We start from the raw sequence: 72,089 nt of genomic DNA on the forward strand, positions 1-72,089 counted from the left end.
CCATACCCAATATCACACCAAAATCTAGCATACTAAGCAACAAGGATCCACTCGGGTCTCTAAACCTCCAATAGTTACCACACAAGACCGATATACACGGTCCACAACCATGACCTAACCTGTTTATGAGAACTACCAATCTCCAACTCCATGCATCATGCGAATCACCATATCCGATCCCAACTCCACCTTCCGAATATACGATACACCTCTAATACCCAAGCATCCCACGAGAGGTACTCCTAAAATTCTTTTGTGCCACCAAGCAAACTCAAAAATCAACAGTCGATCCAATAAGAGAGTGCCGCAATACTACTGAAGTATCGTCAACTCACTCACATTGCCCCCTTTCTGAAACGTATACCCTCATCAAGCTACCCCACTTAGTAATATCATTTCCCAATTCATCTGAATCTGTCTATGCTGCTTAAGAATTTGTGACCTTCCTTTCAAAACTGAACCGTGACCTTACACATGCAAATCTCAATCCCTCACAACATGCCGCATACACCATACCATCCTAGGATAATCATGACAACTTCATATTCCTTCTGAACCACAAGCAGCTACGTACTTAACTAGCCAAGAACTTTCCATTAATCCTATCTAGAAGAAAATCACTACACGTCCCATGCTCCTTACGCTCGTGGCAAATATATATCTCTAACTATGGTAGAGCCATCAAGAACTCTCCGAATTCCATTTGCATAAAAACTAAACTGTCAGGACTGAATCTTTCTAACTTAACCAAACTACAGCATGCCACTAAAACCCAAGAACATTGCCGCGAAACACCTGCAGAAACTCATTACCTCATAAGCACCCAAAGAACTAATCATATCCTTACCATGCCGACCCGGCCTACTACCAAGCTATCCCCTCTACCCGAGTTCCTTCTGATTTACCTTCAACTTGATACTTCTTCTTGTTGTAACACCACAATTCCTCAACCCAGACTCACCACATGAGACCCAAGCATAAAGCCACACTGTCCTACGATTCATAGACCGTTGAGTACTCTCTCAAATATCCCCAAAAGCACCACATTCGAAATACTTTCCCTGAAGAGACTTCCTGTGAATCTAAAGTCATTACCTTAACCATCCTGATACTGATGTGTAGAATCCATAATGATATAGAAATACCACGAATCTTGACACCCTCCAATGCAAACCTCAGTTTCTAGCCAAATATACAACCTGAAAATCTCCAGTTATTAAATGTAAAATCTTGAACCCATTAGAACCATTCTCGAGAGTCATCCACTCTACTCAAACCGCAATTAGACCGATCAAAAGGACCGGACGACCCGTGCTCCATTAGCACTCCGACACCGTAGCGTGTAACCTCACCTTAATACAACCAAGCAACTTCCTACTCTATGCACCATACATCCTTTACCAATAACAACTCAAGTCATTCCATGATTCTCATACACCCATAAAGCATAACATAACATTTATTGAAATTTCTTTTACTCAAGCCATCTTCGGTCTTAACCTCCGTAAGTCATAACTGACCTACCCATACGTCTCAGACTGGGAATAACATAGCACATAACCGTGCAATCAACTATTCAATAGCATACTCCCCCACTTGGCTCAAAGCCATAGATCAAAACATACAATAACTCATAACGCGTATACTCTATTACTGCCATAACACCATAATAAGACTAAACTCAATCCTTCATGAGCTCGTGAAACACAGACCATCTAGTACTTTAAATCTTCTGCAAATCTCACATTCACCCTCAGAGCAGTCAAGCCCACTCTTTTAGGCGACCCAAATTCAAATTGCAAAACATATATTTCCTTGGTAACAGAGATCTTCCAATAAATGACATAAAGGATCGCTCAAACTTCAAAATAATCTGTAGGAGACATCCCACCTGCCTCGCTTCAAACTAACATCTCTTTACACCCTTCCACCGTCATAAACATTTTGCAGTCGTTTTATCTTCATGAGTCTGAACTCATATTGCAACATAAAATTTACTTCGCTACCCAACTAGAAAACATGAAAAGATTCTTCACACTCCCATAACTCGGCGCTATACATCAAATCAAGATGGAAATCAAGCACCAAATAGTTCTTTCTATCCTCAGGCAGACCCTTCTCGTCTCATTCAATTCATATGAACACATATCGCAGTCACATCATACTCATCACGTAGCTATCCAGTCATCACTCCCACTAATAGGGGCACTATCGGACATACGAATCCAAAAGCACGTGTTCACACAATCAACGCCTCAATGCTCAAGTTGTAGGCAAAACTCAACCTCAAGTCCTCCAGACTGGCCCAACATCATCACACAGAGATCATATCTCGCACCTCGATCAGGGAACCACAAGCCGCCAATTCATAGCTGATACCGAGCGCTCATGCACGCATACAAATGCATGGAAGGAATTCAAAGAGTTACACTTCAATCTGAATCAAGGACGCACAATAAGAATTCAAGAATATGAAGTTTTTCCTAAAGGTTCTGCATCCTCCCGAGGATAAGTATAGACGTCTCCGTACCGATCCGCAAGACTCTACTAAACCTGCTCAGTGAGATCTATGTAACCTAGGCTCTGATACCAACTTGTTACGACCCTAAAACCGACACGGTCGTGATGGCGCATATCGTGAAACTAGGACAGCAGACACAACTCTCAAGTTAACCATTTAATCAATAATAATCCGTTTTTAAGCTATTAATTAATCAATATCTCAAAATGTAAGTCTAAGTGAACAGTGCGGAAATAATATACAAGCCCGACATCGGGGTGTCATAAGTCACGAACATCTACTAAGGTCTTAATACAACAAGAGTTTAAGAATGTACTAAATATAGTCTAAGGAAGACAAGAGGGAGAAAAGCAGTGCTGCAAACGTCGGGCAGCTACCTTGCTAACTCCAATGACTCTGCCACTGAGCAATCAATACCCGCTACCGGGTTCAGAAATACCTGAATCTGCACACAAGGTGCAGGAAGTAATGTGAGTATGCCAACTCAGTAAGTGATAAAAGTAAATAAAAGTTAAGCAGTAAGAAAACACATAAACCACGTCAAAATGCTACACAAGTGCAGGATATTTCCAACACAGTACATAAATCATTTACTTCGTAAATCATGCTCAATTTCGGTAAAACCTTTTAAAAACAATTTTCAATAGTTTCAAACGAGTGATAAAACAGTGAGTAAACATGATAGAAACGTAAACATCCCCTCGGGCAAAAACATGTACCATAAACCACCCCTCGGGCATAATATCAACAGAACCAGCCCCTTGGTCTACCTCACAATCACTCGTAATCAGCCCTTCGGGCATAACATGAATCAATAACCGCCCCTTAGGCAATAACATGGAACAATATCAACCCCTCGGGTTATATCACATCTCACACTGGGTACCCGCGCTCACTAGAGGTGTATAGACTCCAGGAGGGGCCCCTTACGGCACAAGCGCAATAACAAGCCATCTCGTGGCATAATCAAACAGGCTATCGGCCTTATATCAAGACACCTTGTGGCGTAACAAATCAGGCCCTCGGCCTCAAAATCATAAATCAGTACCACACTGCTACAGCGCGCAGCCCGATCCTATAATAACCTCACAACACAGGCCCTCGACCCTACTCATTTAGGAATCTCTAAGAAGCCACTCGGGCACAATAAAATAGGATGCTCAGCTCAAAATATCATTTAAGATGTCAAAATAGTATAAACATGGTTGAGTTATAAAAACATTGGAATATAGCATGACTGAGTAAGAGTATAAAGTCAAAATAGTGAGGAATAGTAGTAAAAATCCCCTCAGGATCCAAAACAGTTGGCACGAGGCCCAAATATGGCATTCAGCCCAAAACATGATGATAGCAAACAGTTTTAAACCAAATACACAATAAAACAATCATTCGAGATGGACTAAGTCACAATCCCCAATGGTGCACAGCCCCACGCTCGTCATCTAGCGTATGCGTCACCTCAATATAGCACGCCGATGTAAAATCCGGGGTTGCATACCCTCAGGACAAACATTTACATTTATTACTTACCTCAATCCGATCCAAACTCTAGCCCGCGATGCCTTTGCCTCTCGATTCGGCCTCCGAATGCTCCAAATCTTGCCAAAAGCAGATTCATACCATCAAAATATGCTAAAGGAACAAAACCCACTCAAAAATATCCAATTTACATAAAAAATTCTGAAATTTTTCAAACCCGGCCCCTGGGCCCACGTCTCGGAATCCAATAAAAATTACATTAGTAGAATTTTCATCCTCTCACGAGTCTACCCATATCAAATTCCTTAAAATCTGACCTCAATTGCCCATTCAAATCCCCAAAAAGAATTCTCAAACTTTTCTTCCATTATTTCCCAATTCCCACTCTAATTTCTCAAATTAAATGATGAAATTCAAGAATAAATCATGGAATTAAACCAAATATGAGTGAAGAATACTTACCCCAATTGCTCCACTAAAAATCTCCTCAAATTTCACCTTCTCCCGAGCTCTCCAATGGTTATTGTGATATTGGACTTAAACCCTCGATTTTGAACTTAAACATTCTGCCCAGATATTTTCTTCATCACGAATGCGGCAGCACCCTGCGTTCGCGAAGCACAAATAATTCCTAGCTCAATTTTCTCTTACGCGAACGCGAACACACCCTCGCGAACGCGATGCCTTACTCAGTTCAGACTACACGAACGCGTTCCTTCAATCGCGAACGTGATGCTTTAGGGCCTAGTGCCCAAGTCTGCTTCACCCTTCTACGCGAACGCGAACCATGCACGCGTTCGCGATGCACAATAAGACTCAAACTTCGTGAATGCGGGACCAAAATCGTGAATGTGAAGGGTAACTGGCCTGCCTCACTCAACATCTCTTTGCGAACGCGTGGGCCCTCTAGCGAACGAGAAGAGCAAAACTCGGCAGCACTGATCTAAAGAAATATGCAACTTTCAAAACAAGAATTTGATCCGTTAAACCACAAGAAATTCACCCGAGGCCCTCGGGACCTTAACCAAACATGCCAATATATCCCATGACATCATTCAAACTTGTTCTGAACGTTGGAATGCTCAAAACAACATTAAAACACTAAATTTGTATCGGATTCAAGCCTAAGATTTGCAAAAATTGCCAAATTCCGCTTTTGAAGTCTAAAAAACCTCGTCCGAATGACCTAAAATTTTTCACACACGTCACAAATGACACAACGGACCTACTCCAACTTTCGGAGTTCCATTACGACCCCTATATCAAAATCTCACTTATCAATCGGAAAATGCCAAAATTCCAATTTTGCCAATTCAAGTCTAAACCGTCCACGGACCTCCACAATACATTCCGATCACGCTCCTAAGTCTAAAATCACCCAACGGAGCTAACCAAATAATAAAAATTTCAATCCGAGATCATATACTAACAAGTCAAAACTTGGTCAAACCTTTCAAATTTTAAGCTTTAAACTGAGAACTGTACTTCCAAATTCATTCTGATTACCTTGAAAATCAAAACCAACGATTTACATAAGTCTTAATATATCACACGGGGATAGCCATTCCCGAGAGCTGGCGAGCGAAGTGCCAAAGCTCAAAACGACCGGTCGGGTCGTTACAAATTGTATCACGTGTTTATACTTGTTTATTTCATATACTTTCTCTGTTTCATGTTTATTCACCCCTTTACTTTACCCAATATTATTGAACCACTAGTAAGTATCAGAATCGACCCTTCGCTACTACTTCTTCGAGGTTAGACATGATACTTACTGGGTACGCGTTATTTTCGTACTCATACTACACTTGTTGTGCATTTTTGTTGCACAGGCACATGTATCCCTAGTGGCCTAGTGGGCAGCATGGTTGATACAGAGACTTAGGTGAGCTGCATCTCTTGAGATGACCCGCAACTAGCAGAGTCTCTTTCAGAGTACTGCATTTACTTTCTGTCCAAATTTGTATTCCGGACAGTTATAATATTTCATTTGATTCTCCTAGTGGTTGCTCATGCACTTGTGATACCGAGTTCTGGGGTGATTATAGGATATTTAGTATTAAAAGTTGTAAACACTTTTATTTATTCAGTAATGATTACTTTTTACTAATTAAATTAAAGGAAATTTATGGTTTCTAAAATATTAAAATGAGAGTTTATTTAATTATTTAATATTGGCTTGCCTGACCGAGGTGTCCGGCGCTATCACGACCTTTCATGAATTTTGGGTCGTGACAACATGGTCTCAGAGCACTAGGTTCTCGTAGGTCTCACGAGTCATGAGAAGGTCTAGAAGAGTCTTGTGGATCGGTACGGAGACGTATGTACTTATCTTCGAGAGGATACAAGGCTATTAGGAGCACTTCCCTTCTTGATATCCTCATCGTGCGATTTAATCTCTTTGATGCTTAGAATTTACGTTACTATGTAATGGAAAAGTTTTTCAAACCTCATATTGCAACTTCTTGTGCGAACACACGAGGCAGAGAAATGCAATCTCAAGTTAAAGCTCAATTTCTGAAGAGGAGAGCACATAAGGAATCCACTGGATGTTATTAACTTGTACTAACAGAAGCACTTTCTGTTGCACCACATTGGTGTGGTAAGGGAAATAGGACGAAGAAGCTACTTTTCCCTCCAAATAATCTTTGTTCGCCTTATATTATTAAATTATAAATATTATCTTTAATATTTGGGTAGGCCCCATATTTCAATCCTGGTGTCACTTGACTTTCTCAAAGTGTGACACATTTTCCCCTTATTTAATAGTCATTAGATAGTTAAGAAAAGCTTGCCACGTGAGATTATTTAATCTTATCCAAAGATTTTTAATTAATCTCCCGCCAAAATTCATTAATTGTCCAATTATCTACATAATTAAGAATTATCTCAAATTACTTAAAATACTACTCACTTTTAACATACTTTATACATTTTACTATCATGGTCATGCAGTACCATATAAAATTTATATATACACTATTATTTCATTAAAACATCCATATAAAAATACATATATTTTCTCAACTAATAATTTTCCTAATCTCATATAAAAAGTACAAATTTATGTACGCTTAATTCTTAAAATGGTAAAAAAAAGATAACCTTCTTTTCCTAAAAAAATAATTCATATCTTTACAATAAAGAAAATCTCATAAACTTTCTTATATTATGTGTATAATCTTAAACATATATGAAAGTAGTAAGATTAATAACTATATAAAATCATATTTTTCAAAAAAAATTCTACAATAAATGTCTCACTCAAATAAATACTATAACAAAATGTATCTAACGGTATCAATATTGTTAAACTTACAGGATCTTATAATATAATAATGTCTTAAACCTTCTATAACCTCCTAATAGACATAATCCCTTCGAACTCGTGTGAATTTACTACGGCACATCCTAATGCTAAGGCACGAGATGTAATAGGGGACATGAAATAATCAAAGGTAGGTTCTTATCAACAAGAAGTGGACTCTCAAGCAGAGGTGGTAGAGTAAATGGAAGAGGCAAATGTATTCCTGCTGTAAAATTTTCACAGGACAAAGATGATCAATCCACATCCTTTTAGTGATTAAGTCTCTTATGTGGAATATTAGAGGCATCACTTCTCAAGGTACCTTTGACAGACTTAAGAAACTTAAAAGAGCTCACAACCTCGTATCCATAGCTATTATGGAACCTTTTAGTGGAAGAACTAAATTGGAGAAGTTCAAGAGAAAACTTGGGTTTAATTTTGCATATGCAAATTGCAGTAGCAAGATCTGATTTTTTGGCGATAACTCTATTAATTGTACTGTGATTGAAGATTTCCTTCAACTTATCAATTGTTCAATTGATAACAATTGGGAAACTCTATTTATAACTTGGGTGTATGCTAACTGCAAATCTCATCTCAATGAGACATTGTGGGATAGTATCAAAATATTTTCCGAGGGAATTAGCTCTCTACGGATGATAGCCGGGTATTTTAACTCTATCACTGATTCCTAGGAAAAAAGGGAGGAAATGATGACAGTATGTCCAAAAGCTTACCCTTCATCAATTGTATTATTGGTAGTGAGTTAACGGATATCGGCTACTCTGCCAATCCCTATACTTGGTGTAAAGGATGGGCTGCTTAGGAGGATATGGGCAAGATTAGATAGGGTACTTGTTAATTCCGAATGGTTGCAGAGATTTGTAGACACTTCTGTCACTCATTTGGTTAGAACTGGTTCTGAACATGCTCCCCTTCTAGAATCCACGTTAATCCTCACTGGGAACCTAAGAAGTATTTTAGATTTCTAGACTTCTGGACTGAACAAGAGGGCTCCATGCAAGTCGTGAAACAAGCATGACAATTGCAGGTACATGGTGGTCGTATGTGGAGATTTTACCTAAAACATAAAATTGTTTGTAAAAGTCTTTCCCTCTGGTCTAAAAACTCTATTGGCAATATCTTTGATAAGACTAAATAATTGAAGAATATGCTTGATACTCTAGAGGACAGATGCTTGAATGACAACTCAGAAAGTAATAGAATGGAGTACAACAGTGTGAATGCTCAATTGATTAGGCATATTAAAAATGAAGAATCTTTCTGGAGACAAAAAGCTGGGTTGAAGTGGTTTATTGATGGAGATAATAACACAAGGTTCTTTCACTCTATAATCAATTCTAAGAGGAAAAAATTGCAACTGACAAAAGTTAAAAAGCAGGATGGCACATGGCTTAAGAACAGGGATGATATTGCTGCTGAAGCTGTCACCTTTTTGAGTAACAGTTCACACAAGAAATTACTTGTAGAGATTTTTTAATCCTAAGGGGGCTTCCAACATCATTAAACTAAGAAGATAACTTGTTGTTAGAAGCCCTCCCCTCCATGGAAGAGCTGAAACAAGTGGTATTCTCTATGAGCAATAGTAGCTCACCTAGTCCTGATGATATTTCTGGGAATTCTTTCAACACTGTTGGGATTTAATTGCTAATGATCTCTATGATGTGGTTTTGGACTTCTTTTCTGGAACTAAACTTCCTAGGTCTTTCACTCATACATGACTTGTCCTTATTCCTAAAATTGATAATCCTCAGCAATTCACTAATTGTAGGCCTATTTGTCTAAGAAACTTTACTTCCAAAATTATCTCAAAGTTGCTTAACAATAGGTAAGCCCCTCTTATGAATAGGATTATTTCTCCTAATCAAACTGGATTCCTTAAGGGAAGAGTTATTTCTAATAATGTCATGCTCACTCAAGAACTTGTCTATAACTTGAATAGGTCCAATATAAACGCTAATATTGTATTCAAACTGGATATGGCAAAGGCCTTTGACAGAGTTGCCTGGGATTATCTCTGTCGGGTAATAAGGCAATTAAGATTTTCTAAATTTTGGATTGATATGGTGGCTATATTGATTTCCAACAATTCGTATTTCATTAATATCAATGGAGTGAGACATGGATTTTTTAAATCATCTAGAGGTTTGAAGCAAGGAGATCCACTATCTCCCTCTTTTTATCATTGGTACTGAATTGCTATCCTACATGATGGATCAATTAATACATGATAATTTTATCTTTTTTTCTGTGGATAATGGAAGACCCTTAGTTACTCATCTCACATATGCTGATGGCCTCATCCTCTTCTCCTCTGGCGACTTGATTTCCATTGCCATGATGATGAACAAGTTGGAAAAATATGAACAAATCTCAGCCCAAATGGTGAATAAAAGGAAGTCTGCTTTTATGGTATCTTCTAATACTCCACACTTTGTAATTGAGGACATCAAATCTCTCACTAGTTTTTCCCATTCCCATTTCCTTTTTACTTATTTGGGGTGTCTTTTTGCTGAGAGAAAGAAAATATGCTATTTGGGAATATGGTGGCCAAAATAGCAAACAGAACTCACGGATGGAAAGGGAAGATTCTTTCCTTTAGGGGTAGAGTAGTCCTTATTAGGTATGTATTAAATTCTCTCTCTTTACATATCATATCTATTGTGCATCCATCAAAATCTACCCTTGATCAGATTAAAAAATCTCTTGCTAGGTTTTTTTTGGGCACATCAGAGAGCAAGAGGATCTATCATTGGTTTTACTGGAAAAATTTATGTTATCCTAAGGTGGAGGGAGGGGTAGGTTTTAGGTCATTGCATGACATCTGCATTTCTTTTGTTGCTAAAGCATGCTGGAACTATAGGATTCAAAAATCTCTTCTCACCCTCTTCTTGGAAGCTAAATATTGCAAAAGATATCACCACTTGTTAGAAAAAAAGCTAGTCTCTGCCACATTTGGAGAAGGATAATGGACATCAAGAAGGATTGTGAACATCATATTTTATGGAAAGTAGGGAAAGGTAACCTCTCATTTTGGTGGGATAACTGGACTAACAAAGGTACTCTTGCTAAGCTAGTCCAACATGAAAAAAAGTCCAAAAAGACAAAAGTGGCTGATTTTATCTCTCACAATCAATGGATGCTAGATAAACTTCATTATACCCTCCGATCTCATTTGGTATCTCATATTCAGTCCATAAAGATTTCACCAGAAGAGAATGATCCGCCTATCTAGCTTGCTAATCCTTCTAGATCTTTCACTAGTAAATCAGCTTGGAAAATATTTAGAAAATCAAGAGGTTCTTCCCTTACTCTTTCTAAGATCTGGCATTGTAAATTACCATTGAAAGTCTCCTTCCATGTACTGAGATTTCTTAATAGTGAACTTGCTACTGATGATTCTTTGACCAGATTTAATGTACATAGGACATCAAGATGTTACTGTTGCACCATTTGCAATATTGAAACTACTAATCATTTATTCTGTGAGGGGAATGTTGCTATCAAAGTCTAAAAATACTTCGAAGATGCGTGTGGTTTGTCTTCTTGTTCTACTCGAGGCATCATGTCACGACCCAAGTTCGCCCTCTGTAAACTGTCGTGATAGCACCTAGTCTCTACGACTAGAAAAGCCTAACGATTCGTAGAAAAAGAAACGAAAGATAAAAAAACTAGCCAAAAATTACGGAATAACATAATAAAACGTTTAAGATGTCGCTCGGCATATAAAATACAAACTCTCAAACTAAAACAGCTCCCAAAAACCGGAATCTCATGAAATCACAAGCTGTTGAATAACTACAAGTGTTCTAATCTCCAGAATGTCTAAACAAAAGTAAATACAAGGGAGCTAAAGCTAGAGGGGAGAATAGAGAGGGACTCCTCGGTCTACGGACGCGGCAGATATACCTCGAAGTCTCTAAAGATCGCCTCGCCTCACTAATGGTATGGTTGAGCCGAAGAACCGGGATATGCACACGAAAAACATGCGTAGGAAGGGCATGAGTACACCACAACGGTACTCAGTAAGTGCCAAGCCTAACCTCGGACAGGTAGTGATGAGGAAGGTCAGGGCCCTACTACTTATAGATGAAAAGCAAGGTAAAACAGTATAGAATTAGACAATATAATTAAAGTGCTAACAGTCTATAATGAATAATGACACAAAAAGAATCTAACTCAGTACACAGAAATAGCAATAAAGGATCTCCCAGGATACCGTCCCGTAGTCCCAAACGTAAATGTCCAGAGAATCTTCCCGGATATCGTCCCGTAGTCCAAATTATAAATATGCAAGGGAAACTCCCGGAATACAAAATCCGTAGTCCCAAAGTAAATATCCAATACGGGAAATCTACCGGGTGTTGTCCGTAATCCTAATCATAAATGTGCAGGAGAATCTATCGGAATACTGATCTGTAGTCCCAATGTAAATAAGCAGGGGGGTCTCCCGGGATATCGTCCCATAGTCCCAAAGTAAATACACAACCATCTCAGAAAAATATACAGTTCTATTCAAGAATTAGACAAGAATTTCAACTCTAACATGCTGCACAGAGTACAAGTAGGCAATTAAAGCAGGAAAGGCAATTAAGTCACGTAGGCATGCTTTTCCGAATTTAAACAAGAGGCTTCAAGTATAAGTATTTGCTAAACTACAAGAAAACACAGGTATTAGCTTAATGAAAACAGGATTTTGCAACAATTAGCACGTGTACGCACTCGTCACCTCACGTACACGACACTCATATAACAAAAATACCAAATCCTAAGGGAGTTCCCCCACACAAGGTTAGGCAAGCCACTTACCTCGAACCAACTCAATCAACTCGAAATCACGTTCTTGCCACGAGTACCCGACTCCAAATGGCCCAAATCTATTCAAATCAATTGCATAATGTAAATATAATTTCAAGTAACTAAATTCACTAACTAATTCAAAGCTAACACGTGAAATTAAGAAAATTGCCCAAAAAGTCCCCCGGACCCACACCTCGGAATCGGATAAAATTTGCAAAACTAGGATGCTCACACTCTCACGAGTTCATGCATATCAAATACATGAAAATCGGACTACAAACGACCCTCAAATCCCCAAATCCAAGTCTCCAATTTCAACTTAAACCCCCAATTCTAACCCTTATTTTCCATAAATTTCTTGCCCAATCAGTAGAATAATACCATATAAACAAGTTTGGGTTCTAAAAAATCTTACCTCCTTGAATCCTCTCTCAAAAACCTCCCAAAAAGCTAAATTCACGGATAAAAATGGTGAAAAATAGGCTAAAATCGCGACAGAAACCTTATATAGGTTCTGGCCTAGGGTTTCCGCGCCTGCGGCCATTTCCTCGCACATACGGACCCGCACCTGCGATCCCAGATGCGCATCTACGAAAATTCACTTAAATGCACTGGCCGCATCTGCAGTATCGTAGGTGCGATAAATTACCCGCACCTGCGACTCCTGATTTCCCTTCCTCTGGCCGCATCTGCGACTGACCACTCGCTTCTGCAGCTCCGCACTTGCTGTCCCCAATTCGCAGGTGCGGTTATGACAGTAGTTCAGTAGCTGAAGCTACTCCAAACAAACTCCCAATTTCTTCCGTCAACCCTCCGAAATCATCCCAAGGCCCCCGGGACCTCAACCAAAAGTACGAACAAGTCATATACCACTATTCAAACTTGTATCAACCTTCGGAACACTCAAAACAATATCGAATCATCACAACACCCTAAGATTCAAGCCTAAGGATTCCAAAACTTTCAATTTCCGCTTTCGATCAAAAAGTCTACCAAACCTCGTCCGAATGACCTGAAATTTTGCACACACGTCCCAAATTATACAACAGACCTACTCCAACTTCCGAAATTCCATTCCGACCCCGATATCAAAATCTCACTATCGAACCGGAAACTTCAAAAATTCAACTTTTGGCATTTCAAGCCTAATTAAGCTACAAACCTACAAAACATAATCCGAACACGCCCATAAGCCCGAAATCACCCAACGAAGCTAACAAAACCGACCGAACTTTATTTCGAGGTTGTTTTCACACTGTTCCGACTACAGTCCAAATTCTAAAGCTTAAGTTCTCATTTAGGGACTAAGGGTCCCAAAATACTCCGAAATTCAAAACGAACCCTCCCGACAACTTACAATAGCAGAAACAAACACGGGGAATGCAGTTAATAGGGGATCTGGGCGTTAAATTCTTAAAATGACCGGTCGGGTCGTTACATCCTCCCCCTCTTAAAAAATTTGTTCGTCCTCGAACGAGCATAGAGATATACCTGAAGTAGTGAAAAGATGAGGGTAACGGCTGTGCATATCCTACTCGGTCTCCTAAGTCGCCTCATTGACTGGCTAACCCTATTATATAACCTTCACTGATGCAATGTTGTTTGACCTCAGCTTCCGAACCTGCCTGTCCAATATCGCCACTGGCTCCTCAACATAAGATAGATCCTTGTCCAACTGGACTGAACTGAAATCCGACACATGCGACGGATCGCCGTGATAATCTCAGAGCATCGAAAGATGAAATACCAGATGAACTCCTGCCAAGCTGGGAGGTAAGGTAAGCTCATAAGCAACCTCCCCAACACGTCTCAATATCTCAAAAGGAACAATAAACCTCGGACTCAACTTCCCTTTATTCCCAAATCTCATAACTCCCTTCATAGGCAAAACCCGAAGCAAGACCAGCTCTCCAACCATATAGGAAACATCACGAACCTTCCGGTCTGCGTAACTCTTCTATCTGGACTGGGTTGGGCGAAGTCTCTCCTTAATCACCTTAACCTTCTCCAAGGCATCCTGAACCAAGTCTGTGCCCAATAACCTAGCCTCGCCCGGCTCGAACCAACCCACCGGGGATCTATACCGCCTATGATACAAGGCCTCATATGGTGCCATCTGAATGCTAGACTGATTACTGTTGTTGTAGGCAAACTCCGCCAGTGGCAAGAACTCATCCCAAGAACCTCTAAACTCCATCACACACGCACAGAGCATATCCTCAAGAATCTGAATAGTGTGCTCGGACTGTCCATTCGTCTGGGGGTGGAATGTTGTGCTCAACTCCACCCGAGTACCTAACTCATGTTGTACGGCCCTCCAGAACCGAGATGTAAATTGAGTACCTCTGTCTGAAATGATGGAAACTGGAATACCATGCAGATGAACAATCTCTCGGATATAAATCTCTGCCAACCACTCCGAAGAATAGGTGGTACACACAGGAATGAAATGCGTGGACTTGGTCAGCCGATCCACAATCACCCAAATGGCATCGAACTTCCTCAAAGTCCGTGGGAGTCCAACTACGAAGTCCATGGTGATCCGCTCCCACTTCCACTCCAGAATCTCTATCTAGTGAAGTAATCCACCCAGCCCCTGGTGCTCATACTTTACTTGCTGACAATTGAGGCACCGAGCTACAAACTCAACTATATCTTTCTTCATCCGCCTCCACCAATAGTGTTGCCTCAAATCCTGGTACATCTTCGCGGCACCCAGATGAATGGAATACTGCAAACTATGGGCCTCCTCTAGAATCAACTCCCGAAGCCCATCAATATTAGGTAGACATACCCGACCCTGCATCAGCAATACCCCGTCATCACTAATAGTCATATCTCTGGCATCACCGTGCAGAACCTTGTCCTTGAGGACGAACAAATGAGGGTCATTATACTGACGCTCTCTGATACGGTGAAATAAGGAAGACCGAGAGACCACGCAAGATAGAACCCGACTGGGCTCCGAAAGATCCAATCTCACAAACTGGCTGGCTAAGGCCTGAACATCCATTGCCATGGGCCTCTCCGCTGCTGGTAAATAAGCCAAACTCCCCAAACTCTCTGCCCGGCGACTCAAAGCATTGGCCACCACATTGGCCTTGCCTAGGTGATACAAGATAGTGATATCATAGTCTTTTAGCAGCTCTAACCACCTCCTCTGGCGCAAGTTAAGGTCCTTCTGCTTGAACAGATGCTGCAAACTCTGGTGATCAGTATAAATCTCACAAAGCACATCGTATAAATAATGATGCCAGATCTTCAAGGGGTGAACAATAGCAGCTAACTTGAGATTATGGATAGGAAAATTCTTCTCATGTACCTTCAACTATCTGAACGTGTAGGCAATCACCCTACTGGCATGCATCAATACCGCTCCAAAGCCAATCCTCGAGGCATCACAATAGACAGTATAAGACCCCGAACCTGTAGGCAACATCAATACTAGGGTTGTAGTCAAAGCTATCTTGAGCTTCTGGAAGCTCGCCTCACACTCTTCCGTCCACTGGAATGGAGCACCCTTCTGGGTCAGCCTGGTCAAAGGTGCTGCAATCGATGAAAAACCCTCAATAAATCGACGGTAATAACCCACCAAGCCAAGAAAACTACGGATCTCTGTAGCTGAGGATGGTCTGGGCCAACTCTGCACTGCTTTCACTTTCTTCCGATCCACCTATATGCCCTCACTCGATACCATGTGGCCTAAGAATGCCACGGAATCCAACCAAAACTCACATTTCGATAACTTTGCATATAACTTCTTTTCCCTCAAAGTCTGAAGCATTGTCCTCGGGTGCTGCTCATGATCCTTTCGACTCCTGGAGTATACCAGAATATCATCAATAAAGACAATGATGAACGAGTCAAGATATGGCTGGAACACACTATGCATCAACTGCATGAAGGCTGTTGGGGCATTGGTCAGCCCAAACGGCATAACAAGGAACTCCTAATAACTATACCGAGCCCTGAAAGCAATCTTCGGGATATCTGGCTCCCGAATCTTCAACTAATGGTAACCTGAACGCAAGTCAATCTTAGAAAACACTCATGCACCCTGTAACTAGTCAAACATATCATCCATACGAGGCAAAGGATACTGATTCTTCACTGTAACTTTTTTCAACTGGAGATAATCAATGCACATATGCATAGAACCATCCTTTTTCTTCACAAACAAGCCAGAGCTGTCACACCTCCTTTTTCCGCCCCCGCGAGGGGTGAAGGAGTTTTTCCAATTAAAGGACAATCGAAACGGGATTTGTTTATTTATTTCAGAGTCGCCACTTGGGAGATTTAGGGTGTCCCAAGTCACCAATTTTAATCCCGAATCGAGGAAAAGAATGACTCCATATTACAGTCTGCGTACCAGAAATCCGGATAAGGAATTCTGTTAACCCGGGAGAAGGTGTTAGGCATTCCCGAGTTCCGTGGTTCTAGCACGGTCGCTCAACTGTTATATTCGGCTTGATTATCTGATTTTATACAAGTGTGAACTTATGTGCAAAATTTAACTTTTAACCGCTTTTATCATTTACTGTTTTTATCAAGAATTGCAACGTTGTGAAAATGTATCTCGAACCGCGTTACAATCAATGTACCCGTGGTCGTCGACACACTTTGACTCCGTTGAGATTTGGATTTGGGTCACATCAATGTGCACCCGAGTTTAAGGAAATTAAATTATTAAAGGCGCGCCTAAAGCGACTAGCGTATTTATTTTGGGTAGGACCGTGGAATTTTACTAAACGGTCCATCCCGAAGCCTAAACAATTTTTAAAGCAATATTTATTGAGGGCCCCGCAATTTGTATTTTTATTTGGCGAGGCTCACCTCGTTCTTTATTTCTAATGAATTTGCAACGTCATGGACATGCATCTCGAACCACGTCACAGTCAATGTACCCGTGATTAGAGAGGCATTTCGAATCCGTCGAGATTTGGATTTGGGTCACATAAATGTGCACCCGAGTTTAAGAAGGTAAAGTTTATTAAAGCGTATCCTAAAGAGACTAACGTGTTGTCATTTTAGGAAGGTTGTGAGATTTGCTAAACAACCCGTCCGGGAAACTAAATGCTTCAATGATTTACATTTAACAAGGGCCCCGCATCTGCGTGTTTTGTTTATTTTCATCGAGGCTCATCTCGTTCTTATTTTAAAAGGATATCCTATAGCAACTACGTTTCTTGTCGTGTTCGTCTCTATCAATTGAAAACGGTAGACAGTCCTAATTAATTACATGATTGCGAGTTTACTTATAACAGGATTTAAAATGCTTTTACAGAATAATAAAATGTGACTGCGATTATGGATAACTAGCCGAAAATTATGGGCCCAAACCTAGCTCATGCGAGATGGCCAGACTTAGGCCCCCTTTTTCGATATGGGCCTAACTGATTTGTTTCGATTTGGGCTCGGCCTTCATGAGATTGAGGCCTAGGACTGATTCTTTGTTCTGTGAAATGAGTTTATCAATTTATATGGGACAATCTGGCAAAAGGAGAAAGAATTTTAACTAAAGTGGATAGTTTTCCTATTTGGCTTACATTAGAGAATATATTACACCCTCAGACTAAGTCTAAAGGTACAACTTATTACACTGGGAATGTTTTTTCACCTAACAGCACACATACATGACTAGCATGCATTAACCTGCATTGATACACTAAGCATGTAGGCTACTTCTATTATCCAAACAAAAATGTAACTACTATATACTACATGACATTTAACACAACAGTCCACGTGTATATAAACAATCTGCAGGTCCTCTCTTTTGCATTTATGTTCAAACTCTCAGTTACATTAGTGGTATCGATTGTGTACCTGGTAAGGAGGACAAAGAAGAAAGGAATGATCAGCTAAGCAATATGCAGTGAATACAGCAACAGCAGATAACACCAACAACACAGCAACAACAACCAGCCACAATGATGAAGCTCACAAGTGGTCGAGCAACAAACAAGCAGTCCCAGAAACAGAATGATGAACCAACAGAAAACCAGAGTATTCAATATAACAGAAAAAGAGTAATGAAACACCAGAAGTAAAAGAGTGTTCAATGCAGCAACACCAGCAGTTCAACAATCACAAGCAACTCAGTCAGTGCAAACAACAGAACTTGGCCAAGACAGCTTTCCAATATGGATTCTTATATAGCTTTCAGACAGTGTGTGGTTGCAATGTTTACTGGAAACTACCTTATGTTTTTTCAGTTTTCTTTTAAACTCACTAGACCTTTCTCAAGATTAAAAATTCCAGCCTCAAGACTAAAAATTCCCCCCTCCTTATGTTCTAAAACAGCTTATTTATAAGCCAAATGACCCAGTGCAGTTAAGCTGCCTTCATGCTGCAACTTGCAGTCTGCCCATACTCTTTTAAGCCCATGCCTAAGCATCTTTTGGTGCCAGCCCCCTGTTCCCCACGCCTGGTTTTTGTTTAATCAAGAGTTATGGGCTCATTTTATTTATTCATTTTAAACCCCATACCCTTGTATCTTGTTCCCAATTGAGCATTAGTTTAATCCTAAATTAGTACCCTACTTGTCAGCTCATTAAAAATAATTTTTCTGTTCTTCTCAAGCCCCAAACTACCCCTGTTTAACCTTGATTATTACTGCCCTGCCTATTGCAGCATCAGGGCACTTTGGGCTTTGATCATTCGATTTCAGAACTGCCCCAGCCTGGTTCTTTTAATTGTTTACAATGTAGTTACAAACTAACATTCATAGGTAATGCCCAAAATTCAAATCATAATACAGGTCCATTCAGAATATTTGAACATTCAGTCGTAGGAAATTAATCGACGACATTTATCAGGTCGACTATACTAATTATAACAGGTAATAATCAGTCGCTCATATAAACAATACGTTCAGGGACCTAAAGGGCATCAGACAACTTTTGTTCAATTACTGGGGTCTATATGAATTAACTAATTTGACGACTAATCTAATTGACGATCACGTTTATCATGGGGTACATTCAGAACACAAACAGAAAACAATTGACCAAACAAGAGGCCTTTGACAGAGATGGAAGAAATCCGAATGAAAAATAACAAAATAACAAACAAGCACAACGAAGCATGCTGACAACTTAATTAGAACTAAACAAAGAGAAAAGAAAACTTACCGAAAAAAGTTTGAAATCAAAACGACCCAAATCTGACTCAACTTCGAACTCTTGAGGCCGAACAAACTTTAATCAGGGTGTTCTCACATGAGAACACCTTGACTAAGGTCTATTAGACCTCAAACCCCTGTTAAGACTGGCCGGATTCCCCAGGTGCATGTGTTCTAAGGTCCGAATTTTTAGATCTGGTTTTTCAGGAGTCGTGGGTAGATTCGGACCAAACCAAGCTTGGTTTGGTCACGAGGAGGGTCAGAGGAGTGTCTGGTATGAAGATGGGGTAATTTGGCATAGGTCCGGGTTCGACTCAAATCTTCAAATGAAGATTCGAGACGAAAGAAAGTGATTCGAGGCAAATGGATAGCAGATCCATGTTCAGGAGAGTGAGGGGGACTTAGGGTGTTCAGGAGGTGGTCACCGGCGTTCGTGCCGCCGGGTTCTGGTGAAAGGGAAGCTAGGGCGGCTTGCTAGGGTTTGGGGTTTCAGTGTTTGAGCTTGGGGAAGATGAAGGGGGGTTCGGATAGGGGGCGTGGGGAGTGATAGAGGGTTTATATACGGAGTAGGGGATTGTATCTGAGCCGTTAGATCAGATGATCTCAACGGCTTGGATCTGATGGTGAGAAATGAGACGGGGTCGTTTGGTAGTTAAACGGGGTCGTTTGGTTTAAGTGAGGGGTTGGTGCCGGGTATGGCTGGATCGGGTCAAAACTGGACGGGTTTAGGGGGAAAACCTGGGTCCGTTGGATCAAGGGGTTGAACGGCTCAGATCAAATGCCTAAGACGACGTCGTTTGGGGTTAAATGAGTGGCTTGATCAGGACCGTTTGTTTGAGTCAGATCAACGGCTCTAATAAGGACGCTGATACGGCGTCGTTTGAACCAACGTTTGGGCAGGCCGGATTTGGACTGGGTTTGAGTGCCGGTTTTGGGCCTTTTTTGTTTCACTTTCTGGGCCCAAATCAATTTTAATCCCTCTTTTCTTTGTTTTCTAAATACAACTAAAACAAAATAAATAATAAAACAAATGAAATTAAAACAAACAACAATGTAACACCTCAACACAATTATCATACCAAATTAAAATGTTTAAGTAAGTTAAATCACAACCTAGAACGAACGATGCACATATATATATTTTGAATTTTCTTTTAATGACACACATATTTTTGTATTTTGTTTGATAATGATTAAATGCAAAATGGACAGACCCACAAATGACTAGCAATACATGTCATGAAAAACTTGTACCGCGGGGTCATTTGTCACTATTTTTATTATTTTTTTTGTTTTCCTTTTGGAGTGATTGCTCGTGAAGCAAAAATCACGTGCTTACAGCTGCCCCTCTTTGCCCGAAGACACGAAGGGTTTTCGCGCAAAGATAAAGCGGGTGATTTTTGCTCATCTGAGTACTCCGTGTGAAGCTTTTTTTAGAAAAAGATTTGACCGAACCTTTGCTTCAGAGGTTTCCTACATATCCTGGGCTGAACAAGAATCAGGTCAATGTAGTTCGGGAAATTTTGGTAGCTGGGACTACTGTGTGACTGTAGTGCTTGCTGCTGTTGTGCGCTGTTGCATGCTGCTGTAGGATGCTACTGCTCACTGATCTCCTTGTTACATTGTTCTTGAAAGGAAAAACAAGAAGTTAAGCTAGAGTGTGAGATCTCTTCTATCTTCAACTTGTTCTTGTTGCCTTGCTTTCTTGTCGGCTAATGCTTTCCTCTGATGCCTTTATTTTGTGAACTTTGGAGATGATGCTGGTCCTTCGCCTTTTCTGAATGCCAGTTTTCATCACTTCGCTTGACTCGTTGGGAACATACCCTCTTCTTCAAGCCTTTCAATTGTTTCTTCGGCGGTATGGCTTTTCATCAAAATTGTTACGTTGAGCATGCTATAATGTTTCCGAACTGCTTCTTCTGAGACGCGTTCCTTCTTTCTTTTGAATGTGTGCTTGCTTTGGCAGCCTTCTGCCTCTTGGCGCTGGGGATTTTATTGTTTCCTTCTTGGGGATCTCTGTTGTAACCTTCCGTCTTCAGGCGGGGCCACTGATTCCAAAATCTAGAGCTAAATGTATTCCCGCATTATACTGGTGGGCGACCTAGAACTTAAATGTATTCCCGCATTATACTGGTGGGCGACCTAGAACTTAAATGTATTCCCGCATTATACTGGTGGGCGACCTAGAACTTAAATGTATTCCCGCATTATACTGGTGGGCGACCTAGAACTTAAATGTATTCCCGCATTATACTGGTGGGCGACCTAGAACTTAAATGTATTCCCGCATTATACTGGTGGGCGACCTAGAACTTAAATGTATTCCCGCATTATACTGGTGGGCGACCTAGAACTTAAATGTATTCCCGCATTATACTGGTGGGCGACCTAGAACTTAAATGTATTCCCGCATTATACTGGTGGGCGACCTAGAACTTAAATGTATTCCCGCATTATACTGGTGGGCGACCTAGAACTTAAATATATTTGAACTTAAGTGTATTATCCTCGGCCATATTTGCCTGACTCGACATCTCCTGAACATTGATCGGGAGGTCTTTTGGACGTTGATGTTGGCACTGGTATGGGGTTAAAGAAAGGCTATAAAAATGAAAATAATTTGATGGGTGATGTGCTACAACTTTTGGAATCAAACCTTTGTTGGAACTTAAAACATAACCTCTGCCCCAGTTTTCTTGCTTGGGGAATTTATTTTTTACACTTATGTTGCGCTATGTGCGTTACGCACACTGTGCCTATTATGCACACTATGTACACTATGCATCCTATATTCGCTATGATGCATACTATGACCGAGCCGTGAGGCGCCTACGTATCCTTTTTGAGGAATCAGGTCAAACGTAGTTCCCACGGTTTTGTATTTTCTTATGATTTTATCTTCTTCTTTTTTTTCTTTCCTTTTTTTTTTCCTTTTTTTCTTTCTTTTCATTTTTCTCTTTTCTTCTTCTCTTTTTTTCATGTCTTTTCCATTACTGATTCCAAAAGATGGGTATAAAAGAATTACTTAAGGCTCAAAGGGGGAAGCAAGGGTTAAAAGTGTTTGGATAGAAGAAAGAATTGTCTCCGTCATCTCATTATCCAATAAATGCCAAATACAAACAAATAAACTAAAAATTGTCATAATCAAAGAAATTACGCGTAATATCTCTTGACTGCATCAGAATTGATAGCCATGTCGACACATCTACCTTCGACATCTGTCAAACACAAAGCACCGTTGGATAATACTCTGGTCACGATATAAGGCCCTTGCCAATTTGGGGCGAATTTGCCTTTTGCCTCGACCTGATGTGGGAGGATCTTCTTCAATACCTGCTGCCCTACTTCAAACTTCCTGGGGCGCACCTTCTTATTATATGTTCTTGCCATTCTCTTCTGGTACAGCTGACCATGACACACTGCTGCCAATCTTTTCTCATCTATCAGGCTCAACTGTTCCAATCGAGCTTTGACCCATTCATCATCATTAATCCCGGCTTCAGCGACAATTCGGAGGGACGGAATTTCGACCTCCGCTGGTATTACGGCCTCAGTTCCATACACCAACAAATAAGGAGTTGTGCCTATGGAGGTTCGGACGGTAGTGCGGTAACCCAACAAAGCAAAGGGTAATCTCTCGTGCCATTGTCTGGACCCTTCCACCATTTTTCGCAGTATCCTCTTGATATTCTTATTGGCTGCTTCGACTGCTCCATTCGCCTTGGGGCGATATGGGGTGGAATTGCGGTGTGTAATCTTGAATTGTTGGCATACCTCTCTCATCAAGCTGCTATTAAGATTCGCATCGTTATCCGTGATGATCACTTTTGGGATCCCAAATCTGCAGATGATATGGGAGTGAACAAAGTCCACCACTGCCTTCTTGGTTACTGATTTGAAGGTTTTAGCCTCAACCCATTTGGTAAAGTAATCAATGGTCACTAGAATGAACCTATGACCGTTGGATGCTGCCGGCTCGATGGGCCCAATGACATCCATGCCCCATGCCACAAACGGACAGGGTGCTGACATCGTATGTAACTCTGTTGGCGAAGAATGAATCAAATCTCCATGTATCTGGCACTGATGGCATTTCCTCACAAAAGTGATGCAGTCGGGTTCCATGGAGAGCCAATAACACCCAGTTCGAAGGATCTTTCTTGCCAATACATATCCGCTCATGTGTGGCCCGCAAACTCCAGCATGTACCTCTGCCATAACCGTCGTTGCTTGACGGGCATCTATACATCTCAACAATCCCAAATCCAGGGTTCTTTTGTACAATACTCCTCCACTGAGGAAGAAACCATTCGACAAACGCCGAAGGGCTCTTTTTTGGTCTCTAGAGGCATGTTCTGGATATATCCCCATTCTGAGGTATTCCTTGATATCATGAAACCAGGGTTCGCCATCTGCTTCTTCTTCTATGGCATTGCAGTAGGCGTGCTGATCACGGACCTGGATGTGTAGAGGATCAACATACATTTTGTCAGGGTGGTGCAGCATTGATGCTAAGGTGGCCAAGGCATCCGCAACCTCATTGTGAACTCTCGGGATGTGTTTGAACTTCACCGATCGAAATTGCTTGCTCAGATCATGCAAGCATTGTCGGTATGGTATGAGTTTTAGATCTCGTGTTTCCCATTCACCCTGAATTTGATGTACCAAGAGGTCCGAGTCTCCCAAGACCAAGACGTCTTGGACATCCATGTCAGCAGCCAAGCGCAGACCCAGAATGCAAGCCTCATACTCGGCCATATTGTTGGTGCAATAGAAGCGTAGTTGAGCCGTAACAGGATAATGCCGTCCTGTTTCAGAAATGAGTACTGCTCCTATTCCAACCCCTTTCGCGTTTGCAGCTCCATCGAAGAAAAGCTTCCAACCCGGTTCCTCAGGCAATTCCAACTCATTTGTATGCATTACCTCTTCGTCAGGAAAATACGTTCTTAAGGGCTCGTATTTTTCATCAACGGGATTCTCTGCCAAATGGTCTGCCAGCGCCTGGGCTTTCATGGCCGTCCTCGTTACATAGACGATATCAAACTCTGTGAGCAGAATTTGCCATTTTGCCAACCTTCCCGTGGGCATAGGTTTCTGAAAGATATACTTCAATGGGTCCAAACGGGATATGAGATAAGTAGTATACGAAGACAGGTAGTGTTTCAACTTCTGAGCTACCCAAGTTAGGGCGCAACATGTTTTCTCGAGTTGAGTGTACTTGACCTCATGTACTGTGAATTTCTTGCTAAGATAGTAGATGGCTTGCTCCTTCCTTCCTGTGTCATCATGCTGCCCCAACACACAACCAAATGAATTTTCCAAGACCGTCAGGTAAAGAATTAGGGGCTTCCCGGGCTTAGGCGGGACCAATACGGGTGGATTAGACAGATACCCTTTGATTTGGTCGAAAGCCTCCTGACACTCTGCCGTCCAACCTACCGCAGCATCCTTTCTCAGCAGCCGAAATATGGGCTCACAAGTCGCTGTGAGTTGAGCGATGAACCTGCTGATGTAATTGAGTCTACCCAGCAAACTCATTACCTCTGTTTTGTTCCTTGGCGGTGGCAAATCTCGGATGGATTCAATTTTGGATGGGTCTAACTCAATCCCCCGTCGACTGACGATGAATCCTAGCAACTTTCCTGATGGAACCCCGAATGCGCATTTGGCCGGGTTAAGCTTGATATCATACCTCCGGAGTCTTTGGAAAAATCTCCTTAGGTCTGCTACATGGTCCTCCTGACGCCAAGATTTGATGATCACATCATCGACGTACACCTCGATTTCCTTGTGTATCATGTCATGAAACACAGCAGTCATTGCTCGCATGTACGTTGCCCCAGCGTTCTTTAACCCGAATGGCATTACCCGATAGCAGTAGGTTCCCCATGGCGTAATAAACGCTGTTTTCTCCGCATCTTCCTCGTCCATTAGGATCTGATGATAACCCGCATAGCAATCTACAAAGGATCCGATCTCGCGCCCGCGCAATTATCGATCAAGATATGGATGTTGGGTAACGGAAAATTGTCCTTGGGACTTGCTTTGTTGAGGTTGCGGTAGTCGACGCACACCCTGATTTTTCCATCCTTCTTTGGGACTGGTACCACATTGGCCAACCACTCGGGATATCGAGTGACCCGAATGACCTTTGCCTGCAACTGCTTAATCACCTCTTCTTTGATTTTTACACTCATTTCTGTTTTAAATTTCCTTAGTTTTTGCTTGACCGGAGGGTATGCCGGGTCAGTGGGCAATTTGTGAACCACTAAATTTGTGCTTAATCCAGGCATATCGTCATAGGACCATGCAAAAACATCTTTGAATTCCATGAGGGTTCTGATCAATTCTTCCCTGACATTCGGCTCAATGTGGATGCTGATTTTGGTTTCTTGGACGTTATCAGCGTCTCCTAGGTTTACAGCCTCAGTGTCATTTAGGTTAGGCTTGGGTTTTTCTTCAAATTGGCATAATTCTCGGTTTATCTCTTCGAAGGCTTCACCTTCATCACATTCAGATTCATCATCACAAACGACCTCTTGCATCATTGAGTCAGATTCAGATTGATTTATTAGACTAGGTCGAAGATCCGCTGTGCATGCCATGTCATTAGAACCAGTAAAAAGAGAACTGTTCAGAAAGAAAAAGAACAAAACAAAATTAAAATGGGACAAAAGAAAAGAACTTTATTAAACTTGCGGGATAAAAGGGTTCACACTTTTACAAAAACGAAAGTAAAATTTGGATTACACCCTTGAATAATCCAGACAAAACAAAACACACAAAACATAAATCAAAGCCTACTACCAAGACTCCCCTCGGACAGGAAGAAGAGTAACCGTCCAATTGTTGGTCTTGGCCTCAGGCCCCACAAACTGTATTTCTGCTCTGCTAGAACTTTCTCCAGCTTCCACCATACTGACATCCGCGAATAGCCTCTCAAAACTCTGATTTAGGTCTTCATTTATACCGATCAAAGGTCCTAGAATCTTTGGGACTGGTGACCCCTTGGCACTTGTTTTGACAAAAGACCTCGAGAGACGTGGCACCGGCTTAGGCAGAAACCAAACCCTCTTCTTCATTTTTCGCGCTTGCTTCCTATCTGCTGCGGTTGGTTTGAAACCCAATCCGAAAGTTTCCAGATTTTTAGGAAGGGATACAGGTTGGACAATCCCTTGAAGCTCGACTCCCAGGCCTTTTCCTGGCACAAATCCATTACCCAGCATTTCCGAAACCATCATGGCTGTCGCGGCAGCTATCCTAGGGTGCGGGATGATTTCTCCTTCAGAAATTTTGTTGGCTGACCCTGTATCGAAAATCTGGTAGACCCAAGGACCTTTGTCATCAGTAGTCTCTATGAAAGGTACAATTGCTCCACCCGTGGTGCACGTTGTGTCCTCGCGTGTAACACGACCTCTTGTCTTTCCCACTCGAACTTCACCATCTGATGTAGGGTGGAAGGCACCGCTTTGGCTGCATGAATCCATGGTCGTCCTAACAGCAGGTTATAAGAAACTGTGGCATCTAACACCTGGAATTCCATGGTAAACAGGACTGGACCGATGGTCAGTTCAAGTACAACATCCCCTACAGTGGCTGTTCCGTTTCCGTCAAACCCTCGGACACAGATACTGTTCTTGTGGATCCTTCCGTGGTCGATCTTTAACTGGTTCAAAGTTGGTAGTGGGCAAATATTGGCGCTTGAGCCATTATCCACCAATACTCGAGTTACCACCGAGTCTTCACATTTGACAGCTAAGTATAGAGCCTTATTATGCTCCGTACCCTCCACTGGCAGGTCATCATCTGAGAATGTTACCCTGTTCACCTCGAAAATCTTGCTGGCAATGGTTTCCAGGTGGTTTACAGAAATCTCACTGGGTACATGAGCTTCGTTCAATATCTTTATCAGGGTCCGACGATGCTCCTCAGAATGGATCAGTAATGACAACAGTGAGATCTGGGCCGGTGTTTTTCTCAGCTGTTCGACCACAGAATAGTCCTGTACTTTCATCTTCCTCAGGAACTCTTCAGCCTCTTCTTCGGACACAGGTTTCTTGGTTGCAACTGGGTTGGTTCTTCTTAGCTCCACCGGAGCAAAACATCGACCTGATCGAGTCAGCCCTTGCGCTTCACAACTGACTTCTTCCACCTGTTTTCCTTTGTACATCACCACCGCCTTTTCATATTTCCAAGGCACAGCCCTGCTGTCAATCATCGGCAGCTGGACCACAGGCTTTATGGTCACCCGTTCTCTACATACCCCTTTCAACACGACCGCCGGTGTGGGCGGGATCCCTGGTATTACCAACTTGCTTGGCTCGGGTTTGCTTGTTATGGCGGACGGGCTCTTTCCCAATATCACTACCGGCTTGACGCCTTCTCCCTGCGACTGTACACTCGTTCCTCCACTGGTTGAGACTTCCTTTCGGGGCGGCTTGGATCATCATCACTGTTTGTGAGGGTTTTCTCAATTCTCCTCCCTCACACACCAACTCAATCATGTGAGTTTCGTGGTGCGCTGGCAGTGGGTTTTGGTTGATGTTAGGAGCTTCTGGTGTCTGGACCTCGATCTTATTGGTGTCGATAAGATCCTGTATGGCATGCCTTAATTTCCAGCACTTCTCGGTATCATGCCCGAGCATCCCTGAGCAGTATTCACAACTGATTGATCGATCCAAATTCTGAGGTGGTGGATTTGGTTCTCGAGTCTGGACAAGACTAACCAAACCCAATTGCCTCAGTTTGTGGAACAAAGTGGTGTAGGTTTCTCCCAGCTCCGTGAAAGTTCTCTGCTTCCGCAACCTGTCATTCCTAGCATCTGGATTTCCCCAAAAGCCTGCCCCTGAAGGGTTTCTATACGCCCTTGGTGGAGGGTAGGTGTTTTGTGGTGGTGCATATATGTTCTGGGGAGCCGGTGCGCGCCATTGTGGGCGAACCGGAGGCTGAGTGTATGCTTGGGCTTGGTGTACGGAACAATGTGGTTCTCGAGGCGGATAGAAATTTTGTGGTGGGTTGTAGGGGTAGTTTGACCTGTGAGGTCTGTGTTGGTTGTAGTGCGGCCTGCCAGCCCTGGACCAACTGCCTGCCTCGATCGTGGAAACCTCCTCTTTCTTTCTTCTCAGCGCACCTCCCGTGCCGCTTTGAATAGCCTGTGTTGTCGCCTTGAGTGCCGAATAGTTCAAAATCTTGTCAGACCTCAAACCCTCTTCTATCATGACCCCTATCTTGACCACCTCGTTGAAAGATTTTCCAACTGTTGTCACCAAGTGACCAAAGTAGGTTGGATCCAATGTCTGCAAGAAATAGTCCACCATCTCTCCCTCTCTCATGGGAGGATCGACTCTAGCTGCTTGTTCTCTCCAGCGGAACCCGAACTCGCGAAAACTTTCCCCGGGTTTCTTCCCAGTTCTCAATAATGTGAGACGGTCAGGGACTATCTCTAGATTGTACTGGAAATGACCTGCAAAAGCCTGCGCCAGATCATCCCATGTGTACCACCTGCTGAAATCCTGCCTGGTATACCATTCTAGTGCAGATCCGCTCAGACTTTGGCCGAAATAAGCTATCAACAGCTCATCCTTGCCGCCTGCCCCTCTCATTTTGCTACAGAATCCCCGCAAATGTGCCATGGGATCACCGTGCCCTTCATATAAATCAAACTTAGGCATCTTAAAACCAGCCGGGAGTTGGACGTCTGGGAAAGGACACAGATCTTTGTATGCTACACTGATTTGATTGCCCAATCCGTGCAAGTTCCTGAAGGACTGCTCCAGGCTTTTGAACTTTCTCAACACTTCATCCTGTTCAGGAGCCTTAACTGGCTTCTCAACCTCTGCCGGAACTTCTAAATATGGACTGTAAGCTTGAGGCTTGGGTGCATGGAATGTAGGCTCAAGGGGATAGTATTGTGTATCGTGAACCTGAAACAATGGCTCACTGGTCGTTCTCTGCAAAAGGGCTGATGTAGGTCCCACAAAAATGGGAATATTGGGTGTTGGGAGAGGCTGGTGGGGTGGTGGAGCTTGGGAATCATGAGGGCTTCTTTCTTGATGGTAAAGGGGATTTGGGCGGCTTGTGGAAGGGCTAGAGTGAGGGTATTCCGGCATGTGTCCCAGTGTTTCAGGGCTCTTTTGTGTTTTGGCTATGGCTAGCTGCATTGCATTCATCTCTAGTCTCATCCTTTCAATCTTTTCCATCGCTTCTTTTAACAACTGGCTCATCGGCCTTTCTTCCTCATTGCTATTCTCCGAAGTAGTCATGCTTGTTGCTACCGGTCCTTTGGATCTGGTTTGGTATGAGTGTGTTGCCAGAATTCTTTAACAACTAACTGTCTGATATCAGACAATAACAAACTTTGTTAGCGTTAGAGCTTTAACAGATTTGATCATAACACATATAGGATGCAATGCTCCTAGGCAGTTAACCGTTTCTACATGCTTTGCTTCAAACAACATGCGTCATCTCGGCTTGCTCAGTTGTCCCTTTTTATTCGTTTTTATATTCTCTTTTCTTTCTTTATTAAAAGCGGTCGAATCTTATGGGGATTGCCTACGTATCACGTCCCCGCGTGAATCAGACCAGGCGTAGTTCTGCCTCAAAGTAAAGACACATAGAAATTCTTCCGGAGTCACTTAATTTCATTATCAAAATTTGCTATTACACATTGCTTCAAACAAAATAGCAACAGTACAGACTCCACGGTTCTTTGACCCTATTTGATTGAAGGAAAAATAGAAAACAACATATGGGAAAACATCAAAGCTCAACTAAAACAAGACTTGACCAGAGGTTAATTTTCCAACTTAGGGACCTGCGAGGCATCATTCGGCCTTTTCGCGGTTCTAGGTGCGAGATCCCTTTCGAGCTGCTCCAACTCGTGCATGGTCTGTTTGACATAACCCAACACGGCTGGGAGAACGGTAACGCAGGTCATGTTTTCGCACCGCCGACACCGTCTGATGATGGCATGGGCAATGGCCCTGATCTTATCTCTGGTTTGTTTCTTCTCTATGAGTAGGTGTCTTATCTGATCACTGCACGTCTTGAATACCTGTGAGTCTTGTATATGCTGATTCTTCAGCTGTCGTACTTCTGTCTTCATTTGGGCCAACAGGTTGTAACAACATCTACTCTCCAATTGGAAATCCCTGGCCCGCTTAACTGCTTTAAACTCAAGTGTAGCCATCTCTCTCTTTATTTTGGCAACAGTCTTCTCGTGGTCATGTTTCAATTGGTTCAAGCATCGGCGATGCTTATCTACTCTTGTATCCCACTGTGCCCTGAGCTCTGCTATGACGTTTTCGGATTTCTCCAAACCATCTTGCCATTCCCTGATTACCCCTTTTAGCCTTTTTATCAGCTGCTCGTCTGATCGACGCCTTGGCTGTTTATCTGCATCCATCCTTATCTGTTTGATCTGGGCTCTGAGCATTTTGTTTTCCTAAATTAACCTGTTCCGCTCTCCCAGATTGGCAGCAGCCTGCACATTGTGCTCATATTTCAAGCTTTTCACTTGTTGTTTCAACCTGCTGATTTCGGCGCAATAGCCTCTTTCTTTTGCTAGCCAATCCCATTGTTTTTGCGATGTTTCAGCGAAATACAGGATGTGGGGTCTCTTAGCCGGCCTTTCATGCTCAAGTTCTCTTCTATACCACGCGAGGTAACCTGGTGCCGTCTCACCTTTGGCTCGATCCCGTACGCAAGTATCTGATTTCAAATATTGACACTCACTCCAGACTTGGCGAATTTTCGCTTCTGGAAACTGTCCGTCAGGACTTATCTCAACTGCTTGAGTGCTAACATCTTCCTCATGAGGTACTGTCTGGCATCTTCCGAACTGTCTCAAAACTCGGCAGGGTGCGTAAGGTTGAATGCTCTTAAGCCCCATCAGTAAGAAATGAGTTTTAGCTGCCGACATATATAGGATCTCATCAACAGGCAGCCATCCTAGTGTCCATTGTATTTGGCCGGCAGTAAGAGCTTGAAAGAACGAGGTCCATGCCAGGACCCCTTTGGGCAAACTGATCTCTTTGGTTCTCATGTAAGATTCTTCTATGCAAGTTTTTTTCGGAGAACCATGGCTCAAAATCTCGGAATGACGGCAAAGGTGCTCAGTCATCCATATCTGTAGGAGCAAGTTACAACCTTCGAAGAAATGTCCCCCAGCTTTACAAGTCGTAAGAGCTCGAAAGATGTCAGATACCACCATTGGCGCGAGAGTACTGTCACTTTGCGTGAGTAAAGTGCTGACAACCCCGGATATCTTCAAATCAATGTTTCCGTCTTTCCTTGGAAATACCAGAAGGCCCATGAACATCATCATGAAAGCTACCCATCTGTGTTTGTCCCACTTCTGACGAACACCTTTGCTGCACAGTTTGTTGATGGGATTGTTGAATCCCCCCTTATGACCGTACCTATCATATATGAAGCTTGGAGTGCAAAATCCGGCTGCCAGATCTGGGTTGTGGACCGTTCTGGGTATCTTCAATGAATCTAGGAATCGATGTACCGTGACAACTCTTGGGGCGACCAGGTATTTTTGCCTCAACGGAAGTTCCGCATTCCCGATGTACCCGACCATTTCTTCCAAAGTCGGGGTGAGTTCAAAATCAGAGAAATGGAAAACATTGTGCGCTGGGTCCCAGTAGGTAACCAAAGCTCTTATGATATCTCCCCGGGGCTGGATTTCCAACAAACCCACAAGACCTTTCAAATATTTCTTGACCTCATTCTGTCCTTCAACACCTAGATCATTCCACCATAGCCGTAACTTGACAGGGATTTTGGTCATTATTGAAAAAGGTTCATTTTGCATCGTGCTCATCCTGCACATTTATTAAGGTGATTTTAACAAAAAACGACTTGACTCCAGAATATTTTACAAAGGGGATCAAGTTTTGAACACGGCCTTTAAACACTTTGGGGACGAAGATTTTAAGGCTGTGTGGGTCAACTGGACCAAATCTTAAAATGACCCAAAAGTGGCTGTTTATGCAAAGTCAGCCTTCCGGCGTCCCTTTCGGGAACATTCGGCTATTTATGGCAAAATAACATTACCCGACTTATTTACGATAAAAATCAATATTTGACATATTATTTGTTTTTTTTTATTATTATTAATTAATTATTTTTGGCTTTTTAGCAAAAGATGGGGTTGGACCCGATGAGGGTTGCCTACGTATCTCACATCCGGTGAGAATCATACCCGCGTAGTTCGGGCATATCATGAATAGAGAAAATCAAATAAACCTAAAAATCAAGAATACGTATTTTTATTATTATTTTTTTTTGAAAAGAGATAAAGATTAAAGAAAATATTTATTACTAATTTTTTGGAAATATTTGGACTATTAGTCTGAATTTATAAAAGGGGTAAAAGAAACAACATTTTTTTTGAATTATGAATTTCCGTTTTTTTCTTTTAAATAAATACCTTTTTTTCCTTTTTGATTTAAAAAAAAAATTGTATTTTTTTTTAATTCAAACTAAGAAGACAAATTTTGTTTTTATTCTTTTTTTTAGAAAAATTCCGGCGAGGTTTTGACACTACTTGGACATTGGTTTTATTTTTCCAAAATAAGTAATTATCTCTCTACGCTGCCATTTTCCCTTTTTTTTTTTTTTTAGAAACCGGTCAGCATGCGGAACCGAAGCAAATAAATGCGCAAAACAAAGAGGATGCAGCAGGGTGGTCTTTTCATTTCAGGTTGCCTGTCCTAGACGGACCCAACCCCTGTGTTGAGTCCCCTAAGTCAAATGCAACATGATGCAGATAAGCGTTCCTACTAGGGATCCGGTATGAAGTCAAGTTATTCTAGGTTCGTAACCTGGGTATTTGTTCTAGACTGTGTACCCGAGCGGACAGCTCGAGTCGAGGAGGGGGCTACGTACCGGGGACCTGCGAGATCGTCCGGCTTTGTAACTTGTCCGACCTCTTTCTTATTTCAGGTATTGACACTAACAGAATAGGGAGTCTCGACCAGCGAGCTTCTCCCCGGAGGTAAGAAGAGAAGGGTTTCGGCACAGTTTATATACAGTTCAGATAATATCAAAGCGGTAAAAGACAGCATTTAGCACATTATGCAAAAACATGTAATAAAGATCAGATAATAAAGCCAAATATAACAATTATTCTAAGCTCGAATTCTTGAACCCTGAACCAGTGGTTCTGGGTCATGATCCCCAGTGGAGTCGCCAGAGCTGTCACACCTCCTTTTTCCGCCCCCGCGAGGGTGAAGGGAGTTTTTCCAATTAAAGGACAATCGAAACGGGATTTGTTTATTTATTTCAGAGTCGCCACTTGGGAGATTTAGGGTGTCCCAAGTCACCAATTTTAATCCCGAATCGAGGAAAAGAATGACTCCATATTACAGTCTGCGTACCAGAAATCCGGATAAGGAATTCTGTTAACCCGGGAGAAGGTGTTAGGCATTCCCGAGTTCCGTGGTTCTAGCACGGTCGCTCAACTGTTATATTCGGCTTGATTATCTGATTTTATACAAGTGTGAACTTACGTGCAAAATTTAACTTTTAACCGCTTTTATCATTTACTGTTTCTATCAAGAATTGCAACGTTGTGAAAATGTATCTCGAACCACGTTACAATCAATGTACCCGTGGTCGTCGACACACTTTGACTCCGTTGAGATTTGGATTTGGGTCACATCAATGTGCACCCGAGTTTAAGGAAATTAAATTATTAAAGGCGCGCCTAAAGCGACTAGCGTATTTATTTTGGGTAGGACCGTGGAATTTTACTAAACGGTCCATCCCGAAGTCTAAATAATTTTTAAAGCAAATATTTACTGAGGGCCCCGCAATTTGTATTTTTATTTGGCGAGGCTCATCTCATTCTTATTTTTTTAAAATGAATTTGCAACGTCATGGACACGCATCTCGAACCACGTCACAATCAATGTACCCGTGATGGGAAACACATTTCGACTCCGTTGAGAATTGGATTTGGGTCACATAAATGTGTACCCGAGTTTAAGAAGGTAAGATTTATTAAGGCGCGTCCTAAAGAGTCTAACGTATTGTTATTTTAGGAGGGTTGTGAGATTAGCTAAACAACCCGTCCTGGAAACTAAATGCTTCGATAATATACATTTAACAAGGGCCCCGCATCTGCGCGTTTTGTTTATTTTTCGTCGAGGCTCATCTCGTTCTTATTTTAAAGGGGTATCCTATAACAACTACGTTTCTTGTCGTGTTTGTCTCTATCAATTGAAAACAGTAGATAGTCCTAATTAATTACATGCTTGCAAGTTATTTGTAACGGAATTCGGAAATGCTTAAAAATCAGGAACGAAGCTGCGTGCACAGTCAGTCGAATAAATAATCACGGGCCCAAATCAACCCATGCGTGATGGGCCAAATCTGGGCCACTGCTTGCTCGAAGCAAGCCTGCTTGGCCTGTTTTGACCTGAACTCGACCTTCACGAGGTTGAGATTGCAAGTTTTGTGTTCTTTGTCTTAACAGGGAGTTTATTAGTTATATGAGACCATTAATCAGAAAAGGAAGAACTTAACCCATGATGTACAGTTTTCATACTTGGCATACATTACAGCATATACTGCAAAGTAAACTAAATCTGAGATGCAACCTATTTCATTGAGCATATTATCACCTATCAGCATACGTATGTAAGCTATCATTTAGCTAACCTATATTGATATACACTGGGCATACAGACTGCTTCTATTGTCAACACAAGAATGAAAATTATCATACAGTACATGATATCTAATATAACAATCTATGTATGAAAATCAACTTCAGGTCTTTTCTTTTCGCATTCATGCTCAATGTTCCCATTACATTTGATAGTGCCTTGGTTGTGTACCTGATGTAGAGGAACAGAAGAAGAAGGAAAAGGATCAGCTGAGTAGTACGCAGCAAACAACAGCAACAGCAGATTCACAGCAACAACACAGCAACAAACCAAACCAAATGTTTTCCACAACCCTCAGACAACCAACAATTTTTTCCAGAACAAAGAGGACCAGCAAATAGTCGAGTGCCAAACCAGTAATCCCAGAAAAAGAGTAATGAAACACCAGAAGTAAAAGAGTGTTCAATGCAGCAACACCAGCAGTTCAACAATCACAAGCAACTCAGTCAGTGCAAACAACAGAACTTGGCCAAGACAGCTTTCCAATATGGATTCTTATATAGCTTTCAGACAGTGTGTGGTTGCAATGTTTACTGGAAACTACCTTATGTTTTTTCAGTTTTCTTTTAAACTCACTAGACCTTTCTCAAGATTAAAAATTCCAGCCTCAAGACTAAAAATTCCCCCCTCCTTATGTTCTAAAACAGCTTATTTATAAGCCAAATGACCCAGTGCAGTTAAGCTGCCTTCATGCTGCAACTTGCAGTCTGCCCATACTCTTTTAAGCCCATGCCTAAGCATCTTTTGGTGCCAGCCCCCTGTTCCCCACGCCTGGTTTTTGTTTAATCAAGAGTTATGGGCTCATTTTATTTATTCATTTTAAACCCCATACCCTTGTATCTTGTTCCCCATTGAGCATTAGTTTAATCCTAAATTAGTACCCTACTTGTCAGCTCATTAAAAATAATTTTTCTGTTCTTCTCAAGCCCCAAACTACCCCTGTTTAACCTTGATTATTACTGCCCTGCCTATTGCAGCATCAGGGCACTTTGGGCTTTGATCATTCGATTTCAGAACTGCCCCAGCCTGGTTCTTTTAATTGTTTACAATGTAGTTACAAACTAACATTCATAGGTAATGCCCAAAATTCAAACCATAATACAGGTCCATTCAGAATATTTGAACATTCAGTCGTAGAAAATTAATCGACGACATTTATCAGGTCGACTATACTAATTATAACAGGTAATAATCAGTCGCTCATATAAACAATACGTTCAGGGACCTAAAGGGCATCAGACAGCTTTTGTTCAATTACTGGGGTCTATATGAATTAACTCATTTGACGACTAATCTAATTGACGATCACGTTTATCATGGGGTACATTCAGAACACAAACAGAAAACAATTGACCAAACAAGAGGCCTTTGACAGAGATGGAAGAAATCCGAATGAAAAATAACAAAATAACAAACAAGCATAACGAAGCATGCTGACAACTTAATTAGAACTAAACAAAGAGAAAAGAAAACTTACCGAAAAAAGTTTGAAATCAAAACGACCCAAATCTGACTCAACTTCGAACTCTTGAGGCCGAACAAACTTTAATCAGGGTGTTCTCACATGAGAACACCTTGACTAAGGTCTATTAGACCTCAAACCCCTGTTAAGACTGGCCGGATTCCCCAGGTGCATGTGTTCTAAGGTCCGGATTTTCAGATCTGGTTTTTCAGGAGTCGTGGGTAGATTCGGACCAAACCAAGCTTGGTTTGGTCACGAGGAGGGTCAGGGGAGTGTCTGGTATGAAGATGGGGTAATTTGGCATAGGTCCGGGTTCGACTCAAATCTTCAAATGAAGATTCGAGACGAAAGAAAGTGATTCGAGGCAAATGGATAGCAGATCCATGTTCAGGAGAGTGAGGGGGACTTAGGGTGTTTAGGAGGTGGTCACCGGCGTTCGTGCCGCCGGGTTCTGGTGAAAGGGAAGCTAGGGCGGCTTGCTAGGGTTTGGGGTTTCAGTGTTTGAGCTTGGGGACGATGAAGGGGGGTTCGGATAGGGGGCGTGGGGAGTGATAGAGGGTTTATATACGGAGTAGGGGATTGTATCTGAGCCGTTAGATCAGATGATCTCAACGGCTTGGATCTGATGGTGAGAAATAAGACGGGGTCGTTTGGTAGTTAAACGGGGTCGTTTGGTTTAAGTGAGGGGTTGGTGCCGGGTATGGCTGGATCGGGTCAAAACTGGACGGGTTTAGGGTGGAAAACCTGGGTCCGTTGGATCAAGGGGTTGAACGGCTCAGATCAAATGCCTAAGACGACGTCGTTTGGGGTTAAATGAGTGGCTTGATCAGGACCATTTGTTTGAGTCAGATCAACGGCTCTAATAAGGACGCTGATACGGCGTCGTTTGAACCAACGTTTGGGCAGGCCGGATTTGGACTAGGTTTGAGTGCCGGTTTTGGGCCTTTTTTGTTTCACTTTCTGGGCCCAAATCAATTTTAATCCCTCTTTTCTTTGTTTTCTAAATACAACTAAAACAAAATAAATAATAAAACAAATGAAATTAAAACAAACAACAATGTAACACCTCAACACAATTATCATACCAAATTAAAATGTTTAAGTAAGTTAAATCACAACCTAGAACGAACGATGCACATATATAAATTTTGAATTTTCTTTTAATGACACACATATTTTTGTATTTTGTTTGATAATGATTAAATGCAAAATGGACAGACCCACAAATGACTAGCAATACATGTCATGAAAAACTTGTACCGCGGGGTCATTTGTCACTATTTTTATTATTTTTTTTGTTTTCCTTTTGGAGTGATTGCTCGTGAAGCAAAAATCACGTGCTTACAGCTGCCTCTCTTTGCCCGAAGACACGAAGGGTTTTCGTGCAAAGATAAAGCGGGTGATTTTTGCTCATCTGAGTACTCCGTGTGAAGCATTTTTTTAGAAAAAGATTTGACCGAACCTTTGCTTCAGAGGTTTCCTACATATCCTGGGCTGAACAGGAATCAGGTCAATGTAGTTCGGGAAATTTTGGTAGCTGGGACTACTGTGTGACTGTAGTGCTTGCTGCTGTTGTGCGCTGTTGCATGCTGCTGTAGGATGCTACTGCTCACTGATCTCCTTGTTACATTGTTCTTGAAAGGAAAACAAGAAGTTAAGCTAGAGTGTGAGATCTCTTCTATCTTCAACTTGTTCTTGTTGCCTTGCTTTCTTGTCGGCTAATGCTTTCCTCTGATGCCTTTATTTTGTGAACTTTGGAGATGATGCTGGTCCTTCGCCTTTTCTGAATGCCAGTTTTCATCACTTCGCTTGACTCGTTGGGAACATACCCTCTTCTTCAAGCCTTTCAATTGTTTCTTCGGCGGTATGGCTTTTCATCAAAATTGTTACGTTGAGCATGCTATAATGTTTCCAAACTGCTTCTTCTGAGACGCGTTCCTTCTTTCTTTTGAATGTGCGCTTGCTTTGGCAGCCTTCTGCCTCTTGGCGCTGGGGATTTTATTGTTTCCTGCTTGGGGATCTCTGTTGTAACCTTCCGTCTTCAGGCGGGGCCACTGATTCCAAAATCTAGAGCTAAATGTATTCCCGCATTATACTGGTGGGCGACCTAGAACTTAAATGTATTCCCGCATTATACTGGTGGGCGACCTAGAACTTAAATGTATTCCCGCATTATACTGGTGGGCGACCTAGAACTTAAATGTATTCCCACATTATACTGGTGGGCGACCTAGAACTTAAATGTATTCCCGCATTATACTGGTGGGCGACCTAGAACTTAAATGTATTCCCGCATTATACTGGTGGGCGACCTAGAACTTAAATGTATTCCCGCATTATACTGGTGGGCGACCTAGAACTTAAATGTATTCCCGCATTATACTGGTGGGCGACCTAGAACTTAAATGTATTCCCGCATTATACTGGTGGGCGACCTAGAACTTAAATGTATTCCCGCATTATACTGGTGGGCGACCTAGAACTTAAATATATTCCCGCATTATACTGGTGGGCGACCTAGAACTTAAATGTATTTGAAATTGTTTTCCCGTTCTTCCGAGAAAATTTTTGACAATCGGCAGAAAATTTTCTGCCCCGGTTTTTGGTGGTTTCCCTGGCGTTGCGTCTTGCTTCCATCATCAATCCTTTGTTTTCCTGCAGCAAACAAAAGGATTTAATTAGTTTTTATTGTGGTGGTAGAGGGTGGCTTTCTGACGGATGATTTTTCCTTTCTTCTCTTTCTTGCTCTATGTCCCATAATTGATTAGTGGGCAGAGTTGCCTGCTGGGGGTCTCTAGCCTGCTGGGGATTGGCTTTCAATTAATCCCCTTTTCTGCTTTCCCTTTAAGCACGTGCTGTGGGAGTCTGCTTTTAACTCCCGACACCACTCCCTTTTGGAGCTTACTTCCTCCAAAATTGTCGGGCACGATCACTGCATTGCCTGGGATCGGCTTCTAAGACTGTTTGTATTATCCTGCCTTAGATGAATTCCCCTCCGGTTTCTGGTAGTAAGCTTTGAAAAATTCTTTTCAAGACAAATTTTAGGAAGAAAAAATAAAAGCTAGAAGAAGAAAATCTTTCTGAACCCATATTTGGTGGGGAGAAGAACCTCAGAAGAACTTATCTGGAGGACATGACTGGTCCCCGTGATCATGACGTGCGCCATAGATTCCCGACCCAGTCTATTTGTATCAATCGATTTGCCCGATGGTCTGACTTGCTGGGGATGATAAATGGTTGTCCATCTCGTTGCGAATGTGGTCGTTTTTTGTTGATCTATCTTGTCGCCTCATAGTGCCCTTCGAGGGGTTTTCACTAATGAGACTCTCTCTTTTCTCTCATCTCCCGACGCCTTATGGTGCTTGTGAAGGTTTTCACCAATAAGACTCTCATTTCATATCCCTCATCTTACATCGCCTCTCGGTGCCTGTGAAGGTTTTCACCGATAAGACTCTCTCATTTTATTTCTTTCGAGGAATCGGGGCGTTGTAGATACGATCCTCTCTTCTGGGGATTCCTTTGACCATCAGTTCATTCCCAGTCTTGCGATCCTCTTCTTTGCTGGGGATCGGTGTATTATCCTCGGCCGTATTTGCCTGACTCGACATCTCTTGAACATTGATCGGGAGGTCTTTTGGACGTTGATGTTGGCACTGGTATGGGGTTAAAGAAAGGCTATAAAAATGAAAATAATTTGATGGGTGATGTGCTACAACTTTTGGAATCAAACCTTTGTTGGAACTTAAAACATAACCTCTGCCCCAGTTTTCTTGCTTGGGGAATTTATTTTTTACACTTATGTTGCGCTATGTGCGTTACGCACACTGTGCCTATTATGCACACTATGTACACTATGCATCCTATATTCGCTATGATGCATACTATGACCGAGCCGTGAGGCGCCTACGTATCCTCTTTGAGGAATCAGGTCAAACGTAGTTCCCACGGTTTTGTATTTTCTTATGATTTTATCTTCTTCTTTTTTTTCTTTCCTTTTTTTTTCTTTTTTTTTCTTTCTTTTCATTTTTCTCTTTTCTTCTTCTCTTTTTTTCATGTCTTTTCCATTACTGATTCCAAAAGATGGGTATAAAAGAATTACTTAAGGCTCAAAGGGGGAAGCAAGGGTTAAAAGTGTTTGGATAGAAGAAAGAATTGCCTCCGTCATCTCATTATCCAATAAATGCCAAATACAAACAAATAAACCAAAAATTGCCATAATTAAAGAAATTACGCATAATATCTCTTGACTGCATCTGAATTGATAGCCATGTCGACACATCTACCTTCGACATCTGTCAAACACAAAGCACCGTTGGACAATACTCTGGTCACGATATAAGGCCCTTGCCAATTTGGGGCGAATTTGCCTTTTGCCTCGACCTGATGTGGGAGGATCTTCTTCAATACCTGCTGCCCTACTTCAAACTTCCTGGGGCGCACCTTCTTATTATATGTTCTTGCCATTCTCTTCTGGTACAGCTGACCATGACACACTGCTGCCAATCTTTTCTCATCTATCAGGCTCAACTGTTCCAATCGAGCTTTGACCCATTCATCATCATTAATCCCGGCTTCAGCGACAATTCGGAGGGACGGAATTTCGACCTCCGCTGGTATTACGGCCTCAGTTCCATACACCAACAAATAAGGAGTTGTGCCTATGGAAGTTCGGACGGTAGTGCGGTAACCCAACAAAGCAAAGGGTAATCTCTCGTGCCATTGTCTGGACCCTTCCACCATTTTTCGCAGTATCTTCTTGATATTCTTATTGGCTGCTTCGACTGCTCCATTCGCCTTGGGACGATATGGGGTGGAATTGCGGTGTGTAATCTTGAATTGTTGGCATACCTCTCTCATCAAGCTGCTATTAAGATTCGCACCGTTATCCGTGATGATCACTTTTGGGATCCCAAATCTGCAGATGATATGGGAGTGAACAAAGTCCACCACTGCCTTCTTGGTTACTGATTTGAAGGTTTTAGCCTCAACCCATTGGGGCGACCAGGTATTTTTGCCTCAACGGAAGTTCCGCATTCCCGATGTACCCGACCATTTCTTCCAAAGTCGGGGTGAGTTCAAAATCAGAGAAATGGAAAACATTGTGCGCTGGGTCCCAGTAGGTAACCAAAGCTCTTATGATATCTCCCCGGGGCTGGATTTCCAACAAACCCACAAGACCTTTCAAATATTTCTTGACCTCATTCTGTCCTTCAACACCTAGATCATTCCACCATAGCCGTAACTTGACAGGGATTTTGGTCATTATTGAAAAAGGTTCATTTTGCATCGTGCTCATCCTGCACATTTATTAAGGTGATTTTAACAAAAAACGACTTGACTCCAGAATATTTTACAAAGGGGATCAAGTTTTGAACACGGCCTTTAAACACTTTGGGGACGAAGATTTTAAGGCTGTGTGGGTCAACTGGACCAAATCTTAAAATGACCCAAAAGTGGCTGTTTATGCAAAGTCAGCCTTCCGGCGTCCCTTTCGGGAACCTTCGGCTATTTATGGCAAAACAACATTACCCGACTTATTTACGATAAAAATCAATATTTGACATATTATTTGTTTTTTTATTATTATTAATTAATTATTTTTGGCTTTTTAGCAAAAGATGGGGTTGGACCCGATGAGGGTTGCCTACGTATCTCACATCCGGTGAGAATCATACCCGCGTAGTTCGGGCATATCATGAATAGAGAAAATCAAATAAACCTAAAAATCAAGAATACGTATTTTTATTATTATTTTTTTTTGAAAAGAGATAAAGATTAAAGAAAATATTTATTACTAATTTTTTGGAAATATTTGGACTATTAGTCTGAATTTATAAAAGGGGTAAAAGAAACAACATTTTTTTTGAATTATGAATTTCCGTTTTTTTCTTTTAAATAAATACCTTTTTTTCCTTTTTGATTTAAAAAAAAAATTGTATTTTTTTTTAATTCAAACTAAGAAGACAAATTTTGTTTTTATTCTTTTTTTTTAGAAAAATTCCGGCGAGGTTTTGACACTACTTGGACATTGGTTTTATTTTTCCAAAATAAGTAATTATCTCTCTACGCTGCCATTTTCCCTTTTTTTTTTTTTTTTAGAAACCGGTCAGCATGCGGAACCGAAGCAAATAAATGCGCAAAACAAAGAGGATGCAGCAGGGTGGTCTTTTCATTTCAGGTTGCCTGTCCTAGACGGACCCAACCCCTGTGTTGAGTCCCCTAAGTCAAATGCAACATGATGCAGATAAGCGTTCCTACTAGGGATCCGGTATGAAGTCAAGTTATTCTAGGTTCGTAACCTGGGTATTTGTTCTAGACTGTGTACCCGAGCGGACAGCTCGAGTCGAGGAGGGGCTACGTACCGGGGACCTGCGAGATCGTCCGGCTTTGTAACTTGTCCGACCTCTTTCTTATTTCAGGTATTGACACTAACAGAATAGGGAGTCTCGACCAGCGAGCTTCTCCCCGGAGGTAAGAAGAGAAGGGTTTCGGCACAGTTTATATACAGTTCAGATAATATCAAAGCGGTAAAAGACAGCATTTAGCACATTATGCAAAAACATGTAATAAAGATCAGATAATAAAGCCAAATATAACAATTATTCTAAGCTCGAATTCTTGAACCCTGAACCAGTGGTTCTGGGTCATGATCCCCAGTGGAGTCGCCAGAGCTGTCACACCTCCTTTTTCCGCCCCCGCGAGGGTGAAGGGAGTTTTTCCAATTAAAGGACAATCGAAACGGGATTTGTTTATTTATTTCAGAGTCGCCACTTGGGAGATTTAGGGTGTCCCAAGTCACCAATTTTAATCCCGAATCGAGGAAAAGAATGACTCCATATTACAGTCTGCGTACCAGAAATCCGGATAAGGAATTCTGTTAACCCGGGAGAAGGTGTTAGGCATTCCCGAGTTCCGTGGTTCTAGCACGGTCGCTCAACTGTTATATTCGGCTTGATTATCTGATTTTATACAAGTGTGAACTTACGTGCAAAATTTAACTTTTAACCGCTTTTATCATTTACTGTTTCTATCAAGAATTGCAACGTTGTGAAAATGTATCTCGAACCACGTTACAATCAATGTACCCGTGGTCGTCGACACACTTTGACTCCGTTGAGATTTGGATTTGGGTCACATCAATGTGCACCCGAGTTTAAGGAAATTAAATTATTAAAGGCGCGCCTAAAGCGACTAGCGTATTTATTTTGGGTAGGACCGTGGAATTTTACTAAACGGTCCATCCCGAAGTCTAAATAATTTTTAAAGCAAATATTTACTGAGGGCCCCGCAATTTGTATTTTTATTTGGCGAGGCTCATCTCATTCTTATTTTTTTAAAATGAATTTGCAACGTCATGGACACGCATCTCGAACCACGTCACAATCAATGTACCCGTGATGGGAAACACATTTCGACTCCGTTGAGAATTGGATTTGGGTCACATAAATGTGTACCCGAGTTTAAGAAGGTAAGATTTATTAAGGCGCGTCCTAAAGAGTCTAACGTATTGTTATTTTAGGAGGGTTGTGAGATTAGCTAAACAACCCGTCCTGGAAACTAAATGCTTCGATAATATACATTTAACAAGGGCCCCGCATCTGCGCGTTTTGTTTATTTTTCGTCGAGGCTCATCTCGTTCTTATTTTAAAGGGGTATCCTATAACAACTACGTTTCTTGTCGTGTTTGTCTCTATCAATTGAAAACAGTAGATAGTCCTAATTAATTACATGCTTGCAAGTTATTTGTAACGGAATTCGGAAATGCTTAAAAATCAGGAACGAAGCTGCGTGCACAGTCAGTCGAATAAATAATCACGGGCCCAAATCAACCCATGCGTGATGGGCCAAATCTGGGCCACTGCTTGCTCGAAGCAAGCCTGCTTGGCCTGTTTTGACCTGAACTCGACCTTCACGAGGTTGAGATTGCAAGTTTTGTGTTCTTTGTCTTAACAGGGAGTTTATTAGTTATATGAGACCATTAATCAGAAAAGGAAGAACTTAACCCATGATGTACAGTTTTCATACTTGGCATACATTACAGCATATACTGCAAAGTAAACTAAATCTGAGATGCAACCTATTTCATTGAGCATATTATCACCTATCAGCATACGTATGTAAGCTATCATTTAGCTAACCTATATTGATATACACTGGGCATACAGACTGCTTCTATTGTCAACACAAGAATGAAAATTATCATACAGTACATGATATCTAATATAACAATCTATGTATGAAAATCAACTTCAGGTCTTTTCTTTTCGCATTCATGCTCAATGTTCCCATTACATTTGATAGTGCCTTGGTTGTGTACCTGATGTAGAGGAACAGAAGAAGAAGGAAAAGGATCAGCTGAGTAGTACGCAGCAAACAACAGCAACAGCAGATTCACAGCAACAACACAGCAACAAACCAAACCAAATGTTTTCCACAACCCTCAGACAACCAACAATTTTTTCCAGAACAAAGAGGACCAGCAAATAGTCGAGTGCCAAACCAGTAATCCCAGAAAAAGAGTAATGAAACACCAGAAGTAAAAGAGTGTTCAATGCAGCAACACCAGCAGTTCAACAATCACAAGCAACTCAGTCAGTGCAAACAACAGAACTTGGCCAAGACAGCTTTCCAATATGGATTCTTATATAGCTTTCAGACAGTGTGTGGTTGCAATGTTTACTGGAAACTACCTTATGTTTTTTCAGTTTTCTTTTAAACTCACTAGACCTTTCTCAAGATTAAAAATTCCAGCCTCAAGACTAAAAATTCCCCCCTCCTTATGTTCTAAAACAGCTTATTTATAAGCCAAATGACCCAGTGCAGTTAAGCTGCCTTCATGCTGCAACTTGCAGTCTGCCCATACTCTTTTAAGCCCATGCCTAAGCATCTTTTGGTGCCAGCCCCCTGTTCCCCACGCCTGGTTTTTGTTTAATCAAGAGTTATGGGCTCATTTTATTTATTCATTTTAAACCCCATACCCTTGTATCTTGTTCCCCATTGAGCATTAGTTTAATCCTAAATTAGTACCCTACTTGTCAGCTCATTAAAAATAATTTTTCTGTTCTTCTCAAGCCCCAAACTACCCCTGTTTAACCTTGATTATTACTGCCCTGCCTATTGCAGCATCAGGGCACTTTGGGCTTTGATCATTCGATTTCAGAACTGCCCCAGCCTGGTTCTTTTAATTGTTTACAATGTAGTTACAAACTAACATTCATAGGTAATGCCCAAAATTCAAACCATAATACAGGTCCATTCAGAATATTTGAACATTCAGTCGTAGAAAATTAATCGACGACATTTATCAGGTCGACTATACTAATTATAACAGGTAATAATCAGTCGCTCATATAAACAATACGTTCAGGGACCTAAAGGGCATCAGACAGCTTTTGTTCAATTACTGGGGTCTATATGAATTAACTCATTTGACGACTAATCTAATTGACGATCACGTTTATCATGGGGTACATTCAGAACACAAACAGAAAACAATTGACCAAACAAGAGGCCTTTGACAGAGATGGAAGAAATCCGAATGAAAAATAACAAAATAACAAACAAGCACAACGAAGCATGCTGACAACTTAATTAGAACTAAACAAAGAGAAAAGAAAACTTACCGAAAAAAGTTTGAAATCAAAACGACCCAAATCTGACTCAACTTCGAACTCTTGAGGCCGAACAAACTTTAATCAGGGTGTTCTCACATGAGAACACCTTGACTAAGGTCTATTAGACCTCAAACCCCTGTTAAGACTGGCCGGATTCCCCAGGTGCATGTGTTCTAAGGTCCGGATTTTCAGATCTGGTTTTTCAGGAGTCGTGGGTAGATTCGGACCAAACCAAGCTTGGTTTGGTCACGAGGAGGGTCAGGGGAGTGTCTGGTATGAAGATGGGGTAATTTGGCATAGGTCCGGGTTCGACTCAAATCTTCAAATGAAGATTCGAGACGAAAGAAAGTGATTCGAGGCAAATGGATAGCAGATCCATGTTCAGGAGAGTGAGGGGGACTTAGGGTGTTTAGGAGGTGGTCACCGGCGTTCGTGCCGCCGGGTTCTGGTGAAAGGGAAGCTAGGGCGGCTTGCTAGGGTTTGGGGTTTCAGTGTTTGAGCTTGGGGACGATGAAGGGGGGTTCGGATAGGGGGCGTGGGGAGTGATAGAGGGTTTATATACGGAGTAGGGGATTGTATCTGAGCCGTTAGATCAGATGATCTCAACGGCTTGGATCTGATGGTGAGAAATAAGACGGGGTCGTTTGGTAGTTAAACGGGGTCGTTTGGTTTAAGTGAGGGGTTGGTGCCGGGTATGGCTGGATCGGGTCAAAACTGGACGGGTTTAGGGTGGAAAACCTGGGTCCGTTGGATCAAGGGGTTGAACGGCTCAGATCAAATGCCTAAGACGACGTCGTTTGGGGTTAAATGAGTGGCTTGATCAGGACCGTTTGTTTGAGTCAGATCAACGGCTCTAATAAGGACGCTGATACGGCGTCGTTTGAACCAACGTTTGGGCAGGCCGGATTTGGACTAGGTTTGAGTGCCGGTTTTGGGCCTTTTTTGTTTCACTTTCTGGGCCCAAATCAATTTTAATCCCTCTTTTCTTTGTTTTCTAAATACAACTAAAACAAAATAAATAATAAAACAAATGAAATTAAAACAAACAACAATGTAACACCTCAACACAATTATCATACCAAATTAAAATGTTTAAGTAAGTTAAATCACAACCTAGAACGAACGATGCACATATATAAATTTTGAATTTTCTTTTAATGACACACATATTTTTGTATTTTGTTTGATAATGATTAAATGCAAAATGGACAGACCCACAAATGACTAGCAATACATGTCATGAAAAACTTGTACCGCGGGGTCATTTGTCACTATTTTTATTATTTTTTTTGTTTTCCTTTTGGAGTGATTGCTCGTGAAGCAAAAATCACGTGCTTACAGCTGCCTCTCTTTGCCCGAAGACACGAAGGGTTTTCGTGCAAAGATAAAGCGGGTGATTTTTGCTCATCTGAGTACTCCGTGTGAAGCATTTTTTTAGAAAAAGATTTGACCGAACCTTTGCTTCAGAGGTTTCCTACATATCCTGGGCTGAACAGGAATCAGGTCAATGTAGTTCGGGAAATTTTGGTAGCTGGGACTACTGTGTGACTGTAGTGCTTGCTGCTGTTGTGCGCTGTTGCATGCTGCTGTAGGATGCTACTGCTCACTGATCTCCTTGTTACATTGTTCTTGAAAGGAAAAACAAGAAGTTAAGCTAGAGTGTGAGATCTCTTCTATCTTCAACTTGTTCTTGTTGCCTTGCTTTCTTGTCGGCTAATGCTTTCCTCTGATGCCTTTATTTTGTGAACTTTGGAGATGATGCTGGTCCTTCGCCTTTTCTGAATGCTAGTTTTCATCACTTCGCTTGACTCGTTGGGAACATACCCTCTTCTTCAAGCCTTTAAATTGTTTCTTCGGCGGTATGGCTTTTCATCAAAATTGTTACGTTGAGCATGCTATAATGTTTCCGAACTGCTTCTTCTGAGACGCGTTCCTTCTTTCTTTTGAATGTGCGCTTGCTTTGGCAGCCTTCTGCCTCTTGGCGCTGGGGATTTTATTGTTTCCTGCTTGGGGATCTCTGTTGTAACCTTCCGTCTTCAGGCGGGGCCACTGATTCCAAAATCTAGAGCTAAATGTATTCCCGCATTATACTGGTGGGCGACCTAGAACTTAAATGTATTCCCGCATTATACTGGTGGGCGACCTAGAACTTAAATGTATTCCCGCATTATACTGGTGGGCGACCTAGAACTTAAATGTATTCCCACATTATACTGGTGGGCGACCTAGAACTTAAATGTATTCCCGCATTATACTGGTGGGCGACCTAGAACTTAAATGTATTCCCGCATTATACTGGTGGGCGACCTAGAACTTAAATGTATTCCCGCATTATACTGGTGGGCGACCTAGAACTTAAATGTATTCCCGCATTATACTGGTGGGCGACCTAGAACTTAAATGTATTCCCGCATTATACTGGTGGGCGACCTAGAACTTAAATGTATTCCCGCATTATACTGGTGGGCGACCTAGAACTTAAATGTATTCCCGCATTATACTGGTGGGCGACCTAGAACTTAAATGTATTTGAAATTGTTTTCCCGTTCTTCCGAGAAAATTTTTGACAATCGGCAGAAAATTTTCTGCCCCGGTTTTTGGTGGTTTCCCTGGCGTTGCGTCTTGCTTCCATCATCAATCTTTTGTTTTCCTGCAGCAAACAAAAGGATTTAATTAGTTTTTATCGTGGTGGTAGAGGGTGGCTTTCTGACGGATGATTTTTCCTTTCTTCTCTTTCTTGCTCTATGTCCCATAATTGATTTGTGGGCAGAGTTGCCTGCTGGGGGTCTCTAGCCTGCTGGGGATTGGCTTTCAATTAATCCCCTTTTCTGCTTTCCCTTTAAGCACGTGCTGTGGGAGTCTGCTTTTAACTCCCGACACCACTCCCTTTTGGAGCTTACTTCCTCCAAAATTGTCGGGCACGATCACTGCATTGCCTGGGATCGGCTTCTAAGACTGTTTGTATTATCCTGCCTTAGATGAATTCCCCTCCGGTTTCTGGTAGTAAGCTTTGAAAAATTCTTTTCAAGACAAATTTTAGGAAGAAAAAATAAAAGCTAGAAGAAGAAAATCTTTCTGAACCCATATTTGGTGGGGAGAAGAACCTCAGAAGAACTTATCTGGAGGACATGACTGGTCCCCGTGATCATGACGTGCGCCATAGATTCCCGACCCAGTCTATTTGTATCAATCGATTTGCCCGATGGTCTGACTTGCTGGGGATGATAAATGGTTGTCCATCTCGTTGCGAATGTGGTCGTTTTTTGTTGATCTATCTTGTCGCCTCATAGTGCCCTTCGAGGGGTTTTCACTAATGAGACTCTCTCTTTTCTCTCATCTCCCGACGCCTTATGGTGCTTGTGAAGGTTTTCACCAATAAGACTCTCATTTCATATCCCTCATCTTACATCGCCTCTCGGTGCCTGTGAAGGTTTTCACCGATAAGACTCTCTCATTTTATTTCTTTCGAGGAATCGGGGCGTTGTAGATACGATCCTCTCTTCTGGGGATTCCTTTGACCATCAGTTCATTCCCAGTCTTGCGATCCTCTTCTTTGCTGGGGATCGGTGTATTATCCTCGGCCGTATTTGCCTGACTCGACATCTCTTGAACATTGATCGGGAGGTCTTTTGGACGTTGATGTTGGCACTGGTATGGGGTTAAAGAAAGGCTATAAAAATGAAAATAATTTGATGGGTGATGTGCTACAACTTTTGGAATCAAACCTTTGTTGGAACTTAAAACATAACCTCTGCCCCAGTTTTCTTGCTTGGGGAATTTATTTTTTACACTTATGTTGCGCTATGTGCGTTACGCACACTGTGCCTATTATGCACACTATGTACACTATGCATCCTATATTCGCTATGATGCATACTATGACCGAGCCGTGAGGCGCCTACGTATCCTCTTTGAGGAATCAGGTCAAACGTAGTTCCCACGGTTTTGTATTTTCTTATGATTTTATCTTCTTCTTTTTTTTCTTTCCTTTTTTTTTCTCTTTTTTTCTTTCTTTTCATTTTTCTCTTTTCTTCTTCTCTTTTTTTCATGTCTTTTCCATTACTGATTCCAAAAGATGGGTATAAAAGAATTACTTAAGGCTCAAAGGGGGAAGCAAGGGTTAAAAGTGTTTGGATAGAAGAAAGAATTGCCTCCGTCATCTCATTATCCAATAAATGCCAAATACAAACAAATAAACCAAAAATTGCCATAATTAAAGAAATTACGCATAATATCTCTTGACTGCATCTGAATTGATAGCCATGTCGACACATCTACCTTCGACATCTGTCAAACACAAAGCACCGTTGGACAATACTCTGGTCACGATATAAGGCCCTTGCCAATTTGGGGCGAATTTGCCTTTTGCCTCGACCTGATGTGGGAGGATCTTCTTCAATACCTGCTGCCCTACTTCAAACTTCCTGGGGCGCACCTTCTTATTATATGTTCTTGCCATTCTCTTCTGGTACAGCTGACCATGACACACTGCTGCCAATCTTTTCTCATCTATCAGGCTCAACTGTTCCAATCGAGCTTTGACCCATTCATCATCATTAATCCCGGCTTCAGCGACAATTCGGAGGGACGGAATTTCGACCTCCGCTGGTATTACGGCCTCAGTTCCATACACCAACAAATAAGGAGTTGTGCCTATGGAGGTTCGGACGGTAGTGCGGTAACCCAACAAAGCAAAGGGTAATCTCTCGTGCCATTGTCTGGACCCTTCCACCATTTTTCGCAGTATCTTCTTGATATTCTTATTGGCTGCTTCGACTGCTCCATTCGCCTTGGGACGATATGGGGTGGAATTGCGGTGTGTAATCTTGAATTGTTGGCATACCTCTCTCATCAAGCTGCTATTAAGATTCGCACCGTTATCCGTGATGATCACTTTTGGGATCCCAAATCTGCAGATGATATGGGAGTGAACAAAGTCCACCACTGCCTTCTTGGTTACTGATTTGAAGGTTTTAGCCTCAACCCATTTGGTGAAGTAATCAATGGTCACTAGAATGAACCTATGACCGTTGGATGCTGCCGGCTCGATGGGCCCAATGACATCCATGCCCCATGCCACAAACGGCCAGGGTGCTGACATCGTATGTAACTCTGTTGGCGGAGAATGAATCAAATCTCCATGTATCTGGCACTGATGGCATTTCCTCACAAAAGTGATACAGTCGTGTTCCATGGTGAGCCAATAACACCCTGTTCGAAGGATCTTTCTTGCCAATACATATCCGCTCATGTGTGGCCCACAAACTCCAGCATGTACCTCTGCCATAACCGTCGTTGCTTGACTGGCATCTATGCATCTCAACAATCCCAAATCCGGGGTTCTTTTGTACAATACTCCTCCACTGAGGAAGAAACCATTCGACAAACGCCGAAGGGCTCTTTTTTGGTCTCTAGAGGCATGTTCTGGATATATCCCCATTCTGAGGTATTCCTTGATATCATGAAACCAGGGTTCGCCATCTGCTTCTTCTTCTATGGCATTGCAGTAGGCGTGCTGATCACGGACCTGGATGTGTAGAGGATCAACATACATTTTGTCAGGGTGGTGCAGCATTGATGCTAAGGTGGCCAAGGCATCCGCAACCTCATTGTGAACTCTCGGGATGTGTTTGAACTTCACCGATCGAAATTGCTTGCTCAGATCATGCAAGCATTGTCGGTATGGTATGAGTTTTAGATCTCGTGTTTCCCATTCACCCTGAATTTGATGTACCAAGAGGTCCGAGTCTCCCAAGACCAAGACGTCTTGGACATCCATGTCAGCAGCCAAGCGCAGACCCAGAATGCAAGCCTCATACTCGGCCATATTGTTGGTGCAATAGAAGCGTAGTTGAGCCGTAACAGGATAATGCCGTCCTGTTTCAGAAATGAGTACTGCTCCTATTCCAACCCCTTTCGCGTTTGCAGCTCCATCGAAGAAAAGCTTCCAACCCGGTTCCTCAGGCAATTCCAACTCATTTGTATGCATTACCTCTTCGTCAGGAAAATACGTTCTTAAGGGCTCGTATTTTTCATCAACGGGATTCTCTGCCAAATGGTCTGCCAGCGCCTGGGCTTTCATGGCCGTCCTCGTTACATAGACGATATCAAACTCTGTGAGCAGAATTTGCCATTTTGCCAACCTTCCCGTGGGCATAGGTTTCTGAAAGATATACTTCAATGGGTCCAAACGGGATATGAGATAAGTAGTATACGAAGACAGGTAGTGTTTCAACTTCTGAGCTACCCAAGTTAGGGCGCAACATGTTTTCTCGAGTTGAGTGTACTTGACCTCATGTACTGTGAATTTCTTGCTAAGATAGTAGATGGCTTGCTCCTTCCTTCCTGTGTCATCATGCTGCCCCAACACACAACCAAATGAATTTTCCAAGACCGTCAGGTAAAGAATTAGGGGCTTCCCGGGCTTAGGCGGGACCAATACGGGTGGATTAGACAGATACCCTTTGATTTGGTCGAAAGCCTCCTGACACTCTGCCGTCCAACCTACCGCAGCATCCTTTCTCAAGCAGCCGAAATATGGGCTCACAAGTCGCTGTGAGTTGAGCGATGAACCTGCTGATGTAATTGAGTCTACCCAGCAAACTCATTACCTCTGTTTTGTTCCTTGGCGGTGGCAAATCTCGGATGGATTCAATTTTGGATGGGTCTAACTCAATCCCCCGTCGACTGACGATGAATCCTAGCAACTTTCCTGATGGAACCCCGAATGCGCATTTGGCCGGGTTAAGCTTGATATCATACCTCCGGAGTCTTTGGAAAAATCTCCTTAGGTCTGCTACATGGTCCTCCTGACGCCAAGATTTGATGATCACATCATCGACGTACACCTCGATTTCCTTGTGTATCATGTCATGAAACACAGCAGTCATTGCTCGCATGTACGTTGCCCCGGCGTTCTTTAACCCGAATGGCATTACCCGATAGCAGTAGGTTCCCCATGGCGTAATAAATGCTGTTTTCTCCGCATCTTCCTCGTCCATTAGGATCTGATGATAACCCGCATAGCAATCTACAAAGGATCCGATCTCGCGCCCGCGCAATTATCGATCAAGATATGGATGTTGGGTAACGGAAAATTGTCCTTGGGACTTGCTTTGTTGAGGTTGCGGTAGTCGACGCACACCCTGATTTTTCCATCCTTCTTTGGGACTGGTACCACATTGGCCAACCACTCGGGATATCGAGTGACCCGAATGACCTTTGCCTGCAACTGCTTAATCACCTCTTCTTTGATTTTTACACTCATTTCTGTTTTAAATTTCCTTAGTTTTTGCTTGACCGGAGGGTATGCCGGGTCAGTGGGCAATTTGTGAACCACTAAATTTGTGCTTAATCCAGGCATATCGTCATAGGACCATGCAAAAACATCTTTGAATTCCATGAGGGTTCTGATCAATTCTTCCCTGACATTCGGCTCAATGTGGATGCTGATTTTGGTTTCTTGGACGTTATCAGCGTCTCCTAGGTTTACAGCCTCAGTGTCATTTAGGTTAGGCTTGGGTTTTTCTTCAAATTGGCATAATTCTCGGTTTATCTCTTCGAAGGCTTCACCTTCATCACATTCAGATTCATCATCACAAACGACCTCTTGCATCATTGAGTCAGATTCAGATTGATTTATTAGACTAGGTCGAAGATCCGCTGTGCATGCCATGTCATTAGAACCAGTAAAAAGAGAACTGTTCAGAAAGAAAAAGAACAAAACAAAATTAAAATGGGACAAAAGAAAAGAACTTTATTAAACTTGCGGGATAAAAGGGTTCACACTTTTACAAAAACGAAAGTAAAATTTGGATTACACCCTTGAATAATCCAGACAAAACAAAACACACAAAACATAAATCAAAGCCTACTACCAAGACTCCCCTCGGACAGGAAGAAGAGTAACCGTCCAATTGTTGGTCTTGGCCTCAGGCCCCACAAACTGTATCTCTGCTCTGCTAGAACTTTCTCCAGCTTCCACCATACTGACATCCGCGAATAGCCTCTCAAAACTCTGATTTAGGTCTTCATTTATACCGATCAAAGGTCCTAGAATCTTTGGGACTGGTGACCCCTTGGCACTTGTTTTGACAAAAGACCTCGAGAGACGTGGCACCGGCTTAGGCAGAAACCAAACCCTCTTCTTCATTTTTCGCGCTTGCTTCCTATCTGCTGCGGTTGGTTTGAAACCCAATCCGAAAGTTTTCAGATTTTTAGGAAGGGATACAGGTTGGACAATCCCTTGAAGCTCGACTCCCAGGCCTTTTCCTGGCACAAATCCATTACCCAGCATTTCCGAAACCATCATGGCTGTCGCGGCAGCTATCCTAGGGTGCGGGATGATTTCTCCTTCAGAAATTTTGTTGGCTGACCCTGTATCGAAAATCTGGTAGACCCAAGGACCTTTGTCATCAGTAGTCTCTATGAAAGGTACAATTGCTCCACCCGTGGTGCACGTTGTGTCCTCGCGTGTAACACGACCTCTTGTCTTTCCCACTCGAACTTCACCATCTGATGTAGTGTGGAAGGCACCGCTTTGGCTGCATGAATCCATGGTCGTCCTAACAGCAGGTTATAAGAAACTGTGGCATCTAACACCTGGAATTCCATGGTAAACAGGAACCGATGGTCAGTTCAAGTACAACATCCCCTACAGTGGCTGTTCCGTTTCCGTCAAACCCTCGGACACAGATACTGTTCTTGTGGATCCTTCCGTGGTCGATCTTTAACTGGTTCAAAGTTGGTAGTGGGCAAATATTGGCGCTTGAGCCATTATCCACCAATACTCGAGTTACCACCGAGTCTTCACATTTGACAGCTAAGTATAGAGCCTTATTATGCTCCGTACCCTCCACTGGCAGGTCATCATCTGAGAATGTTACCCTGTTCACCTCGAAAATCTTGCTGGCAATGGTTTCCAGGTGGTTTACAGAAATATCACTGGGTACATGAGCTTCGTTCAATATCTTTATCAGGGTCCGACGATGCTCCTCAGAATGGATCAGTAACGACAACAGTGAGATCTGGGCCGGTGTTTTTCTCAGCTGTTCGACCACAGAATAGTCCTGTACTTTCATCTTCCTCAGGAACTCTTCAGCCTCTTCTTCGGACACAGGTTTCTTGGTTGCAACTGGGTTGGTTCTTCTTAGCTCCACCGGAGCAAAACATCGACCTGATCGAGTCAGCCCTTGCGCTTCACAACTGACTTCTTCCACCTGTTTTCCTTTGTACATCACCACCGCCTTTTCATATTTCCAAGGCACAGCCCTGCTGTCAATCATCGGCAGCTGGACCACAGGCTTTATGGTCACCCGTTCTCTACATACCCCTTTCAACACGACCGCCGGTGTGGGCGGGATCCCTGGTATTACCAACTTGCTTGGCTCGGGTTTGCTTGTTATGGCGGACGGGCTCTTTCCCAATATCACTACCGGCTTGACGCCTTCTCCCTGCGACTGTACACTCGTTCCTCCACTGGTTGAGACTTCCTTTCGGGGCGGCTTGGATCATCATCACTGTTTGTGAGGGTTTTCTCAATTCTCCTCCCTCACACACCAACTCAATCATGTGAGTTTCGTGGTGCGCTGGCAGTGGGTTTTGGTTGATGTTAGGAGCTTCTGGTGTCTGGACCTCGATCTTATTGGTGTCGATAAGATCCTGTATGGCATGCCTTAATTTCCAGCACTTCTCGGTATCATGCCCGAGCATCCCTGAGCAGTATTCACAACTGATTGATCGATCCAAATTCTGAGGTGGTGGATTTGGTTCTCGAGTCTGGACAAGACTAACCAAACCCAATTGCCTCAGTTTGTGGAACAAAGCGGTGTAGGTTTCTCCCAGCTCCGTGAAAGTTCTCTGCTTCCGCAACCTGTCATTCCTAGCATCTGGATTTCCCCAAAAGCCTGCCCCTGAAGGGTTTCTATACGCCCTTGGTGGAGGGTAGGTGTTTTGTGGTGGTGCATATATGTTCTGGGGAGCCGGTGCGCGCCATTGTGGGCGAACCGGAGGCTGAGTGTATGCTTGGGCTTGGTGTACGGAACAATGTGGTTCTCGAGGTGGATAGAAATTTTGTGGTGGGTTGTATGGGTAGTTTGACCTGTGAGGTCTGGGTTGGTTGTAGTGCGGCCTGCCAGCCCTGGACCAACTGCCTGCCTCGATCGTGGCAACCTCTTCTTTCTTTCTTCTCAGCGCACCTCCCGTGCCGCTTTGAATAGCCTGGGTTGTGGCTTTGAGTGCCGAATAGTTCAAGATTTTGTCAGACCTCAGACCCTCTTCTATCATGACCCCTATCTTGACCACCTCGTTGAAAGATTTTCCAACTGTTGTCACCAAGTGACCAAAGTAGGTTGGATCCAGTGTCTGCAAGAAATAGTCCACCATCTCTCCCTCTCTCATGGGAGGATCGACTCTAGCTGCTTGTTCTCTCCAGCGGAACCCGAACTCGCGAAAACTTTCCCCGGGTTTCTTCCCAGTTCTCAATAATGTGAGACGGTCAGGGACTATCTCTAGATTGTACTGGAAATGACCTGCAAAAGCCTGCGCCAGATCATCCCATGTGTACCACCTGCTGAAATCCTGCCTGGTATACCATTCTAGTGCAGATCCGCTCAGACTTTGGCCGAAATAAGCTATCAACAGCTCATCCTTGCCGCCTGCCCCTCTCATTTTGCTACAGAATCCCCGCAAATGTGCCATGGGATCACCGTGCCCTTCATATAAATCAAACTTAGGCATCTTAAAACCAGCCGGGAGTTGGACGTCTGGGAAAGGACACAGATCTTTGTATGCTACACTGATTTGATTGCCCAATCCGTGCAAGTTCCTGAAGGACTGCTCCAGGCTTTTGAACTTTCTCAACACTTCATCCTGTTCGGGAGCCTTAACTGGCTTCTCAACCTCTGCCGGAACTTCTAAATGTGGATTGTAAGCTTGAGGCTTGGGTGCATGGAATGTAGGCTCAGGGGGATAGTATTGTGTATCGTGAACCTGAAACAATGGCTCACTGGTCGTTCTTTGCAAAAGGGCTGATGTAGGTCCCACAAAAATGGGAATATTGGGTGTTGGGAGAGGCTGGTGGGGTGGTGGAGCTTGGGAATCATGAGGGCTTCTTTCTTGATGGTAAAGGGGATTTGGGCGGCTTGTGGAAGGGCCAAAGTGAGGGTATTCCGGCATGTGTCCCAGTGTTTCAGGGCTCTTTTGTGTTTTGGCTATGGCTAGCTGCATTGCATTCATCTCTAGTCTCATCCTTTCAATCTTTTCCATCGCTTCTTTTAACAACTGGCTCATCGGCCTTTCTTCCTCATTGCTATTCTCCGAAGTAGTCATGCTTGTTGCTACCGGTCCTTTGGATCTGGTTTGGTATGAGTGTGTTGCCAGAATTCTTTAACAACTAACTGTCTGATATCAGACAATAACAAACTTTGTTAGCGTTAGAGCTTTAACAGATTTGATCATAACACATATAGGATGCAATGCTCCTAGGCAGTTAACCGTTTCTACATGCTTTGCTTCAAACAACATGTGTCATCTATTTTGCGAAACTCTGCGTTTTATTTTATTTACATTTTCTTTTCTTTATTTATTAAAAGCGGTCGAATCTTATGGGGATTGCCTACGTATCACGTCCCCGCGTGAATCAGACCAGGCGTAGTTCTGCCTCAAAGTAAAGACACATAGAAATTCTTCCGGAGTCACTTAATTTCATTATCAAAATTTGCTATTACACATTGCTTCAAACAAAATAGCAACAGTACAGACTCCACGGTTCTTTGACCCTATTTGATTGAAGGAAAAATAGAAAACAACATATGGGAAAACATCAAAGCTCAACTAAAACAAGACTTGACCAGAGGTTAATTTTCCAACTTAGGGACCTGCGAGGCATCATTCGGCCTTTTCGCGGTTCTAGGTGCGAGATCCCTTTCGAGCTGCTCCAACTCGTGCATGGTCTGTTTGACATAACCCAACACGGCTGGGAGAACGGTAACGCAGGTCATGTTTTCGCACCGCCGACACCGTCTGATGATGGCATGGGCAATGGCCCTGATCTTATCTCTGGTTTGTTTCTTCTCTATGAGTAGGTGTCTTATCTGATCACTGCACGTCTTGAATACCTGTGAGTCTTGTATATGCTGATTCTTCAGCTGCCGTACTTCTGTCTTCATTTGGGCCAACAGGTTGTAACAACATCTACTCTCCAATTGGAAATCCCTGGCCCGCTTAACTGCTTTAAACTCAAGTGTAGCCATCTCTCTCTTTATTTTGGCAACAGTCTTCTCGTGGTCATGTTTCAATTGGTTCAAGCATCGGCGATGCTTATCTACTCTTGTATCCCACTGTGCCCTGAGCTCTGCTATGACGTTTTCGGATTTCTCCAAACCATCTTGCCATTCCCTGATTACCCCTTTTAGCCTTTTTATCAGCTGCTCGTCTGATCGACGCCTTGGCTGTTTATCCGCATCCATACTTATCTGTTTGATCTGGGCTCTGAGCATTTTGTTTTCCTAAATTAACCTGTTCCGCTCTCCCAGATTGGTAGCATCTTGCACGTTGTGCTCATATTTCAAACTTTCCACTTGTTGCTTTAACCTGCTGATTTCGGCGCAATAGCCTCTTTCCTTTGCTAACCAATCCCACTGCCTTTGCGATGATTCGGTGAAATTCCGGATGTGGGGTCTCTTAGCTGGCCTTTCATGCTCAAGTTCCCTTCTATACCATGCAAGGTAACCTGGCGCCGTCTCTCCTTTGGCTCGATCCCGCACGCAAGTATCTGATTTCAAATATTGACACTCACTCCAGATTTGGCGAATCTTTGCTTCTGGGAATTGTCCGTTAGGACTTATCTCAACTGCTTGAGTGCTAAGATCTTCCTCATGAGGTACTGTCTGGCATCTTCCGAACTGTCTCAAAACTCGGCAGGGTGCGTAAGGTTGAATGCTCTTAAGCCCCATCAGTAAGAAATGAGTTTTAGCTGCCGACATATATAGGATCTCATCAACAGGCAGCCATCCTAGTGTCCATTGTATTTGGCCGGCAGTAAGAGCTTGAAAGAACGAGGTCCATGCCAGGACCCCTTTGGGCAAACTGATCTCTTTGGTTCTCATGTAAGATTCTTCTATGCAAATTTTTTTCGGAGAACCATGGCTCAAAATCTCGGAATGACGGCAAAGGTGCTCAGTCATCCATATCTGTAGGAGCAAGTTACAACCTTCGAAGAAATGTCCCCCAGCTTTACAAGTCGTAAGAGCTCGAAAGATGTCAGATACCACCATTGGCGCGAGAGTACTGTCACTTTGCGTGAGTAAAGTGCTGACAACCCCGGATATCTTCAAATCAATGTTTCCGTCTTTCCTTGGAAATACCAGAAGGCCCATGAACATCATCATGAAAGCTACCCATCTGTGTTTGTCCCACTTCTGACGAACACCTTTGCTGCACAGTTTGTTGATGGGATTGTTGAATCCCCCCTTATGACCGTACCTATCATATATGAAGCTTGGAGTGCAAAATCCGGCTGCCAGATCTGGGTTATGGACCGTTCTGGGTATCTTCAATGAATCTAGGAATCGATGTACCGTGACAACTCTTGGGGCGACCAGGTATTTTTGCCTCAACGGAAATTCCGCATTCCCGATGTACCCGACCATTTCTTCCAAAGTCGGGGTGAGTTCAAAATCAGAGAAATGGAAAACATTGTGCGCTGGGTCCCAGTAGGTAACCAAAGCTCTTATGATATCTCCCCGGGGCTGGATTTCCAACAAACCCACAAGACCTTTCAAATATTTCTTGACCTCATTCTGTCCTTCAACACCTAGATCATTCCACCATAGCCGTAACTTGACAGGGATTTTGGTCATTATTGAAAAAGGTTCATTTTGCATCGTGCTCATCCTGCACATTTATTAAGGTGATTTTAACAAAAAACGACTTGACTCCAGAATATTTTACAAAGGGGATCAAGTTTTGAACACGGCCTTTAAACACTTTGGGGACGAAGATTTTAAGGCTGTGTGGGTCAACTGGACCAAATCTTAAAATGACCCAAAAGTGGCTGTTTATGCAAAGTCAACCTTCCGGCGTCCCTTTCGGGAACATTCGGCTATTTATGGCAAAACAACATCACCCGACTTATTTACGACAAAAATCAATATTTGACATATTATTTGTTTTTTATTATTATTATTAATTAATTGTTTTTGGCTTTTTAGCAAAAGATGGGGTTGGACCCGATGAGGGTTGCCTACGTATCTCACATCCGGTGAGAATCATACCCGCGTAGTTCGGGCATATCATGAATAGAGAAAATCAAATAAACCTAAAAATCAAGAATACGTATTTTTATTATTTTTTTTTTTGAAAAGAGATAAAGATTAAAGAAAATATTTATTACTAATTTTTTGGAAATATTTGGACTATTAGTCTGAATTTATAAAAGGGGTAAAAGAAACAACATTTTTTTTGAATTATGAATTTCCGTTTTTTTCTTTTAAATAAATACCTTTTTTTCCTTTTTGATTTAAAAAAAAAATTGTATTTTTTTTTAATTCAAACTAAGAAGACAAATTTTGTTTTTATTCTTTTTTTTTAGAAAAATTCCGGCGAGGTTTTGACACTACTTGGACATTGGTTTTATTTTTCCAAAATAAGTAATTATCTCTCTACGCTGCCATTTTCCCTTTTTTTTTTTTTTAGAAACCGGTCAGCATGCGGAACCTAAGCAAATAAATGCGCAAAACAAAGAGGATGCAGCAGGGTGGTCTTTTCATTTCAGGTTGCCTGTCCTAGACGGACCCAACCCCTGTGTTGAGTCCCCTAAGTCAAATGCAACATGATGCAGATAAGCGTTCCTACTAGGGATCCGGTATGAAGTCAAGTTATTCTAGGTTCGTAACCTGGGTATTTGTTCTAGACTGTGTACCCGAGCGGACAGCTCGAGTCGAGGAGGGGCTACGTACCGGGGACCTGCGAGATCGTCCGGCTTTGTAACTTGTCCGACCTCTTTCTTATTTCAGGTATTGACACTAACAGAATAGGGAGTCTCGACCAGCGAGCTTCTCCCCGGAGGTAAGAAGAGAAGGGTTTCGGCACAGTTTATATACAGTTCAGATAATATCAAAGCGGTAAAAGACAGCATTTAGCACATTATGCAAAAACATGTAATAAAGATCAGATAATAAAGCCAAATATAACAATTATTCTAAGCTCGAATTCTTGAACCCTGAACCAGTGGTTCTGGGTCATGATCCCCAGTGGAGTCGCCAGAGTTGTCACACCTCCTTTTTCCGCCCCCGCGAGGGTGAAGGGAGTTTTTCCAATTAAAGGACAATCGAAACGGGATTTGTTTATTTATTTCAGAGTCGCCACTTGGGAGATTTAGGGTGTCCCAAGTCACCAATTTTAATCCCGAATCGAGGAAAAGAATGACTCCATATTACAGTCTGCGTACCAGAAATCCGGATAAGGAATTCTGTTAACCCGGGAGAAGGTGTTAGGCATTCCCGAGTTCCGTGGTTCTAGCACGGTCGCTCAACTGTTATATTCGGCTTGATTATCTGATTTTATACAAGTGTGAACTTACGTGCAAAATTTAACTTTTAACCGCTTTTATCATTTACTGTTTCTATCAAGAATTGCAACGTTGTGAAAATGTATCTCGAACCACGTTACAATCAATGTACCCGTGGTCGTCGACACACTTTGACTCCGTTGAGATTTGGATTTGGGTCACATCAATGTGCACCCGAGTTTAAGGAAATTAAATTATTAAAGGCGCGCCTAAAGCGACTAGCGTATTTATTTTGGGTAGGACCGTGGAATTTTACTAAACGGTCCATCCCGAAGTCTAAATAATTTTTAAAGCAAATATTTACTGAGGGCCCCGCAATTTGTATTTTTATTTGGCGAGGCTCATCTCATTCTTATTTTTTTAAAATGAATTTGCAACGTCATGGACACGCATCTCGAACCACGTCACAATCAATGTACCCGTGATGGGAAACACATTTCGACTCCGTTGAGAATTGGATTTGGGTCACATAAATGTGTACCCGAGTTTAAGAAGGTAAGATTTATTAAGGCGCGTCCTAAAGAGTCTAACGTATTGTTATTTTAGGAGGGTTGTGAGATTAGCTAAACAACCCGTCCTGGAAACTAAATGCTTCGATAATATACATTTAACAAGGGCCCCGCATCTGCGCGTTTTGTTTATTTTTCGTCGAGGCTCATCTCGTTCTTATTTTAAAGGTGTATCCTATAACAACTACGTTTCTTGTCGTGTTTGTCTCTATCAATTGAAAACAGTAGATAGTCCTAATTAATTACATGCTTGCAAGTTATTTGTAACGGAATTCGGAAATGCTTAAAAATCAGGAACGAAGCTGCGTGCACAGTCAGTCGAATAAATAATCACGGGCCCAAATCCAACCCATGCGTGATGGGCCAAATCTGGGCCACTGCTTGCTCGAAGCAAGCCTGCTTGGCCTGTTTTGACCTGAACTCGACCTTCACGAGGTTGAGATTGCAAGTTTTGTGTTCTTTGTCTTAACAGGGAGTTTATTAGTTATATGAGACCATTAATCAGAAAAGGAAGAACTTAACCCATGATGTACAGTTTTCATACTTGGCATACATTACAGCATATACTGCAAAGTAAACTAAATCTGAGATGCAACCTATTTCATTGAGCATATTATCACCTATCAGCATACGTATGTAAGCTATCATTTAGCTAACCTATATTGATATACACTGGGCATACAGACTGCTTCTATTGTCAACACAAGAATGAAAATTATCATACAGTACATGATATCTAATATAACAATCTATGTATGAAAATCAACTTCAGGTCTTTTCTTTTCGCATTCATGCTCAATGTTCCCATTACATTTGATAGTGCCTTGGTTGTGTACCTGATGTAGAGGAACAGAAGAAGAAGGAAAAAGATCAGCTGAGTAGTACGCAGCAAACAACAGCAACAGCAGATTCACAGCAACAACACAGCAACAAACCAAACCAAATGTTTTCCACAACCCTCAGACAACCAACAATATTTCCCAGAACAAAGAGGACCAGCAAATAGTCGAGTGCCAAACCAGTAATCCCAGAAAAAGAGTAATGAAACACCAGAAGTAAAAGAGTGTTCAATGCAGCAACACCAGCAATTCAACAATCACAAGCAACTCAGTCAGTGCAAACAACAGAACTTGGCCAAGACAGCTTTCCAATATGGATTCTTATATAGCTTTCAGACAGTGTGTGGTTGCAATGTTTACTGGAAACTACCTTATGTTTTTTCAGTTTTCTTTTAAACTCACTAGACCTTTCTCAAGATTAAAAATTCCAGCCTCAAGACTAAAAATTCCCCCCTCCTTATGTTCTAAAACAACTTATTTATAAGCCAAATGACCCAGTGCAGTTAAGCTGCCTTCATGCTGCAACTTGCAGTCTGCCCATACTCTTTTAAGCCCATGCCTAAGCATCTTTTGGTGCCAGCCCCCTGTTCCCCACGCCTGGTTTTTGTTTAATCAAGAGTTATGGGCTCATTTTATTTATTCATTTTAAACCCCATACCCTTGTATCTTGTTCCCCATTGAGAATTAGTTTAATCCTAAATTAGTACCCTACTTGTCAGCTCATTAAAAATAATTTTTCTGTTCTTCTCAAGCCCCAAACTACCCCTGTTTAACCTTGATTATTACTGCCCTGCCTATTGCAGCATCAGGGCACTTTGGGCTTTGATCATTCGATTTCAGAACTGCCCCAGCCTGGTTCTTTTAATTGTTTACAATGTAGTTACAAACTAACATTCATAGGTAATGCCCAAAATTCAAATCATAATACATATTAGAATATTTGAACATTCAGTCGTAGGAAATTAATCGACGACATTTATCAGGTCGACTATACTAATTATAACAGGTAATAATCAGTCGCTCATATAAACAATACGTTCAGGGACCTAAAGGGCATCAGACAACTTTTGTTCAATTACTGGGGTCTATATGAATTAACTCATTTGACGACTAATCTAATTGACGATCACGTTTATCATGGGGTACATTCAGAACACAAACAGAAAACAATTGACCAAACAAGAGGCCTTTGACAGAGATGGAAGAAATCCGAATGAAAAATAACAAAATAACAAACAAGCACAACGAAGCATGCTGACAACTTAATTAGAACTAAACAAAGAGAAAAGAAAACTTACCGAAAAAAGTTTGAAATCAAAACGACCCAAATCTGACTCAACTTCGAACTCTTGAGGCCGAACAAACTTTAATCAGGGTGTTCTCACATGAGAACACCTTGACTAAGGTCTATTAGACCTCAAACCCCTGTTAAGACTGGCCGGATTCCCCAGGTGCATGTGTTCTAAGGTCCGGATTTTCAGATCTGGTTTTTCAGGAGTCGTGGGTAGATTCGGACCAAACCAAGCTTGGTTTGGTCACGAGGAGGGTCAGGGGAGTGTCTGGTATGAAGATGGGGTAATTTGGCATAGGTCCGGGTTCGACTCAAATCTTCAAATGAAGATTCGAGACGAAAGAAAGTGATTCGAGGCAAATGGATAGCAGATCCATGTTCAGGAGAGTGAGGGGGACTTAGGGTGTTCAGGAGGTGGTCACTGGCGTTCGTGCCGCCGGGTTCTGGTGAAAGGGAAGCTAGGGCGGCTTGCTAGGGTTTGGGGTTTCAGTGTTTGAGCTTGGGGACGATGAAGAGGGGGTTCGGATAGGGGGCGTGGGGAGTGATAGAGGGTTTATATACGGAGTAGGGGATTGTATCTGAGCCGTTAGATCAGATGATCTCAACGGCTTGGATCTGATGGTGAGAAATGAGACGGGGTCGTTTGGTAGTTAAACGGGGTCGTTTGGTTTAAGTGAGGGGTTGGTGCCGGGTATGGCTGGATCGGGTCAAAACTGGACGGGTTTAGGGGGGAAAACCTGGGTCCGTTGGATCAAGGGGTTGAACGGCTCAGATCAAATGCCTAAGACGACGTCGTTTGGGGTTGAATGAGTGGCTTGATCAGGACCGTTTGTTTGAGTCAGATCAACGGCTCTAATAAGGACGCTGATACGGCGTCGTTTGAACCAACGTTTGGGCAGGCCGGATTTGGACTGGGTTTGAGTGCCGGTTTTGGGCCTTTTTTGTTTCACTTTCTGGGCCCAAATCAATTTTAATCCCTCTTTTCTTTGTTTTCTAAATACAACTAAAACAAAATAAATAATAAAACAAATGAAATTAAAACAAACAACAATGTAACACCTCAACACAATTATCATACCAAATTAAAATGTTTAAGTAAGTTAAATCACAACCTAGAACGAACGATGCACATATATATATTTTGAATTTTCTTTTAATGACACACATATTTTTGTATTTTGTTTGATAATGATTAAATGCAAAATGGACAGACCCACAAATGACTAGCAATACATGTCATGAAAAACTTGTACCGCGGGGTCATTTGTCACTATTTTTATTATTTTTTTTGTTTTCCTTTTGGAGTGATTGCTCGTGAAGCAAAAATAACGTGCTTACAAGGAGCACCCCAAGGTGATACACTAGACCGAATAAAACCCTTATCAAGCAATTCCTATAACTGATCCTTTAACTCCTTCAACTCAGGATGGACCACCGGATGAATAAAAGCGGGTTGAGAGACCAACAACAGATCAATGCCAAAATCAATGTCCCTATCAGGTGGCATACCCAGAAGATCAGCTGGAAACACATTAGGAAAGTCCCGTACTACTAGGACTGAATCAACTGTAGGGGTATCAACACTAACATCTCTCACATAGGCCAGATACGCGTCACATCCCTTCTCAACCATTCGATAAGCTTTAAGGAAAGAAATAAATCTACTGGGAGTGTGATCTAAAGTACCCCTCCACTCTACTCGTGGTACACCTGGCATAGCCAGCGTCACGGTTTTGGCGTGACAATCAAGAATAGCATAATGGGGCGACAACCAGTCCATGCCCAAGATAACATCGAAATCTATTATGCTGAGCAATAATAAATTGGCTTTGCTCTCAAAATCACTAAGAGCAACCAAACACGATCGATAAACGTGATCCACAATAAGAGAATCCCCCACAGGAGTAGAAACATAAATAGGGAAACTCAAAAAATCCTGAGATACGCCCAAATGCGTGACAAAATAAAAAGATACATAAGAATAAGTGGAGCCTGGATCGAATAGAACCGATGCATCTCTTTGACAAACCAGGACAATACCTGTGATGACAAAATCGAAGACGACAACTTCAGTACGGGCAGAAAGGGCATAATATCTGGCCTGGCTTCCCCCTCTAAGGAGACCTCTACCTCCCCGACCTCCACCTCTAGCTGCCTGAGCAGGTGGGGTAGCAACTGGTGCTGGAACCATAGCTTGGGAACTCTGTGGGGCACGTTGTGGCTGAGGAGTCTGTGGAGGTGCACCCCTCCTAAGTCTGGGGCAATCCCTCACCATATGGCGTGTGTCACCATACTCAAAACAAGCTCTGGGAGGACGTGGTGGCTGTGACTAGCTCAGGTCAGGTCTGCTGGACTAACCTCTGAAAGCACCCCGTAAATGAGGCGCACTAAATACTGGAGGTGCATAATAAGGCTTCTGAGGTCTAGGAGGAGCTGGTATACCACTGGCTGCTGGAAGAGCTGAATGAACGGGGCGATGTATATAACCCCTACCATGACGAACTGCAGCTGAAGCATGGGCACCAGAATAATGTTCCGACTCTCGAGACCTCTTGGCCTTCCTCTCCTCTGTATTCCGAGCATGCATACCCTCCATTCTCCTAGAAATGCTCACCACCTGCTGATAAGAAATATCCTTCTCCAACTCACGAGCCATGCTAGATCTGATGCTGGGAATGAGCCCCTCAATAAACCGGCGAACTCTCTCACGAACTGTAGCAACTAAGGCTGGTGCATTATTACATCCCGTACTTTAATAATAGGCTAAGTCGTAGTAACCCGTATGAGCTCGAAGGAATTAACACCATTCATGAGATTATAAATGATTCGTGATTATGTTATTATAAGAGCTACTAACAAACTTCAAATTCTGAATTTGCTTATGAATGTACACACTTTATCTCTCTCTGTATCACATAAATGAATCTCCAAAGTCAAAATATATAAAAATAATAAGGCTTCGTGCATGTTTCTATTGGTTCTCGGAAGTAGTTCAACACTTGCTCCTTCCCTTCGCAGTTCATATTCCTTCTTTTTGTATTTTTTTTTTGGTACAGTAAATCTTATGTCCTGGTAAAAAAAACACATTGGATTGTCTATTTTTCTTTTTTAGGGTTTGTAGAAAGTCTATTCTAATTAGGCATTTAGATTTACAAAATTTTGATTCTAACTAAAACCACATTAACTTTCTTTATGAAATATAGGGAGTAAACGCACCATTAATTGTTGTCCAATTTACGAAAATTGACATATATCATAAATCATTACAAAAAGAAGGTCCATGTCGTTATCTAATTAAATTCTTTCAGAGAGAAAAAGTAAGGACTTCACAATAGGAAGACATAGAAAACGCAAGAATCAAAGGGGTCAAAGTGTTCCAGTTTAGGTTTATGTGTATGAATTCAATATGTTTCAGATTTTGTTATTTATTTCCCTTTATTAGAACTAGACCAAGATTTCAAATTAATGAACTCTAAATGTAATTTAGATTATACAATATACCGTTAAAAATATGTCTATACATGTAATTTTATTAAAAAAACTTGTCTAATATTAAAAACTAAACAAAAATGTCAAAAGTTTGAAAAAATATAATTTTATACAGTTATTAATATTACTACTTTCGAAGATGCTTTAAATTATACACATATATAATATGAGGAAGTTTATGAGATTTTCTTTATTGTAAAGATAGAAAATATTTTTACAATAAAAGAATGTTATCTTTATACCATTTTAAGAATTAAGCGTACGAAAATTTGTACTCTTTATATGAGATTAGGAAAATTAGAAGTTGAGAAAATATATATATTTTTACATGGATATTTTAATAAAATAATAGTGTATGTATTGATTTTATATCGTATCACATGACCATGATAGTATAATGTATAAAGTGTATTAAAAATAAGTAAAATTTTAAGTAATTTGAGACAATTCCTAATTATGCTGGTAATTGGTTAGTTACCGAGTAACGGGACACTACCTAATTACCTAATAAGTGGATAAAGATTTAAAATACCCGCCCACCTCACGTGGCAGCCTTATAACATTAGTTAAGATGACTCTTAAAGTCATATTAGTATGTGGCAAAGTTTGAGAATTCAAGATTTACATTTCAACTCACTACGATGTTTATATTCTTGCACTATCCTTGGGCCTTTCTTCTGTCTTGAAATCGTTCCTTCATACACAATATACTTTTCATATTTCAAACCTCAAGCTCAAGCAAAGATCCAGTATCATGAGTCTTATTTACCAAAAGTGTCTTTCTATTAGTTTGGCCGAGAGATCAAAATTTTCTAAAGGAGACATTCAGACATTTATGTCTGTTTATGCTGATTAAGTTGCGAACCTGTGTAATAGTTTTCATGATATATGGAGATGAGCCAGCAATATTTACAGGCTCAGAGATACGCATCATTGGCGATGATTTGCCTCTTGCTCAATTCGCTGTTGCATTTAGTGGAGCATTATGAACAGATCCTGATTCCATAGCTTTGATGGTATTGACTGTTGTACTATTCATAATAGGTTGGTTGTTAGTATTTTTTCCCTAGTTCGATCCCCGTTATGCGTTGTCACAATTAATGGTGTTAGAGGAATTATTAAGAGAATCGGTTCAGGTATGTTAAGGCTATCCCTTCCTTTTTTTGGCATGATCTATACGATAAAAATGAAACGAGCAAATACACAACTTTTATAAATTACTCTATTATATTTTTCTCCCAAGCCTTCAAGAAAAAGAAACTCAAGAGTTAAATTTCTGGAGTGAGCCACTTTGACTAGGAATAAAGTATGGTAAATTATGATAACGAGTTAATCCAAATGAACTAACATAATTTTGAATCCATTCTAGAAAGATGAAGTAGATAATTGGAGATAAAATCGATCCGGTAGTATTTTGAAGTCAAGATATGCCTATTGAATATGCTATTAGAAACATACATTTATCCACTTTATTAAGAAAGGACAACAACGACCCAGTATAATCCCACAAGTGGGGTTTGGGGAGGGTAATATGTACGCAGACCTTACCCCTACCCTGAAAGGTAGAGAGGCTGTTTCCAGGAGACCCTCGGCTCAAAGAAGCAATAGGAGATGATATATTAGTACCATAAAAATGCGTAATAAAAATAACAACAATATATAAGAGATACGAAATATGAAATACAGGATACGAAATACGAAATACGAAATACGAAATAGATGGCTGGTATAGTACAACTAGAAGGTAAAGCCCTGCATCAATAGACGACCACTGACATTCCTAGTCTAACTCCTAACTAGACAGTCTCTCACTTATGCTGTAGAAATATTCACACTCTCCCCTAACCTACAACCTTAATTCTCGACCTCCATAATTCCCTATCAAGGGCCATGTCCTCAGTAATCCTAAGTCACGCCATGTCCTGTCTGATCACCTCTCCCCAATACTTCTTAGGTCTCCCTCTACCTCTCCGCGTGCCCACTACAGCCAGTCGCTCACACCTCCTCACCGGTGCATCAGTGCTCCTCCTCTGAATGTGCCCAAACCATCTGAGTCTTACTTCCCGCATCTTGTCCTCCATGGGGGCCACACCCACCTTCTCTCGAATATCTGCATTCCTAATCTTATCCATCCTTGTATGCCCGCACATCCACCTCAACATCCTCATCTCTGCTACTTTCATCTTCTGGGTGTGTGAGTTCTTTACCGGCCAACATTCAGTTCCATACAACATGGCAGGCCTAACCACTGCTCTATAAAACTTACCTTTTAGTAACGGTGGCACTTTCTTGTCACATAAGACTCCCGAGGGGCAGCTGTAAGCACGTGATTTTTGCCCTATATGAGAATTACTCCCAAAAAATTCAAAAAATAAAGTAATTTTTCTTGGTGTGCAATTTTGTGATGTTTTGTGATATTTTGAATAATTATTTGTATTTTTCTGTGCATGTTTATTTGCTAAATTAATAAAAAATACAAAAATATGTCGCATTTTGCATATAGGATTTAATTCTACAATTGTTAGTAATTAAATTTGTTTTACAAAAATTAAAAATTACAAAAATAGGCATCGTTTGCATTTTTAGCATTTAATGTCCAAATATACAATTTTATGCTTAATTAATACTTAATTGTGCGTTAATTGTTATTGGGAGTTAATTTGCGCTTTTATAACTTAATTTAGTTCTTAATAATAGTTTAAGTATTTTTATAATTTAGTTTTAGAAAAATAAAAGAAGAAAAGAGAGCGAAAATATAAAGAAAGTCGGAATTGGACCTCTTCTTCAATTTCAAGCCACAGGCCCAAAAAATGGCCCAATCTTCCCAAACGACCCAGTCCATTTCAAACCGGGTCAACCCGGTCCATAACCCAACACCCCCTATCTTGCATTTCAAAAAAAAAAACAAAGCAAAACAAAACAAAACAAAAAAAAGAAAAGGAAGAAAACCCTAAAAAATCCCTCTCTCTCATCCCCCCCCCTTTCTCTTTCTCTCTTTTCTTCTTCTTCTTCAAGCATCCAAACACCCCATCCATGGCTTCCCTTCCCCCACCTCTTCTCCTTCACATACACACACACAACCACGGCAACACAACACACACACACCCGTCGCCCGTGTTTCTTCTTCTTCTTCAAGATCGCGAGTGTTTCTTCTTCTTCAAGTTCACGTTGATCGCTGCTTCTTATTCTTCCTCACTTCATGATGCTGCGTGACTGCTTCGTCCAGCATCTACTGCTGCTCACGTTTTGCGTTGCTGCTGCCCCGTCCGGCATCGCTTTCACGGTTGTCTGCTACCTCTCCTTCAAGCTCTTCGTTTGTCCGTTCGTGATCGTCTTCGGCGTCAAATGATTTTGGTGCGATATTTGTTTCCGGGCAGATTTGTTTCCGTTCAAGTTCGTCATTGTTTCGATCCGGTTAGTGGGTTTTTGAGTTTCATTTTTTGCCCGTAATTTGTTTGATATTTTTCGGATCCAAAATCGATAAATGATTCAATTCTTGTTTTGTTTGTTCATCATTGAAATAATTTTTTTTAGTTTGTTTATATGTTTGGTTGGTTTAATTTTCAGATTCAAATGAAAATTTAATTAATTGATTTTCAGTTTATTTCATGTTAATTTAATTTTTGCAAAAAAGGAATTGTTAGTTTAGGTTTAATATTGTTAGATTTAGTTTAAATCGCTTGAATCCGTTGTTTGTTTAATATAGATTTCATTCATGATCATGTATCTTTGTTATATTTTTTGTTGGATTTAATTAAGAAAGATTAATTGATTATTTGAAGATTAGTGATTTGAATATGTTTATTTGTTTTGTTTAAGTTCAATTCGAAATTTGAATAAAGTTTGTTATTGTGGTTGAATCTTTTCATTCATGTTCATACTTTGTTTGATTGATCTTGAATCCGAAATTTGTATAGTTTGATTTTCTTATTTCTTGTTTATCATTTGTGATTATTTCTTGAATTGGTCTCATAATCTTGTTTAAAGTTTAATATAAGAATTGTTTGTTGTAATGTTGTTAGAGTTGATTTTAAGTTCAATATTATTGAATTTAAGAATCTAAATATACTTGTTTGATTGTTGTTGTTTAAATCCGAAAAATAGGTTTGTTGTTGCTAAAAATATTGTTCAATCAAATTTTAGTTGTTCTTGGTTGTTCAATTTGTGTTCATGTGATTTGTTGTTGAAATGTTGTTAAAATCATGTTCATGTGATATTGTTGTTATGATGTTCATCCGTGTTCATATTGTTGTTTGAACATTGTTAGAAATTGATCATATTGTCTATATTTTGGTTAAGTTTGATTAATTGATGTGTTATAGCTGATGGGTAGTTTGGTAAATTTGTAATACGTTCAGGGGTAGTTTGGTAATTTCAGTAAGGTCG

The 72,089-nt window shown here is 41.7% G+C and overlaps 1 long non-coding RNA gene across 1 annotated transcript; it reads left to right on the plus strand.

The window, feature by feature from the left end:
- Window positions 1-9,141: 9,141 nt before the first annotated feature.
- LOC104228764 (uncharacterized) lies at window positions 9,142-35,630 on the plus strand. The gene is made up of 3 exons (XR_011400488.1): window positions 9,142-9,740; window positions 9,852-9,951; window positions 35,112-35,630. It is a non-coding gene; the product is annotated as an uncharacterized lncRNA (long non-coding RNA).
- Window positions 35,631-72,089: the final 36,459 nt, after the last annotated feature.

This window comes from Nicotiana sylvestris, chromosome 6 (genome assembly GCF_000393655.2).
Source record: "Nicotiana sylvestris chromosome 6, ASM39365v2, whole genome shotgun sequence".
Classification (NCBI taxonomy): Eukaryota; Viridiplantae; Streptophyta; class Magnoliopsida; order Solanales; family Solanaceae; genus Nicotiana; species Nicotiana sylvestris.